Below are 65,746 nucleotides of genomic sequence, written 5' to 3' on the forward strand. Positions count from 1 at the left end.
ACTGGGACCAGAGAGTCCACACTGACTTTGTGCATTCCTCATCATTAATATTAGCTGGCAGAAAGAGATGATATAGTAAAAATCAAAGAGCTTAAAATCAGACCACAGTTTTACTTTGTTGTGAGCAGAGGTGGAGAGGCTGCAGAGGTCTGTGTTTACATCTCCATCTGGTTGGAGGCTTTTGGTGTAGCGTACACTGAAGACACTCCTGCAGGAGGTGAGCTGCTCTGTCTGTCCTCCTCTCTGATCTCTTCACACAACTGGTTGTCCTGCAGAAGGAGATCAAACCAGCTGACTGATACAAATCAAGCTGTGATGAAGCTCAGGTGTCTCACAATTCCTAAAACTCACCTGTGTGATGTCAGCACGCTCAGATTCCACAGGAGGTCCTGAAAAACATGCAGATCAGAAGATAAACATCAGTCTTTAAGACGTGTTCCACCAAGTAGAACCTGAGGATGAAACTCAGGATCAACGATGATAACTGGCAGTAATCAGTTACTGTTCTTAGTCCTGATGCATGTGCCGCCAATATGAACCACAATAACAGCAAACTAAGAACAGTTCCTCTATATTTTTATTTGATTTGATCAACTATCATTTTAGTTAATTTCACTTTTGCAAAGTTCACTAGTTTCAGCTTTTAGTTTAGTTTTAGTTAACTCTAATAACCTCGATGGACACACTTTTATCAGGTTGTCTGTTACAGGAGAATTAGACTAACTTTGTACAAACTGTGATTATTTTGTTGAAGAAGAATCTCTGAGCCATGTTCTGTTTGGCTTTTCTGTAAATAATCTGATGAAAATGATATTTTCCTACTAAATAAACTGCATCTGTTGACAGACAGAAGCTGATTTCAGGCATTTTCTTTGCATTTTTCTTGTCTGACTCCTGTTGTTAGCACATAGATCTGTTTCCACTGTGACATTATGAGTAATTTCCTACAATGTGTACTGCTAAATTTTCACTATTAAAACTTGTTTACTGAGGTTTAGTCTCCAGGAAATGAATGTGCATTAGTGTGATGAGCTCTGAAGTGATGAAAACACTGATGTCATGTGTTTCCTGTAGCCTCACCTCTGGGTTTAACGGCTCTCCTCTTCATCAGCAAAGATGCTAAAAAGATGCTGATAACAACGACCAGAACCAGCCGCACATAAAGCAGCACATCTGCAAGAGCTTAACAGAGAAGATTTCTTTGACTCACACAGTGTAAACAGTTGTTACAGCAGTGATGGTGTGAACGTGTGTGGTCTAATCTCTCTCTCTCCTCCTTCTTCTTCTTCTGTATAGGGTTTATTGGTGGTTGACAAACAGCAAAATGGTGCATAACAGCCACCAACTGATGTGGAGTGTGGACCGAAATGACAATAAATAAATAAATAAATAAATAAATAATTAATTAATTAATTAAATAAATAATTCAAATCCTCCCGAACAAATGGGTCTACCTTAAAAACCAAAATACAGCCTGATAACTTTCACTTACAGAGTTCCTGTGAAATAAATCAATCAAGTCCAACTTCACTTTCATATCGTCCAGCTTTTTGATCAGTTGTCTCCTTTCAACATCATACTTCTGACAATGCAATAAAACATGTTCTATTGTTTCCTGTTCCCTACTGCAGTCACACTCCCCTGTACAGTGTTTTCCTATTAAAAATAATGTGCTATTTAAGCCAGTGTGTCCGAATCTCAGTCGAGATATAATCGTCTCCTCTCTCCAGTTTTGTCCTGTACTTCTCATTTCTCCCACTTTCCTTTGGATTTTGTAAAACCATGGCCCTTTCCTCTCTTCCTCCCATTGCTTTTGCCACCTTTCCTTCAGTTTGTATCGTATTCTACTCTTGAGCTCCGTCCTACTCACGCTAATATCCATATCTACCATCGGTCTCCTTGTTGCGTCCTTTGCTGTCCATCTGCCATTTCATTTCCTTTAACTCCATGATGCGCTGGTACCCATAAGAATGTGACCACAAGCCCCATCATAATAATTCTGAATAATATTTGCTGGATCTCTATCACAATGTCAGGTCTGCAGTCTGAGTGACTGTTTTGCAGACTGGCCAGTGATGAGCTGGAGTCTGTATCACTGTATCACAGATCTTAGTGGTTTTGTTTCTTCAATCCACTGGACTGCTAACAATATTGAAACCATTTCTCTTGTGTACACTGAGATCACTGATCCTTTTCCCCACCTTGATATTAAATTGAGGAACAATAAATGCTATCCCACTTTGGTTGGCTGTATTCTTTGATGCATCTGTGCAGATTTTTACATAACTATAATACTGATGAATATATTCCTGTGCTGTATGTGAATTTAAGATAAAATCCCCCTCCTTGTTCTTTTTGTTTAACAATGTGAAATCTACTGCATCAGGGAGCATCCATGGTGGTATTGTAGGCAACGGTACTGTTAGACTTATGTTTATCTTGTCCAGATTAAGTTCAGCTGCTTTCTGTCCCACTGTCCACCCAAAGCTCTTCAATTCACGTTTCTCTTTTTCCCAGCATGGTTGGAAAACAGTTTTCATCGGATGATCGTGACCATGTCCTTGTAAACTTGCCCAGTAATTCAATGTCAGTTGCTCTCTTCTTATTTGTAATGGCATTTCCCCCATTTCTACCTGTACAGCTGCTGCAGATGTTGTTTTGAATGCACCTGAGCAAAGTCTTAACGCTTTATATTGGATACTAACTTACGAAGACTTGTTCCAGCAGCAGAATTATATACTATACACCCATAATCCAATACTGACCTAATCAACCCAGTATATATAGCTTTTAAAGATTTCCTATCAGCCCCCCAGTCAGTTCCCACTAAGCACCTCATTACATTCAACACTTTCTTGCATTTGTCTGTTATTTTCTGAATATGTATAGTCCATGTCACCCTTTCATCAAACCACAACCCCAAAAATGTAAACTGTTTTACCCTTTCCAATTCTTGTCCATATAATCTGACCCTGATGTCAACCCCAACTCTTTTTCTTGTGAAAACCATCAGTTTATTCTTATCAACTGAGAATTTAAACCCCCATTTACATGACCGCTGTTCTATTTCTGTGATTGCCCCCTGTACTTTCTTTACCAAAAAGTCTAACCTTTGCCCTCTTGCCCACATTGCCCCATCGTCTGCAAAAAGTGAAAACCCCATCCCACCCTCTATGTTCTTAGACAAATCATTTATCAGCAGTGAAAACAATAACGGGCTAACTATGCTTCTGTCATGGTCCTGGGTCGGTGACCCAGCGCTTTGAGTTTATTGTTATTATTTTCTAGTTTATTCTGATTTTGTATTAATTCTTTAAGTTGGTTCTCGTGTCTTATTATCCCTACCTGTGTCTTCCCTCTGTACTCTGTTCGTGTCCAGAGTCTTGTGTTGTAAAACAGTCTGGCTTCTTCTTCTTCTTCTGTCAAGTTTAACGGCAGCTTGCATCCAAAACTGTTGCATTACTGCCATCTCCTGGCTTTTAATCTTCCGTCACTCCTGAATCCTCAGATCCTCTTGATGAGACCAATATTTCTCAAAAAACGAAAAACCACCACTTTCCCTTCACCATGACTTAACTTATTAACCACTTGTTCAAACGTAAGTTCCCTTCCACCACTCATTTCACCCCACATCACCCTCCTGTGACTTGCATACTTCCTACAACTAAGGAGCACATGCTCAACCGTCTCCATATCATTACACCCATCACACAACCTAGTCGGATGTTTTCCTATCCTAAAGAGAGTACTATTTAAAAAGCAGTGGCCTGTTCATATTCTACTGATAACAACCTCCTCCTGTCTCTTTAATCCGCTACTCCTCTTAGCTTCTATTGTGTTTTGCACCCTATGTCTCCCTTTTGTTTCATTATCCCATGCCATTTGCCAGAAGTTCTTACTTTCTGTCCAAACTACACTTTTCCCTTCAGATTTTGACAGTGGTGTCTGTACATCTATGTCGACTCCTTTAACAGCTGCTTTGGCCAGCCTATCTGTGCTTTCATTACCCAAAATACGCACATGAGCCAGAGTCCACATTATTACTACATGTTTATTTTGGTCAGACAGTCTATGATGAGCAAAAAGAACATCATACAAAATCTGCTGATGCGTAGTTGTGTATCCTTGTTCAGTACTTAATAATGCTGACAATGAATCACTGCATATCAGTACTTTTGAGACTCTGCTGTCTTCCACCCATTCTAGAGCCAGCAGTATGGCATATAATTCAACTGCATATACACCCAGACGAGTTGACGTTCTTTTCGCAATCTTTATATTTAACTCCGGAATCACTACAGCTACACTAGTTGCTTCAGTCTTAGGATCTTTTGACCCATCTGTATAAACCTGTAAAAATTCACTGTATTTGCTGATCCAAATCATCGTTTGGATCACGCCACCAAGCAATGTCCAAAGAGCACCTGTACGGTCCTGAGTCAGACTGGTTCAACTGTGTGATGCTCACATACAGAGTAGGATATGAGGTCATATATGTTTGTTCATATTTAATGCTGTATCTGCCGTTCTGAGCTGCATCATCAGATGTTTCAACAAGAATGTTTCCTTTTTCACATTTTTCCTTACAGAAGAGTTTCCTGCTTCCAGACCAAGTAAAGCTGCATTCAACTGTGATGTTTCCTCCTTCCTCTGCTCTGTGGGTGAGAGTTTGTGCTTTGACCAAACCAGTGTTTCCATCCTGAAGTGCTGCTGAAAGGATGAACAATCATTAGTTACAGTCTTACTATAGATTAAATGTTTTTTAAATATGATTTTTAATTTTAACTGATCACAGAAGTTCAGTTAACTTCACTTTTCTGTTTTTATTTTACAGCAAACGTCCTGTTTTATACACGAACACAAAGCATCTGCTGTGGAAGATTCAGAGTTTAAGGTTGTGAAAAAGATGTAACGTGAGGGTTCACTAGATGGTTTGGAATCTCTCTGAATAATTAGGAACATCAAGACGGAGACAGATAACTTTCTTAGCAGCCTCTTTACCCTCAGCACACAGCCCCAACAAAAACCAACACTTCCTGTGTACCGCCCTCATGAATACCTCTCAGAAGCCAGGAAATCTTATACTCAGATCAATGCAGGGAAAACAACTAAGTAGATATTGTAGCGGGTCAGGGCTGTTTTGGGGTTCTGTTATTATAGTTCTAGTTCTGTTGTTATGTTATGGTGATGAGTGACGCGCTCTCTCGGCGACTGTGTTTCTGGTGAGAGAGCGCCTTTTTTTGTTGTTGTGTTGTTGTTGCCACGCTGAGGAGGGAGGTAGCGGCAGTGTTCTGGGCCGATTCTAATAAACGGCTGTGCTCCCAAGAAACCTCTGTCTCCTCTGTGTCTGAGCTCGCCACATTGGTGTCAGAAGTGGGATAGCTCACCCTCGCCATAATGGAGAGAGACATTCGGAGGCTGGAGGAAGCTGTCGAGGAGAGCATCCGCTGCTTGGGAAGCTGGCGATTGAGGAGAGAGGAAGCGAGCGGCCATGTAAGTCCCCCGACGGGTCCTGACGGCGCGAGCGCACCGCGGCGGCGGCTCGTCGCGACAGACGCTAGGGCAATGCGTCATGGGCTGCCTCTGTCGACTGACACACCGAGCCCCCGACAGCGAGCAGTGATGCCTGTAACGCCAGCTAAGGTACCGAAATACAACGGGCTAACCCCACTAGAGCCCTACCTCTCACAAGTACGGCTAGCTGCGAGGCATAATGGCTGGAGCGACGAAGAGGCTGCTACACACCTAGCGCTAGCATTGGAAGGAGATGCACTGCAGGTACTCCTTGACCTAGCCCCGTCAGAGCAGCATGAGCTCCAGGCCCTCGCCATAGCACTCGAGAGGCGATTCGGGCAGCGGCACTCCACTGATCAGAGCAGAGAGCAGCTGACCAACCGGAGCCGTCGGCCGGGGGAGAGCCTGGGCACCTTTGCAGCGGACGTGTTGCTGCATGCTCCTCGTGGCTACCCGGAGTTCCCAGCAGCAGCCCGTGAGGAGCTTAGCCTGCATGCTTTTCTGCGAGGACTTTTTCAAGAGCGACTACGCCAACACGTCCGCCTGGCCATGCCTTGAACTCTCCGTGAGGCGCTCCTTGAGGCTGAGAGGGTCAAGCTGGTGTTCACTTCGCAACCCAACCAGCAGGTGCCCCCCCCCCAAACTACCCCCAAATCAGAGTCGCAGACTGCGACGGGGAGGGGGAGGTCGCCGAGATATGCCAGCTGCAACCCTCGGTGCCCCGGAGGCGTCCTCGTCGACCGACCGACCACTGCTACTGGTGCGATGAGCCTGGCCACGTGGCGCGTGACTGCCCAGCACCTGCCCCGAAGACCAGGACTACGCAGCCTCAGGGAAACGGGGAGGGAGCGGTGTAGCGAGGGACCACCGCTCCAGCTTCCTCCCCCCTCCAAGGATGATGCACGGTGGTGGGCCGAGTTGGGCACCTCAAGGGACTCTACCTGAGCTGCTGTGTTGAGGACCAGCCATGCCAGGCCCTGGTGGACACGGGGTCCACCATTTCCCTGATACGTCCTGGTGTGCTCCCTGGAACGTCCGGACCATTGGTGAAGGGTTGGTCGCCCACCGACACCCAGCTGATGACAGTGACGGGTGAGAGGGCTGTTATGCGGGGGAAGAAACCGTTGCGGATCCGAGTGAAGGATCTGGAGCTGGTGCACGACTTCTGGCTTGCTGACATTCAAGACCAGTGCATCATCGGCCTTGATCTGCTGACCCGCTGGGGGGCCTGCGTCGACACCGCAAAGCGGGCTCTCACTCTTGGCACAGAGACTCTTGCCCTCCAGTGCGGTCAAAAGCAGGGAGCAGAGGGGACCAGAGCCAGACGAGACAGGCGTCGGGCAGCTGCCGCTCAGCAGATTTCGGGTGCCGGTGGCTCCGGATCATCTCTACTCCCCGCAGCCCCGGCCTCTCAGCCCGACAAATCTCCCTCGACTGAGACAACCGAGGCTGTTGGAGACCTGTGGCAGCGCAGCAGCGTAGGTCTCAACGTTGACCAGCGCCAGCGGTTGAGGTGCCTCCTGGATGAGAATGTGGACATCTTTGCCGCCAGTGACAAAGACTGCAGGCAGACGGGGCTGGTCCAGCACACCGTCGACACCGGCTCTGCTCAACCCATCCGTCTGTGCCCACACCGGCTGCCCCTCTCAAAACGGCAGGTGGCGGAGGAAAAGATCCGTGAGATGGCTGCGGCTGGGGTGATCGAGCCATCCAACAGCCCATGGGCGGCACCCGTGGTCCTGGTGGGGAAGAAGGATGGCAGCCCGAGGTTCTGCGTGGACTTTCGCCGTCTCAATGCAGTCACCAAGAAGGACTCATACCCGCTTCCACGGATCGACGAGGCCCTGGATTACGTTACCGGCTCCAGCTGGTTCAGCTCCCTCGACCTACGCAGCGGCTACTGGCAGGTGGAGCTAGCCCCCGAAGCAAGGCCTAAGACTGCATTCACCATTGGACAGGGGCTGTGGCAGTTCAGGGTCATGCCATTTGGGCTCTGCAATGCGCCAGCGACGTTTGAGAGGCTGATGGAGAGGGTGCTCGTGAACATCCCTCGTAGCCGCTGTGTTGTGTACCTGGATGACCTGTTGGTGCACGGTGGCGACTTCGACAGTGCACTGTCTCACCTGAGCGAGGTCTTCAGTGCCATCCGTCGGGCTGGGCTGCGGTTCAACCCTGCGAAGTGCCGGCTGTTGGTGAGAGAGACTACGTTCTTGGGCCATGTGATCAGCGCTCAAGGGATCGCCACCGATTCCACAAAGGTGGCTGCAGTCTGGGACTGGCTGACTCCCTCGAACGTCAAAGAACTGCGGAGCTTCCTGGGCCTAGCCTCCTACTACCGTCGGTTCATCAAAGGGTTCGCAATGATAGCCAGCCCCCTCCACCGCCTGACTGACAAGGGCCAGCCGTTTGGCTGGGGTGATGCCTGCGCTGCGGCTTTTGCACAGCTGAAGGAGGCCCTCACCAGAGCCCCAGTTCTGGCCTACCCCGACGCCCGGCAACCTTTCATTGTGGACACTGACGCTAGCATGTAGGAGTCGGGGCGGTCCTTTCCCAGCAGGGCGAGGCCGGAGAACGAGTGGTGGCATACTTCAGCCGTGCTCTGGGGCGAGCCGAGAGGAACTACTGCGTGACCCGGCGGGAGCTGCTGGCCGTAGTGCTAGCGGTGCGGCATTTCTGGCTATACCTGCACGGCTGCCGGTTCCTCCTGCGCACTGACCATGCATCTCTGACCTGGCTCCTGAACTTCAAACACCCAGAAGGTCAGGTGGCCTGCTGGCTGGAGGTCCTTCAGGGCTACGACTTCGAGATCCAGCATCGGGCAGGTCGGCAGCATGGCAACGCTGATGCCCTCTCCAGATGGCCCTGCATGGCCGTCAAGTGCCGCTACTGTCTGCGACAGGAGGAGCGGGCCCAGGAGGCGCTGGGGGTGGCTACTGCTCAGGCCACAGCCAGCGGAGGGGGGTGGCTCCCATTGACAACGCAGTTGCTGAAGCGGGAGCAGGAGGCCGACGCGACGTTGGTTCAGGTGGGGGCCTGGCTGGAGGCGGCGCAATGCCCAGACTGGACGGGGGTGTCGGGTCAGGAGCCCGAGGTGAAGGCCTACTACTCCCAGCACAACAACCTGGAGACCCATGACGGCCTCCTGTACCGGAGATGGCGGGCCCCCGGTCAGGGCAGAGACCTCCTGCAGCTGTTGGTGCCTCGGTCGCTGCGGTCGCAGGTGCTTGAGCTTGTCCATGGCTCGGTGGGGGCAGGCCACTATGGGAACGCCAAAACTCTCCGCCGCCTCAGGGGACGGTTCTACTGGCCGGGCTGTCGACGGGATGTGGAACTTCACGTGTACTGCTGTGACACCTGCACGGCGTAGAAGGGCCCCACTCAACGCTCCACTGCCCCCCTTCAGCAGTACTTGGTGGGGGCCCCAATGGAGCGAGTGGGAGTGGACATCCTAGGGCCTTTCCCCGTTACGGAGTCAGGGAACCGGTACGTGCTGGTGGCGATGGACTATTTCACAAAGTGGCCGGAGGCCTACGCGGTTCCGGACCAGAGCGCGACGACGACGGCAGAGAGGCTGGTGGAGGAGATGTTCACCCGTTTTGGGGTCCCGGCTGAGCTCCACAGTGACCAGGGGCGCAACTTCAAATCGAAGGTCTTCGGGGAGATTTGTCGGCGGCTGGGGGTGGAGAAGACAAGAACCACACCGCTCCACCCGCAAAGCGACGGCTTGGTCGAGCGTTTTAACTGCACACTGGCTACCCAGCTCGCCATTCTCACCAGCCGCCGGGGTGACATCATCATCATCATTAGCTGTTTCTATGTTTGCATGTGAAATAAGGGTGTTAGATAAGCTTTAATTTTAAAAGTTTGTCTTTTAAGGAGTAAGTAGAGTAAATGTATTTGATTATAGATTCAATGTGGAATAAAAAGTAGAAATTTCTGGGGATCAAACTGGTGTGAAACTAAAAGCAATTGCGAACTGCAGTTGTTCAGTGTAAACATTTAAATTCCACACATTTGTATATTTCAAGGACTTTTCTTATGCTTTCAATAAGCTGCATGTTTGAGTGACTCGTATCCAGACTTCACACAATGTTTAACCACAGAAACCAGTAACTATGAGAGAGAACAAAGAAATGAAGAGTCGATCACAGAAGTTCAGTTAACTTCATTTTTGTTTCGCACAAGAACGCAAACCAGGAGCTTTCAGTGTTTAAAGTTTGTGTTAAGTTACAAAAACTAGCTTTGATTTTTATTTCTCTTTGATGACATCATCAACAGGTTTTTGGCATGTTTGAGAACTGAGGGAAACTGAGACAATGTAAACACACCAGATGATTAGAAGATGAAAAACATCAAGAAACACAACTTAATGAAATCAGACCAGGGAGACAAGGGGAAGCAATTAGACACCACATACACAAGACGAGGGACTATCAAAATAAAACAGGAAGTAACAAACACAGCGATGAAGACTAAGACATGTAGCAGGAGATAAATAAGCAGAGAAATGACTGACTGGGGAGACAGAAAGGGAACACAAAAGTGATAACTAAACATAATCACATAAGCAACCATAAACCAGCAGTACAGAAAATAAAAATCAGATGCACGAGGAGCAAAGAACAAATATGGAGCTCAAACACAAAATTCATCTTAACCAAGAAGGAACCCAAAAGACTACAGAACAGGAGAACAGAACTATGATACAAGAACAAACAAAAAATAAATAACAGAAATCCCCCAAAACTCAAAATAATGACTAGTTTCAAAACTGAGTGATAAAATGGAGATAAAATAAAATGGAGACAAATAAGACTTAGAAGAGAGAAAGTGACAGAAATAAGAAGATAATTTGCTCACTGAGGAAGATGAAGCAGACCAAAGTGTGTTTCATCTCAGAGCTCTGATGGTTTGATGCTGCTTCTCTTCTTCTTCTCTTCAAACCAGGAACTTCCTGTATATCTCTATTTTGCTGCTGTGTTTCTTAGAATATCATGTATCACGCAGCATCATAGTTCACAGTTCATAGTCACATCATCATTGTAATTCTCTATCTGCAAATAAAGTCTTGTAAATCATGTTTACCAGTGCCTCTGTGTGGATCTACATTTGAGTCCATTTGGCCTAGTTTGGCCTTTTGCCGTGACATGAAGAAAGGGAGGCAGCATGCAGACACAGAGAAATATATTTCCTCTCTTCATGAAAAGCTTTATTGGTTCAAGATATTAATTTACAAAACTGATTTTATCATAAGCAAGTTGTAAGAGTTTGCAGACACATTTTTGCATGTCAAACGTTTTCCATGCAAAGTTAATTTGGTTTTTGTGTTGTGTTTATTTTAATCTGACTTCTGACCACACAACGGTTTAGCTGAGCTGTGTGGTGATATTTTTGTGCCTCTATTCTGAGCACGTAAAAAAAATTTTTGCAAGTACAAATTTTGCATTTTGAGGAGAAAAATTTTTTTGAGCAAAGAAAAGTTTATATTGAGTGAACAAAATTCATTGCTGCGCTCAAGAAATGTATTTCAGTCTTTGCTATTATCCATATACACACACAGTAACAGCCCTCTTGCTCAGATCTCTGCTCTGTGTGCTGACGGACATGTGTGACTCCTGCTCTCAACATCTCTGCTCTGTGCATGCCCAACTCTTTCTGTACTTCATTATAAAATTGCCACAAAACCAACCAATCACAGTTTTGATTGGCTGTTTTGGTCTTCAATCAGCTGTCTAGCTACTGCATTCCAGAAACACTGTCCAAAGTGTAGTTAAATCCATTTTCGGTTGGTTTGTTTAATTATTTTATTTTAAAATATATACTTTTTAAAGACCATTGTTGGTTTTAATCTAGTTTGAACCAAATCTTGTTTAAGCCAAACCTCTCCACTGGATTTAGCTACATTCTGGACAGTGGACAGCTGTGTCCAAATTCAGGGGTTGCATCCTTCGGAGGGCCCGGGCTTTGCGGTCTATGTGAGCTGGGTCCTCCGAAGACTGAGAATGCCGAAGTGCGAGCCTGTGGAATTGGACGTTCCATCCTTCAGATGTGCATCACCAGCTGTCTCTCCTCCATAGATGTCTCCGAAAACGTCGAATATGTGATGTCTTGATAAATCGAGCAAATATTTTTAGGTGTTTACACACCTTCATTCTTGCCTTCATTCAGTTTATTTTGTGACCCAGAAAGAGTAACATTAAAACTAAGTAGCTGCCGTCATTGTTGGAAACTGGAATTGGCTGGGCTGCTATGAATTCTGGGATAGGTTGGGCTATGAAGGATACACCCGACTCATCCTTCAAATCTGGGGAAAAGAAGGATGCATCTGTCAGCCGCATTTGGAGGAGTCTTCAAATTTGGACAGCCTTCGTCGCATCGCTGTGACATAATTCCCTAAAAATGCGGCCTTCGAAGCATGCGGCCCCTAAATTTGGACACAGCCAGAATCAGAATAAAAGCATGTTGCTAGGACTGATTCAAGATTCAAAGATTCAAAGCGTTTATTGTCATGTGTACAAAGAAAAGCATTTCTCTGTACAATGAAATTCTTTCTCTGCTGTCCACACACAGATGCCAGTTAATATATACAAATAGATAAATACAAATAGCATGAATAAATAAATGGAGACAAAGTATTAAATAGATTCATGTGTAAAAGAGCTATGAGCTTAATATGCTGCTTTGATATGTGAGATCACCTGATGTGCAAAAACTATTATTACTGTTAAAATAGGTCAGCTGTTCAAGAGTCTGATAGCAGTGGGGAAGAAGGAGTTGTTGAGTCGGGATGTTCTGGATTTCACACTTCTAAGCCTAGAAGAGTGAACAGTTCGTGTTGGGGTGTGTGGAGGATGGAGGCAGCTCTCATCTGGACTCTGCGATGATAGATTTTGTGTTGGTCGACAGTGTTGAAGGCGTAGCTGTAATCAACAAAAAGTACCCTGATGTATGAGTCTTTGGCTGTGAGGTCTGGTCATCCAGCAGACCGCCTGCAGAGCTGATGGTGCTGATGGCGGCCCTGTACTCTGTGATGTGCTGTAAGCCTTGCCACATCCATCCGGGGTCAGGAAAAGAGGAGAAGCCATCCAGCTTCTCTCTGTATTGCCTCAGTCATACTTGGCAGCTTTGAACTCCGTCTAACTGTCTGATCTAAATGCGAGAGACCGAGTAGCGGTGCACACATTCACACACTGACTGTGTGAATGTGTGTGTGAATGGGTGGATGACTGGATGTGTAAAGCGCTATACAAATACAGGCCATCTGACTGTTGATCCAGGGCTTCTGGTTGAGAAATTTTCTGACGTGTGGTTGGAGGCCATGTCATTTCAAAAGACTACCCCACTGTGAATGACCATCATTGAACAGAGGGGGTGATTTATGAGCTCACCTATCAGCCTCCTACAAACCAGTTTTGAGATCCCTTCCCAGGTCCTTCAATCCTAAAGGACACCTTGTGTCAGATGACCTCAGTAGGTCATATGATGGTGTGGAGCAATATATCACAGTGGCTTCACCCTAAATTGTTTTTCACACCTTGGCTCATGTGATGAGGCACATGATCAATAGTGGGCCAATGACCACTAGGATTCAAACACCTGGGATTCTCCACCTCTTTGTTTTTAGAGCTGAAGATGAAACATCTTCAAAACGTTTAAGAAGTCCAGTTGCTTTCTTTTTCAATATCGTTTGTATGAAGAAGCTGAGTCTAAATACTTCCACTGCAGAAGTGAAGGAAATGTGTGTATTCTAATGTTTTAAAATATTGTATAAAGGAAATAGTGCTGTCAGCGTTAATCTCCTTAAAATGACGTTAATGCCATAACCGCATTAACGCGGCAAATCTCCGTTAGCGAGTTAGCGCGGATCACCCTGTGTGGGGGGCTGCACGGCGCTAACATGTTGACTAGCTAACTGCACTAATGCGTTGACGAGCTAACCGCGCTAACATGTTGATGCCATGCTGCCCCATGCACGGGGCGATGTGTGCTAACTCGCTAATGGAGATTTGCTGCGTTAATGCAGTTATGGCGTTAACGACATTTTAACAAGGTGAACGCTGACAGCACTAAAAGAAAATAAAAAACATACACTGTTAAAAGTGCCGATGTTCATTTTTATTTTCATTAAAAACATATAGATTACTGCATCTCTTCACTTTTTGTCTTCCTTAAAAGACATCTTGTTTCTAAGCAATTTGTTTTCTGCAACAGTTTCACTGAATCTAAGCTACAGAATCATAATAGCAACATGTTTTTATTAAGTATCTGTTGAGCTAAATTATAAGCAGCTGTAATAAAAACAACCTTAACCTTAGCCCTTCATCCTCGATTTTTCCCCCACCCTTATTCTTTTCTCTCCTTTTTCTTCTTCTGTTCCTCTGATTTCTTCTCCTGTCTTTTACCTGTCTGACCTTCACCCCCTGTCCGCTCCAACATAATATCCAGATAGAAAAAAAATGAATAATGAAATTAAATAAATAAATAAAACAAAAACATAAAAAGAGGAGCCTACAGAGAGTCTACGGTGCTCCTCTTGGGAAAGCAAATATGTTTGGCACAACAAAGCATTCAGACCATTATTCTGCTGGACAGGACTGGTTTAAAAAAAAGTACTGCTGTAATTCATAGTGAGGTAACAGTAGAGTACAGAGGAGGTGAAGAATCTCTGGTGTGGATGGCAGTACTCAGGTCCACCTGAGGCACTGAGTTGACAACATCAGTTGCTTCACCACAGGGGGCGCTGCTGGTGACAGGAATGTGGGAAAAATGCACTTCAGCGTAGCAGAGGTTATCTGCCTTAAAGAGATAAAGAGGTGAGATCAAACATTAGACTCCAAAAATATGTTATGATTAAATGATCTTGAGTAGTTAAACTACAAAAAACGAAATCTGAAAACAAACAAATAAACAAAAAAAACATTAATTCTCATAAAGCCTCTGCAGTCATCTTTCAAAATACTTTTGCAATAAAAACTGAACATCACAACGTTGACAAATGAAGGATTTACTGGACTGGTTTTAACTGTGAAACCAGAGAGTTTGTATTACTGTCCAACACTTCAGCGCAAAACACAATTGTATTACATACAGATTAATCTGGATTAACCTTAACTTTTAATAGACTTGTTTTCCACCAGAAAGGTGTTTTTTTTAATCACACTGAGTATGAAGCTGATATTTATTCAAAAATATAAATTCAAATATGGAAAGGATTTTATCTGCTCCAAACACAGAGGGAGAACTTTTATTTCTTCGGTCTGTCAGTGGAACATTTAAAAACTTTCCAAACTTTGATCTTTGTGTCTGAGAACAGATGAATTACTTCACTACACAAACAGTTACCTGGTTTATGGCCTCAGCTTAGAATCACACCACAGTTTTACTCACGTTGTTCTGAGCAGAGGTGGCGAGGCTGTAGATGCCTCCGCTTTCATCTCCACCTGAACGGGGACCTTTGGGGTAATCATACACTGAAGACACTTCTACAGGAGGTGACCTGCTCGGTATGTCACACTCTCTGATCTCTTCATACAACCTGTTGACCTGCAGCAGGAGAACAAACCAGCTGACAGATACAAACCAAACAATAATGAAGCTGATGTGTGTCACAGGTCCTAAAACTCACCTCTGTGTCTGTTTCCACAGGAGGTCCTGAAAAACATGCAGGCCAGAAAATAAACATCTGTCTTTAAGACACATTACAGGAAGAAGAACCTGAGGAACTAAACTCAGGAACAATATGAAGAACTACAAATGAACTACAGTTAGATAAGACACATGACTGATAAAGAATCAAAACTATATCAATCAAATCTGCTACAATCAGTTTCTGTTGTGAGTCATAAATGAACATTCGGTGCTCTTTTTACAAACAGACTGAACTTCAAAGGTGAAAACAGCGTGACAGAAACGTCACACCTGACTTAATTCATGCAAACTGGGACATTCTGAGCTGAGCTGTTTATGTAGGCAATGCACCGAATAAGGGAGTATATTATACTGTACATGCTGAGTGTTTAAATTTGTGTTCTTTGGCAGAATATTAAATCTGTGCCTCACCTCTGGGTTTAGTGGTCTTCCTCTTTGTGTAGAAAATCAGCAGAGCTGCTGATAAGACGACGATCATAACGACCAGAATCAGACCCACATAAATCAGCACATCTGCAGGAGTTTAACAGAGAAGATTTCTTTTACTCACAGTGTAAACATGTGGCCTCCAGGTCTGTTCATGTAGCAGTAAAGTTGTGCACATACAGAGTAACAAGTTGTGCTGCAGAAGGCAGAAATGTGAAAAAGCTCTGAAACCAAACAGTGACTAATCACAGTCTATATCTGTCATCTAGCACAGATCTCATGTAGTGCTGCTCTGAGGAAGTCAGCCATGTTCTCTCTCAGCTGCTGACCTGCTGTGGTGGAAACTTATTTCTCATTTATTTCTACAGTTTTTCTTTTACTTCACTAAAAGATCAGAGTGATTCTTCCACAGCTCTTATTGTGTCATTCTTGTGTCGTTCACTCATTAATGGCTCTTCAACACATGTAAATCTGCACACATATAAAAATCTATAACGTACCTGAACTTCCAGAGGAGGCTGATGAAGGTGTGGAGCTTCCTGAAGTTGAGCTTAAACTCTGTGTTGTTGGTGGTTTGGAGGCTGATGAGAGAAACACTGAAGCTGAAAAAGGTCTCAGAGTCCCGTTTGGTGTTGAAGTGGTTGAAGCTGTGAACAATGAAACCATCACAGTCATAATAAGACCACTTGAAGCAGTTTATATATCTGCATGTGACTGACGTGGTTATGGGCTGTTTGACAGCAGAACTGATGAAATTTGATGTTTCAGATAAATATAACATCTGTAGGTGATTTGAAAGAAAAGTAGCTGCCTTTGAGACGGGAAACTTCTGTCACACCTTCAAAGACAAACACGACTGTTAGCAGAAACTCACCTTCTGTGACAATCAGCTCAAAATCATCGTTTGGATCACGCCACCAAGCAATGTCCAAAGAGCACCTGTACCGTCCTGAGTCAGACTGTTTCAGCTGTGTGATGCTCACATACAGAGTAGGATATGAGGTCATATATGTTTGTTCATATTTAATGCTGTATCTGCCGTTCTGAGCTGCATCATCAGATGTTTCAACAAGAGTGTTTCCATTTTCACATTTTTCCTTACAGAACAGTTTCCTGCTTCCAGACCAAGTAAAGCTGCATTCAACTGTGATGTTTCCTCCTTCCTCTGCTCTGTGGGTGAGAGTTTGTGCTTTGACCAAACCAGTGTTTCCATCCTGAAGTGCTGCTGAAAGGATGAACAATCATTAGTTACAATCTTACTATAGATTAAATGTGACAGGTGATTATTAATTTGAACTGATCACAGAAGTTCAGTTAACTTCATTTTTCTGTTTTTATTTGCAAACAGCAAACTTCCTGTTTTATACTAGAGATGGCACGATACCACTTTTTTATGTCCGATACCGATACCGATATCATAAATTTGGAAATCTGCCGATACCGATATGAATCCGATATTGTGTTTTTTAATCAATAAAACTGTTTTTTTTAATATCTTGCTGCATTTTGTATAAGTTCATACTCAAGTTTAAATAAACAACAACACTAAAGCTATTCTGTTATACCTGTGTGTAAAAAATACACTGCACCCAAAATATTTCATAGTTCAGCAACACTGATCAATCTAATAAACCTTACCTAACTTAAAACCTAACTTAAACCTACTCCATCCTCCCTATTCTGGTATTTTAAAGAGTACTTAGCAGAAATATTAAGCAACCTAACTAATAGGGTTGCAAACTCCCAGCAAAAAAAAAAAAAAAATAGGGAACCACCCACCCTCCACCTCATGATGCTTAATCGACGTAATCAACTTTAATTTGATGCAGGGTGGAAAAAAATGCACAGAAACAAATTATTTTTCAAGAATAATTAAATAGATTCAACATCTTTCTTCAACAGAATTGCAGAATTCACAGACGGTACCTTCCCAAAGGAAAAAGTACTATAGCTTACTAGGGTATATAGACTTAAGAGTTACTATATATAGTAATGGACTTCTATACATTTTACATCAGATTAAAACTTTGGGTGTAAGATTCAGATAATTATTTATTAAAAGCTACATATTTTAAATGAGAATAAGAAAGAAAAGTATGTCTTTGTGCCCCCTTTTCCCTGTTCATTCCCTATCGGCCCCCCTGGCTGCACTTTGCTAGATCCGCCCCTGCACAGTTACCAGCCGTCAGCTACGTAGAAAAGGATCCTGGTCTAGAAAGTAATATTAAATAAATTCTAACAACAGCTTATCAAGCTTAAACGTGCTGCTGTTGTTCAGCCGCTGGTTTCCTCTTTCTGGTGCAAAGTGGGCCAAAAACAAAGAAGAGAGACGGACTCCCGACAGAAAAGCCGATCAGCTGATCGTTAAGCAGTTTCACGATTGAAGTAGCGGCAGGAAGGTGAGGGAGAGAGAGAGGCAGTCGCTCCATATTTCGGTTGTTAAGCTTAACACGGGAACGCTTTACAAACATTCAGAGATGAACTTACACACTTGCTTTACTTCTCTCTGGGATAACTTCCTCGGAGATGAAATGCTGGTTTGGTAGCAGGCTACAAATACACACAGCCGCTCTATCACGTGAGCACACTGCTCCGATGTGCTACGGTTATGAGCCGAGTTACGCCGTGTTGCAAGTTTTGTGAGATGCTTTTTTTGATACTTAATGGATCGGATTACATTTTTTATTTTTCGCCGATATCCGATCCAGTAATTTAGGTCAGTATCGGACCGATACCGATCCGTAATATCGGATCGGTCCATCTCTATTTTATACACGAACACAAAGCATCTGATGTGGAAGATTCAGAGTTTAGGATTGTAAAAAAGATACAAAAATGAGTTTTGACTTTTATTTCTCTTTGACGACATCATCATCATCATCATCAGCTGTTTTTATGTTTGCATGTGAAATGTTTTAGATGTGCTGCTAATCATCCAGAGTTTTCAGGTTGTCACCGCTCACTGTGCTGTTGCTCTTCCAGTTTTTAAAAGATGAAATGAAACACAGAGTGTTGTTTCATCAGCTCTACTATTATAAGTTTTGCTTTCAAAGAAGAGTAGAGGAAAAGTATTTGATTACAGGTTCAGCGTACAATAACAAACTACAAATGAAAATAAAACGGAGACAAATAAGACTTCGAAGAGAGAAAGTGACAGAAATAAGAAGAGAATTTACTCACTGAGGAAGATGAAGCAGACCAAAGTTTGTTTCATCTCAGAGCTCTGACGGTTTAATGCTGCTTCTCTTCAAACCACCTTTGTGTGTGTGTGGTTGTGGTCTGATGAGGTCACACCCCCCCACACACACACTAGTTTTTTGTGCAGACCAGAGTGCGGGGCAGTATAGAAATGGGGAAGTGAAGACTGGGGGAGGGTCAGATTGAGCACAGAGACGGGGACGTGTAACCAGGGTAAAAGTCATCATACAGAAATAGCAGCGGCAGGTTGCTAACCCAGATGTCACCTGAGGGAAAGAGGTTTGCAAAGAGGTTGTGACCATCCTGTCCACCAACGAGGGAAGGCCAAGTCTAAACCACAGCCTCTCCCTAACAGTTTTGACCAATCAGACAGAAGCACAGTTCCATATATAATCGTGTGTAATGTTAAGTGAGGGTCATTTTCTTTCAGCTGTTGGCTACAGCTAACTGATTGCGAACTGTAGCTTTTTGACTGAAGGAGAATCCACATACATGTTTTGTACATGGATTGTTTAAAACATGTACAAATCATGCTTGTGAATACACAGAAAAAAAAACCTCATTAAATATAAAGTTTTATTGGTTCAAGATATTAATTCACAAAACAGATTTTATTATAAGTGAATTTTAAGCTTGTTAACTCGGTGTCCCTGGGTCTTTTCCTGTGTGTTATGAATAAATATTCTTTTTTTGGTACCGTACTGGTTTTATTTTGTTGTATTTATCCGCGACACCTTAAAGGCCGGTCTGTGAAAATATTGTTGGACATAAACCGGTCTGTGGCGCAAAAACGGTTGGGGACTGCTGTCTTATCGGACAACCCCATTAAGCCATGACACCCACTAGGGTTTAAATACCTGGGACTCTTCACCATCTGGTTGTAGAACTGAAGAAATCTCTCGGATGAGAGATGAACCATTGTCACCAAACATAAACAAGTCCAATTGCTTTCTTTCAGAGCTCCTTAGATTATAATGACCTGGACGACTGAGAAGCTACACAGACGTGTGAATGGTTGTCTGTCTCTCTGTGTTATCCCTGCGACAGGCTGGTGACCTGTCCAGGTTGTGCTCTGCCTCACACTTTATGGCAGCCAAGAAAAAGGCTCCAGTCCTCTTGTTGAAGGGAATGGATGGATAAAATGTTTAAGACTTTTCTTTTAAATTGTGCATCATAAATTCAATCTGGTGTTCAGACCTTCATCCAGTCACTACTGAAACTTGAACATTGTAGTAGGGAAATATTTACGAGTGTACATATTTTTTTTTTGTCTTTTTATTGTGTTTGTTTCAGTCTGACTGATGACAACAGTAACAGGTGACACAGAAGTTTATCTGAGTTCCAGTGGTTTGATTAAAAGACACACTAACATAAAATAGATGAAGTTTGCCACCTGGAGCCTTTTTGCTGACTGCATTTAAGGATCTTGCTCCAGGAACAGCCTGTCAGTCATACCATCATGCCATCTGTTAAACTAAATTAAAAGTAGCTGTAATAAAAACAACTCTCAGCGTAATTGTTTGACAGCAAGTTATAAAGATGGTCATAAACAGAAAAATATACTGTTGTATGGATTCTGTTCATCTGTTAGCCACCGAGGTTCCATCAGCAGCATCACTACTGATGTTTTTGGACAGATGAGGAGGTGAAGCATCTGTGGTGTGGTCGGCAGGGCTGGCATGGACCTGGGGATGAAGTACAAACATAAACTGCATTACCACAGGGGGCGCTGTTGGTGGCACGATAGTGGGAGAAATCCACTTCAGTGTAATCAGCTGCATTCATGTCATCTTCAGTCCTAAAGGAATCAAACTTCAATCTCTGAAAATATGATGTAAATGAATAAAATGTATACAGATACACTCTGAGAGAAGATAAAATATGTGTACAAGAAATAATTATCTATGAAATCTTAAAAAAAAACAGTTGCCCTCAGCTTGTTAATAAAACGAGAATGAACAAAAAAAAATGCAATTTCTGTTAAATGCAACAAATAATCACTAAAAAGCAGCATGTTTAAGCATTAATACTGGCAATCGTATAAAATATCTATCAATGATAACTGATAATTTACTTTAATGCACAAACTGTGATCTAGATCCAAGTTTCTGACCTCAGAGCTTAAAATCAGACCACAGTTTTACTTACTTTGTTCTGAGGAGAGGCGGAGAGGCTGTGGAGGTCTATTGTTTTCATCTCCATGTGGTTGGAGGCTTTTGGTGTAGCATCTGTTGAAAACACTCCTGCAGGAGGTGAGCTGCTCTGTCTGTCCTCCTCTCTGATCTCTACATATATGTTGTTGCCCTGCAGAAGGAGATCAAACCTGCTGTTTGATACGTTTCAAGCTGTGATGAAGCTCAGGTGTCTCACAATTCCTAAAACTCACCTGTGTGATGTCAGCACGCTCAGATTCCACAGGAGGTCCTGAAACACATCAGAAGATAAACATCTGTCTTTAACCCGAGGAACTACATCTGAAGAACTGAAAGGATCAGACAAAGCCAATGAGGGATTAATACTAAAGAAAAAGGAGCATGCCTATCAATAATGACAATTTCTTTTAATCAGTCATTGTTCTTAGTCCCAACAACTTTAAAAGTTATTTTCAATTTAGTTTTCAAAAATAATATCAAGAATGTCGGGCATGTGTTAAATATAAATAAAAACAATGCAATGATTTCCAAGTCTCTTAAACTGATATTTTATTCATTAGAAAATGAAAAAAATCACTTTTTTAAATGAGGCTTTGTTTTTACATTGTCATGAAACACAAAATTACCTCAAAAAGTTGGTATGAGGGCTACAAAGGGCTAGAACAATAAGCATTGCTAAACACAAACAGCTGGAAGAATAACTCATTTGTAACAGGTCAGTAACATGACTCAGTATAAAAAGAGCATCTTAAAGAGGTGAAGTTTCAAAGAAGCAAAGGAGTCTTCTCTCAGCTAATGATCAATTTAAATGGACTGAAGCAAAGTGGGAAACTGTTCTGTAGTGAGATCAATTAAAAGCTGAAATTCTCTTGGATGTTGCATCTGCTGGACTAAAGAGAAGGACTATCCCGTTTATTATCAGTTCTCAGGTCAAAAGCCTGCATCTCTGATGGTACGTGGGTGTATGAGTATCTGTGGAAGTAGAAGCTTAAACACCTGAAAAGGCGCCATCAATGCTGGAAGGTGTGCGCAGGTTTTAGAGCAACATATGCTCCAGACATCTTTTTAAGGGAAGGTCTTATACAGTAGAACCCTGACTTACGAAATAAATTCGTTCCAGAGGGTCTTTCGTAAGTCAAAATTTCCGTAAGTCGAAGCACCTTTTTCCATCGCCTTTTGAGTGAAGCGATGCTGGCTGAAGACGAAGTTCTTGGTGGAGGAAGACCTCGCTCATATTTATCAATAATTTCTTTGTTTCCACCGAGAGCACTTTACGCTTCTTTTTTTCACCCGAATTACTTGCAGAAAGTTTTTTCGGCCCCATTATGAATGAACACAGGGGCGATTTTAGCCCATTTTTGGGGGTGCTTCAGCACTCCCAAAATGAATCAAAGCACCCCCAAAGATTTCTTACTTTTTTTGGACAATATTTGCTGTCTGTGTGACACACTGCTAAAAATATAAAAACCATACAGTACTTGGTTGAGACATAACATTTTAACAACAAAAGTATAGATAACACCCCCCCTCACAAAATGGTTTGTTCCAGCTCGGCTCTCCCCTACTCTGGCTCTAGCGCAGTTGCTGCCAGAGTGGCTGAGACGCAGCGGAGCGGAGGTGTAAGTGCCTGGCTTAAAACAGGACATATTAGCTGCATTTAACCTGCAGTTACTCTTTATGTAGTTAGATAGGAGTCATGTTTCTTTTTAGCTGAAAAACATTACACCAGGTAACCTCCAGTGTTGAAAACATGCTTTCCGACGATGTTTGCTACCCTACAATCCGTCCTGCTCTGTAGTAAAATCAGCGACATTTGACCGTCCAGTTGCTCCCACTGACATGTATATAGCCAATTGAAAATCTAAAACTTAAAATTGTCCGTAGCCTGCTGTTGTTACCACTGTCCTGTTTGAAATGGATACTAACTAGCTAACTGAGTGAATGCCCATTAACCTTATAACTCCTGTTGTGTGTGTGTGTGTGTGTGTGTGTGTGTTTGTGTACAGACAGACAGCCAGGTTCATAAGGGATATAAGGAAGTTTTTTCCAAAAAAGGAGCCACATTCAGGTAAAAGTGTAAAATCAAATGATCCGTCAATCAAGAATAATGTTGGATCAGTGTTTCAATATTTATATCTTTTATTAGATGTTCATGTGGTTTGGTTATTTGCCTTTTGGTTGAAAGTACACTGAGAGAGGACTTTTTGTTAGTGATCTTAATGGTATTTTTTCATATTAATGTAATTTTTTCATCTAATTGAATCCAATCTATTTGTGTATGATTGTCAGTCCAAAGAGGGAGAGAGGAAAGAGGGGAACGTGAGGAGAAAGTACAAGGTCAGGAAGAACCAGGTAAGAAAACAGACAGGGAACAGTGACAGGCAAAACAGAAACTATTAAACTGACGAAGAGAAAAAACCTGATTTTACTCATACAGTCTGGAAGTTGCGTTCTCCCTATATTAAAGCTGCTATACAGAATCTGCAAAACAAACTGGGTTGAAACATTTTTGACCCTCTTTAACAACATTCCAACATAACATTATCATTGATTGGGGAGATTAAAATTAATGATATATTTTTATGTGGTTCAGCCACAACTCTACTAAAACCTCAGCCAGTAATAGGTAGGCTAACCTTTGGACCGTCCAGTTGTCTGTATGACTGCCGCAGTACAGTATCAGAAAGTGCCAAACGGTGCCCTGGTGGAGTGAGGAGCTGTAAAGAGAAGCAGAGTGCTCTGTTTATATTCTAAAAGTGTTTTAAGCTGGCTTGTTTCAAAGATTCTGTACAGCAGCTTTAAATGTTTTCCAAAAGCACACATACACTTATCAGTGTTTCTCAAACTTTTTACAGTGTGTACCACCTGAGAAAAATGTCAAGCTCTCCCAAGTACCACTATGAAAGCATGAAACTCATAAATCTTACAACACAAAATTAGTATTATTAAATTAGTAAAATTAGTATCTGCAGTAAAGATTTTTATTTGTAATAATTTATTCTCTTTTGGGAGTGTTTTTTATGTATCTGTATTAGAGCTGGGCGATAAAACGATAACGATATGTATTGCGAAATAACTTTTTCTCGATAGAAAAATTAAACTATTGCGATAGGCCTCATCTCTCTTGTCCTCTTAAAAAAAAAAAAAAGAACAGCCAATCCAAATTAAGTAGCGCAGAGCCGAACCAATCACAGCCGCAGCGTCACGTCACATGACTTGTTACGTACAGCACAAGCGCCAAGGCGCACATGTGTATTTGTTTTTGCAGCCGGGCTGCCCGGGTAATGAAGGAAAGGAGTTTGCCGACTAGAGAAAAATCAACCGAGAGCGTGAGCGAAGGTTACCGAAGAAAAAACAGATGATGGTTCCAATGCTGGAGAGATTGTCAAACGGAAGGGCCACAGAAGTTCCGTAGTGTGAAGGTATTTCGGCTATTTCAAGTCTGACAAAAAACAGAGTAGCACGCACTGTAAATTGTGCCGAAAGCAAGTCTGGATATACAATAAACCGGTGCATGCTCAATCTCTGACTGAAAGCGCTGATTCGTCATTCGGCTTTTGTCAGACTAAAGTAACTGTTAAAACTGTTTGAAAAGCTAAGCTATACAACAAGGAGAGATTGATGCTACGTCCACACGTACCCGGGTATTTTTGAAAACGCAGATTTTTCTATGCGTTTGCACCTTTCGTCCACACGTAAACGGCGTTTTCAGTCACTGAAAACGGAGATTTCTAAAAACACCTGCCAGGGTGGATATTTTCGAAAACTCCGTTTTTGCATTTACGTGTGGACAAGAAAAACGGAGAAAACGCAGCGTCAAAGGTGTGCGCCTTTTTTGACGTCACACTGTGCGCCACGTTATTGTTTCGGTGAAATGAATTTCTACAATACTGTTACTGTTAATTGTACTCTCTGCGGTGTTTAAATGCTTACATATACACACATAGTTACTGTCCCTCCACACATACGACTCGGTTCTGTTTCTATGCCCCATCTTTGTTTACTATTTCCTACCGAGGCTTCTAGACTTCTGATTGGCCAACATTTCTACACGGTTAGGAATATATCGCCACCTGTTGCTTTGGCATGTTCCTAGCAGCGTTTTCCTTCATTTCTGCGTTTACGTGTGGACGGGATTATTTTTTAAAACGAAAACGGAAAATCTCCGTTTTCAAAAATACCCGTGTACGTGTGGACGTAGCCTGAGAATTTCCTTTTAGTTCTCAGTTTATTTGATATTGACAGAAGTTAGTCAATTTTGTCTGTTCTTCTGTAAAACGACCTAAGATTTATTTTTAGAATTAAAATTTTGTTTCTAAGTGGAATTGACAATTTAGTCTGTTTTGTTTGTTCTATTTTGAAACTTAAACGCTTTAGCGGCTGCCTTTTGTGTAGTTTACAATATTTGCCTTTATCTGAAACTGAAGTCTCATGTTCCTTAAGTACATCTACCCTGTTGAACTTATTATGGGAAATAAATATTTTAATTAAAACAAGCTGCTGATTATTTCACATTTTACTTGTGAGCAACGGCACATTTAAATCTTACAAATATAGTTATTTGGCTTATATCGTGATATATATCGTTATCGCCTGAAATGAAAAAAGCATATCGTGATATGAAAAATCTTATATCGCCCAGCTCTAATCTGTATTATATTATACATACACATTAAAAGTGAATCTCTGTCCAAATGCACTCAGTTTACTTCTTACTCAGTATGAGCATCATTCATCATTTTCCCCCAGTAATTAAGGTTAGGATATGTAATTTTTTTTTTTATTCCAATCCATTCTTCTTTTGCAGCATTTAAATAAGCTTTATCAGATTTGATGGTTTTGTTACAGACTTTTCAAAAAAAAGTGTTTGCCTTTCTTTCTCAAATGTGGGGATTAAATTGTGTTAAAATGTACAAAACAGTGATGTCATGTTTTGAGACGAGGACCCAGGCACAGAGAGACTTGGTGAATTTAAGAATCTTATGATTTAAGAAAGAAATTTGCAGACTTACACAGAGATGGTAAAATTATGATGACTGATAACGGAAATGAAGACAACAGACGATGAGGACAGGGAGGAACAGGGGTTTAAATGCACCAAGGAGACAGTCAGAGGGAACTTGGGACAACTGGAGACATTTAAGGATGCAGGGACTGAGAGAGACAGGGAAGAAGTCTCATTGTGACGTGTAAAGTTTATTTTGCCTGGCTGGGCAGCTCTCTGGGTGCTCAGCACCCCCAAAGCTCTGATCCTAGAATCGCCTCTGAATGAACAATAGGCTAATTGCAAACAAAAAACACACGAAATAGCGCACTGCAACAACAATACGTCTTTCACGTGGAACAGCGAAACGCAAGTACGAAAGCCAAGGGGTTATCACATGATTCGGAAGGCATTCTGGGCTCAGCCAGCGGATTTCGTTACGCGGGCATTTTGCCGTACCACGGGCAGAAATATTGCCGTTAAGTGCCTTAGTAACTTGAATTTTTCATTAAATGGGGTCTTCGTAAGCCGGGGTTCCACTGAATATAGGTATATTTCATCAAAACAATATTAAACTGCATTCTGTATCTACTACAACAGCCTGACTTCACTGCCTGCAGCCCAGACCTTTGGCCAGCTGAAAACATTTGGCGCACCATGAAACCAAAAACATGACAGAGAAGACCCAGGACTGCTGAGCAGCTCGAATCCTCTAACAGACAAGAACAGGACGACATTCCTTTTCCCAGTAAATAAACTGCATCATTGTAGAACTTCTGACAGACTGAATTTGAGAATATTTGACCCACAGTTGGAAGCTCATTTCAGGAGTTTAATTGTCATTTTTCTTGTCTTAGTCGTGTTGTGGGGACATTAATATTTTCTGGACAGAAACAAGTTCCCTATGATATGTATTTCAAAATTTTACTGTGTTTAAGTTTTTAAAGGGTTTAATGGGATGACTCTTTGTTACGTTTCCCTAAAAAGGTCCAGGGGATGAGGGAAAGTGATAAAAAGTGTCCAGGTCGAAAAAAGGAGACAGGGAGGCAAAATGGTTAAATTAAAGAGTTTTATTAATGCTTCTGTTAGTAACTGAACTAAAAGACACGGTTAAGCCGCTATCACCATTTAAACGAAATCTCATCTATCGGTCAGTAAACTTAAAGTAAAAAAAGGATTAGTCACCAAACACTCCTCTCCACCAAGCAGGAGCAAACAATCACCAAACACAGGTCACTAGCTGCAACCACCAACATGGCTCTCTGGCACCAGAGCTCACCTTTCTCTGGCCTTAAGTGCTTTTAATTGGTGATGGGAAAAAGGTGACACCTGAGGCAGGAGAGACAGCAGGACATATCCAGCGCAACTAAAGAGTCGTGCGTGTTTCCTGTAGCCTCACCTCTTGGTTTAGCGGTCCTCCTCGTCATGTAGAAAATCAATGAAGTTACTAAAAAGACGGTGATGATTACGACCAGAATCAGACGCACAAAAATCAGCACATCTGCATGAGTTTAACAGAAAGGATTTCTTTTACTTACAGTGTAAACATGTGGAATCAAGGTCGATTCATTTAGCAGTAAAGTTCTACACATACAGTATAACATGTATTTTTGGACTGAACACAGTTACTCAGACATTTAGGTGACAAACTGTTTATCGAGCATGACAGAAAAACAAATCAGAAGAAATCAATTTCCTTCTGCATGAAATTATTTAATGAAGTAGCGTAGAAAGTAATAATAGTTTCACTAAGTTTTCTGTATTAAGTACCTGCTGTTGTACTTTCTGGTAAAACTTGAGCAGCTTCTCATTCTGCTTCAAACACTCAGTAACAACTACAGCTCCCACAATGCTTTACTCTGTCTGTTTTTCTTCCACAGCTCACAGTCTGTCACTTCAAGATAGTTCAATCATTAACGGATCTTCAACACATGTAAATCTGCATACATATAAAAAATATATAACGTACCTGAACTTCCAGAGGAGGCTGATGAAGGTGTGGAGCTTCCTGAAGTTGAGCTTAAACTCTGTGTTGTTGGTGGTTTGGAGGCTGATGAGAGAAACACTGAAGCTGAAAAAGGTCTCAGAGTCCCGTTTGGTGTTGAAGTGGTTGAAGCTGTGAACAATGAAACCATCAGAGTCATAATAAGACCACTTGAAGCAGTTTATATATCTGCATGTGACTGACGTGGTTATGGGCTGTTTGACAGCAGAACCGATGAAACTTGATGTTTCAGATAAATATAACATCTGTAGGTGATTTGAAAGAAAAGTAGCTGCCTTTGAGACGGGAAACTTCTGTCACACCTTCAAAGACAAACACGACTGTTAGCAGAAACTCACCTGCTGTGACAATCAGCTCAAAATCATCGTTTCCATCTGGACCCAAAGTTCTGTCCAAAGAGCACCTGTACCATCCTGAGTCAGACTGTTTCAGCTGTGTGATGCTCACATACATAATATCAGATGAGAAAAAGCCTTTGTTTTCATATTTAATGCTGTATCTGCCGTTCTGAGCTGCATCATCAGATGTTTCAACAAGAATGTTTCCATTTTCACATTTTTCCTTACAGAACAGTTTCCTGCTTCCAGAGAAATAAAAGCTGCATTTAACTGTGATGTTTCCTCCTTCCTCTGCTCTGTGGGTGAGAGTTTGTGCTTTGACCAAACCAGTGTTTCCATCCTGAAGTGCTGCTGAAAGGATGAACAATCATTAGTTACAATCTTACTATAGATTAAATGTGACAGGTGATTATTAATTTGAACTGATCACAGAAGTTCAGTTAACTTCATTTTTCTGTCTTTATTTGCAAACAGCAAACTTCCTGTTTTATACACGAACACAAAGCATCTGATGTGGAAGATTCAGAGTTTAGGTTGTGAAAAAGATACAAAAATGAAATTTGGCTTTAATTTGTCTTTGATGACATCATCATCATCATCATTATCATCACTATCAGCTGTTTATATGTTTGCATGTGAATTGAACGTTTTCAATGTGCTGCCAGTTCTCACTTTGTTACCACTCACTGTGCTGTTGCTCTTCCGCTCATTAAAAGCAGAAATGAAACACAGAGTGTGGTTTCATCAGCTCTACTATTATAAGTTTGTCTCTCAAAGAAGAGTAGAGGAAAAGTATTTGATTACAGATTCAATGTACAATAAAAAAGCAGAAATTTCTGGGGGTCAAACTGTTGTGAAACTAAAAATAATTTGCAAAGTGCAAAAAAAGTTTTGTGGAAACATTTAAATTCCGAACTTCACACAGTTTAACCACAGAAACCAATAAGTATGAGAGACAAGAAAGAAATGGAGAAGTGAGTTGCAAAAAAAATTATAAATGAAAATAAAATGGAGACAAATAAGACGTAGAACAGAGAAAGTGACAGAAACAAGAACAGAATTTACTCACTGAGGAAGATGAAGCAGACCAAAGTGTGCTTCATGTCAGAGCTCTGATGGTTTAATGCTGCTTCTCTTCTTCACGCACGCCTTCACGCCTTCAAATCTCTCTCTCCCTCTCTCTCTCTCTCTCACACACACACAAACACACACACACACACACACACACTCCTGCTCTCTCACCAGTCTTGGTGAGTGATGCGATCCTACTACAAGGCAGATAAATCCCCGCAGTCTGAGTGTGTGCAGGTCTGGATCCTGGAGATCACGCTGGAAGGATCCATCTAGTGGAATCACTGGACTCTCTTCATGGAGCTCATGGCTCAGTAAAACAGCTGACAGACACGGAGCATCGTTGATCACATGAAAACGGAACCTGTGCGATTTTACCGCCTTCTACCGAACATTTATCTGACCGTTCGGGGCCAATGACTCTCAAAAACATTTTATCAGTAAGTACTGTATATGATGCCAGTATTTTCCCACATTTTCTGGATTCTGTACCACTACTGTGTGTAAAATGCCATCAAAAAGTCAATTAAGTTTTATTCTTTCTCACCTGTCTTTCTGTCTCCTTTCACTTTTTAAAGTTTGCCATGTTAGAAAAATATTTTGCCCCGACATGCTGTTTATTGATTTGGTAAATAAATAGTTTATGAAAATATCACTAAATCTGTCATTTATTATTTTAAATATTCAGTAATGATCATGTCTCACCTCTAGTCTTCTCTGTCTTAATTTCAGGCTTCTGCCATGTGTTGTAGATAGTTCAGGAACTTAACTTGACCAAGCAGTCTTTGGGTTCCGGCTAAGTACTGTTTAGAATACCAGAATACCAACAAGACAGTGTACATCACCGTCTCAACGACATTTGTTTTCTGTTGCTTATTCTGTCTTCACCAACAATAAAAGACTGCACATTAAGAACCCCAGCAATTGTGTCCTGTGCCGGTACTCATTTCCCAGGCTACGTATAGGTGACAATTTGTGTGTGTGTGTGTGTGTGTGTGTGTGTGTGTGTGTAAAAAATATTTACACAAGTTTCACTTTTTTTTTTTTTGTTAAATTCTGGTTACTGATACAAAGCAAAGAACTGTGTGTAAAACTCTGCGCTCAAGTTCCTTCACTTGTGTGTGAGTTTCAACTTACCAGTACGAATTTTGACACGATTTTTCTTCCTTTCAGCTGATTGGTCAATTCCGTTTAACTCACAAATGTAACAATCCAATCAGAGAACAGATGGGTTTGGCAGTCAGAGGGGCACTTTATGCAACTCACACACAAGTGCAGAGTTTTACACGAAGTTTTTTGCTTTGTATCTGTAACCAGACCTGAACAAAAAGATGTGTAACTTGTGTAAATATTTTTTTTACAAACACAAATCTTTTTTTACACACACACAAATTCTCATCTATCATTGCACAAACATAAAATTTTCAGATATTTTGGTTTACAAGGTTACAAAACTCAGTCAACAATTACGCATTTGATTTACAAGTACAAAATATTTATGACCACAATTTGAGCCCATACAACCACATCCAAAGTATTTTTTCATCTGTGAATTTTGCTATGATACTTCTGCTGTGCATGCACAAAGTTTCACAACACAGCTTCTAAAGAGCTGCAAACCTCTGTATACATGTACATGTAAGAACTGCGTACATGTGTTGAGGCTACATGATTGGCTAATATTGACCATTTCAACAGTTCTTTGTCTCTTCCTCTTAATTCTCAGCAACAGCATGTTTAGATGAGCTTCAGCTGATCTGCATGGACTGCTGGCTGAGCTTAACTCAGGATAATGTGTTTTAATGTTAAAATAGAGCTTCATGTCATGTGCCATTTAAATGCTTGTTCACTTGAAACCATTGTTTCAATCTGCTCTACCATGATGTAGACAGGAAGTGAAATTAAGTAGGGGTCATATTGAAGCAGGAGTATATAAACAGTGTTGTGGAGGTGAAGAGAGTGACAGACAGAATCATGAAATTAAAGCTGGATATTGAAGGTGTGATGATGAGTGTTGTCAGTGAGTTTTCCCCACAGGTTGGATGTCAGTTAGAAAAAAAGAGGAATTCTGCAGTAAGTTTGATTAAGTGTTAAAGAGTGCCACTGGGGGGAGAGAGTGACGACTGAAGCAGACTTCAGTGGACAATGAACAGACTTCAAGGGAACAGAGGCGAAGAGGAAGTGTGGGGTATGTATGATGTAAAGGAGAGAAATGCAGAAGGGCACACGGTTGTTAATGGTGCGAAAATGATGGAAACGGCTGTAGTGAACACACTTCAACAAGAGATGACTGACAATATACAGCTGTAGTGCAGAGGGAAACTGCCAAGCAGGAGTTTGATATTTCCTCTGGACAAAGATAATAAAAAAGACAAGGAGAAAAGTATACAGGAGTACTGGGAGGCTATGCAAACAAAGGGAGATGTTGCAGCATGCTTAATGTGGGCTGGACATTAAGGAAAGAAAAAAGGAATTGTATTGATTGGCTGTGCAGAGACATAAAGCTGGAAAGAATTTTCAGCAGTGATTATGGATAAAGATGGAAATGTAGTGAGAAACTAATGAAAACAGAGAGTGAGACAGAGGAGGATAGATGATGGAAAACTTGTGAGGACCAAAAAGAATGAAGGGTACTAGTGGATATACTGGACAAAAGAGCCATAAGGCAGGAGGAAAGGGAGAAGACCACAGCGAAGATTCATGGATGTAGTGAACAAGGACATGTAGAGTTTTGGTGTGAGAGAGGAGGATGCTAGAGATAAGGTGAGAAGGAGGCAGATGATTTGCTCTGGTGACTCCTAAAGGGAGCAGAAAAAAGATCGAAAGATTCAGTAAAATTCTTGAGATACAACCAGATCAGTTGGACATGTTTCCTGCATATCAGTAATTATCATACACTAAAGTTTTAATGAGCCTAGAGGTAAGTATAGATGGCATCTGTCCTGGAAGCATTTTTAAAAATCATGTTTACTTTTAATGAAGCCCACAATGTGGTCGAAATCAAGCCTCATTTACTCATTATTAAAATGTTTTATTACAATATTTCCTCACTGTGGTTGAACACATTTCATCACTTTATGTTGGTCAGTATTAGACATCAAACATCAAAACTACAAATTGTCAAATTCAAAATGTTTGAAAGTCACTCCAATACAACATTAGTGAAATGCTTTTAGTTTTAATACAGTATCATCATACTGTAATGATATGTGTAGTATTACAATAAACAGCTATGTGGAGCAATTCACATCCTTTCACGCACAGACTGATGCATCACAGTATTTTTTGCATCATTTTAAGAAGGCCTCTATGAGAAAATTGTGATGTACAAAGTACGAATGTGACTCTGTGGACCGATGTCCTGCCACTAACATTATTGTTCTTGTTGTTCACAGGAAATTGGTTTTAGTTGCCTGCCTTATACTATCTGATAAGACCAGCTGCGACCTCAACAAACAGGAAGTCAAACATGCCATTGATGTAAGTAATGCAAACATACAGTAGTAAAATTTGTCTTTGTCAGTCAGATCATGTTCCTCTTGCTCAGGGTGTTTGTGAGTCAGTCGAACATGAAAAATTGAAGCACAAGGTCCTGACATGTTTCACACCAAGCTAAAGAAGCTAGCTGTATTCAATAAGCACCTGGCAGCACAAATGAACAAGCCGCTAATGGATGAGACAAACCCAGAGTCCTGGGATCAGACAGTCCTGATTCCAGGAGTCCAGAAGGGATGGGTCCCATCCAACTACCAACCAATAACCTTCCTCAGCACAATGAGGAAGCTCCTGTCAGGCATCATAGCGGCCAAGATGAACAGGCACATGAGCGGGGCACACCAGAAAAAGGAGTTGGCAAAAACAAGGGGGCAAAACACCGACTCCTGGTAGAATCCTGCTTCACACTTGGATCCTGGAATACTTAGAACTACTCAAGGTCAACATGACCATAAGATCTTTCAGCAGGAATTCAAGGTGGGATGTAGTGAACAAAACTAGAAGCCAACTTCAAGCCAATTGCACAAGTTATCGTTAGGCGCAGGATTTAGCAAGTAGATGCTCTCTCCCCATCGCTGTTCTGCATATGCCTGAACACCCTAGCAGATCTGTAACAAGACTAGCAACGTCTTTTTCAGATACCCTGGTGGATAATAAGCTCCCCAAAGTAGGAGATAGAAGTCACTGACATCAAGATAAGGCATAGAGGGTTCCACCCCAATTTTACACAATTTCTCTTAATTTTTATTTTACCTTTTTGCAAATGACATGCTGCATGTTCATGGGCTGCATTAACTGAAAGAAGCAGCAAAAAAAAAAAAAAAAAAATACCGCAGACCAGACTGGACTCATGTATAAAGTTAGATGTTAAAAGAAGGAACTCACTGTGACTTCCTCATTTCTTTTTCTGCATTGTTAACATCAAAGTTCCTGAGAGAAATTTCTGCTTGTGATCCAGCTTCAAACCACATTTCATTCTGTGTTTTTTTTTTCTCATTGTATCATAATGGGACAGATAGTTCACCAAACTGAGGTCTCCAACAGACTGTTTGACACTGCTGTGAAGTCTTGTGTCAGGACACTAGTGGAAGATCGAAGTACTGCAGGTTTGTATATTTCTTTTCTAGCCTCTGATGGAAGGAGGTTGCAGAAACACTTCCTATTGAGCCGCAGTTGTTTTACACTTTGCGTTTTAGTGTCACAGCCCTCAGACTTTATTTTATCACAACATGCATGAACACATATTTCAACATCACTGTGAAACAGGGTGCTTCTAATTTTGGAGATATTGCACAAATGGAAGAAAGCAGTCTTACATATTTGTTGAATGTGCACATTGAAGGACATATGCTGCTACGAGAGGTCAAAATAATGCAATTCAGGGTAGACACCATATTTCTAAGGGTTTTAGGGCTGCACCCTGTGGAACTCCATAACTAATATTTGTGTTGAAAGAGCACTCCCTATTTACATGAACAAACTGGAGTCTGTTAGATATGATTCAAACCAGTGCAGCACAGTACCTTTAATACCCATAGTGTCACGGCACTGGTTCTGTGACCCAGTGTTTTGTGTTTCAGTTATATTCCTTGATTATTTGTTATTCAGGGTTTTGGTTTTCTTGGTGGTTTTCTGTTTATATTATCTTTATAACTCTAGCTCCCAGTTTGGGTCACTGTGTCTTCCTTGTGTTCCATGTTGTATATCCAGTCAGTCATGTCTCAGTGTCAAGTCTGTGTCTCTGAGTTTGTGTCTTTGCGAAAGTCTCTGGCTTCCTGTTTTACTTTGATAGTCTTTGTCTTATGTCAGCTTTTTTCCCACTTGTTCCCCATCCTCTCATTAGCTGTGTCCCATTTCATAGGCCGCATCCTTCAGAGGCCGCATTTGAAGGCCGATTATGTCACAGCCAGGCAACGAAGGCTGTCCCAGTTTGAAGGCTCCAGGCTCCAAATGGGGCGCACAAATGCGTCCTCCTTTTCCCCGGATTTGAAGGATTGGAACGGGTGTATCCTTCGTGGTCCAACTTATCCCAGGATTCATAGCGCAGCGGTGGCTGTGGGTAATAAAAAAATAAAGGCAGACGGCTTAAGAGTAAACTTATGTCACTTATTTATGCGTCGATATACGCTGTTCAATAGTTGACCTTAATGTTACAGAGAATTTGACAATTTTGTGGATAATTAACTCAGTAATATATCCACAAACAGAACAAGCTGATAGTCTGTGAAGGCTGCCATGCTTAGTCTCGAGTATCACAGCACAAGCAGGATTCATTACACTGTTAGTGTTAGCTCAGCTATTTTGCTGCCTCTGTTCAGTAGTTAAAGCCAAACGGACTTTAACGTTTGTTTTAACGAGCAGATAATTCACTCGTTAAGCTAAACAAAAAGTGCTTTATTCATAGGATTCAAACATGTGGCCACTGTACCATCTGGGAACTCTTCTTATTTAGTACTCCTAATAACACAAACCGAAAATACTCATCCTGTTTTGCTGTTTTGTAGTAGTGTAAACCAGCGGTCCCCAACCTTTTAATGCCCGGACCGGTTTAATGTCAGACAGTAGTTTCATGGACCGGCCTTTAAGGTGTTGCGGATAAATACAACAAAATAAAATGATACAACCAAAACAAAAACTGTGGTATTTTGTAAATATAATAATAAACGCGAATTCACTGTGTAACTGTGTAACTTTATTAGCAGTGTCCTCCTGAAATGCTCCACCAACATTGAGAGTAACATCCTCCTCTCTGCCTCTTAATGCTCTCTGGTCGCTATGGTGACGCATAAATATTTCTTTCAAAATAAGTTACAAAACTCCAACAGAGGAAAAGACCCAGGGAAACCGAGTTACCAATAAAAACCCTGAAAACCATAAATTTCACACCCGAGCCTCAACTCTCGGGGTGTGAAACCAAACGACTCACAGACCAGTACCGGTCCATTTACCGGGGGTTGGAGACAGCTGGTGTATACCATCTGAGACCGTCACCTTTTTGTCTGTCCTGCACTCTCTCTCTTTTTCTTTCTCTCTGATTGTGTAATAAAAGTATGAACATGTATTTAAGTTAAACTTGTGTTTGAATCCTGCAGCTTATCACACATTTGATTTCCATGTGTGAGAACTGCAAGTGTCCAGAGTGAGGACAGACTGAGGGACCCACTGCTGCACATCATCTGTGAGGCTTTGCACCCCTGATGATCCACCAGGACAAACTCAGCAGTGTCTGAGGAGGAGGAGGAAGAGCCAGCAGCAGCTGAGAGATGGACAGAATAGAACTTTGTGAACGACTGATAGAAAAGTTTAAAAGCAGCGATGCGGTTGGGGGATGAGGAGTAGGTCTCCAGCCCTCCACCATCACCAGTCTCCTCCGTCTCCCTGCTCCCTCTTCGAAGAGGAAGTGGGATCCATGCTGCCGACGCTCCTCACCACAGCCAGATTCCGGGACTTCTGAACAGCCGGCTGTGGTGAGTAACACAGACATTTTCTATTCTTCTGCTAAAAAATTGACTGTATGCTCTGGGGCAGACTCAGTTTTGTGTGGGGAGCAACGAAGCCTGTATTTCTTGTGCTTCCGAGCCAAGGATTATTATGGGCACTGTCCATTTCGAGGACTTGCATGTTAATCCTGTGAATAAGAGAGATTTTCCTCCTCTGTTCCTGTAGTCAGCCCTGAGTCTGTCAACTCAGTGACTGTTCATTCCGAGGAAATCTGTTCCAATTAAATGGATTTTAAGAACTGTTTCCTCCATGCTCTTTCTGAGCCTGGGACATTTATTGCAGAGGCTGTGAAATCCTGCTCAGAGGATTTAAAGACTGTTTCTCCTGAGAGCTCAACCGAGCTGCCTCAGCTTCCTGTCCCCAATGAGAGCTCAGGTGAGCCATCTCAGCTGTCTGCAGCAGCCTCCGCTGAGAGCTCAGACAAGGTCATCCAGCCTGCTTTGAACTGTGTTTTGCTGGAGCCGGAGAGACATCCAGAGCTAGCTTGGTGTCCCACACAGATTCAGCTAGCTTCACCTTAGCCAGAGGTCTCTGCACCTGCTGGCCATGTTTCTGTCCCGCCAAAGGTTTTCGCACCATCTGGTTAAGTTTCTGTTCCCGCTGGGGGCTCAGCAGAGGTGCTCCAGCCGTCTGCAGTTTCCACGCCGTCATCTGTCTCTGCTGGAAGCTCTGGGGAATCCGTCTATTTGTCATCTGCCTCCGCTGGGGGCTCTGGAGAGTTTGTCCAGCTGTCAATGGCTTCCATGCTGCTGCCTGTTCTCACTGGTGGCTCAGGAGAGTCCATCTAACTGCCAGCACAACCGTTCATAGCTGTCACGCCGTCACCTGTGACTCCACCACCCATGGCTTTCATGCCACCGCCTACTCAGCTGCTAGCTCAACCACCAGCTCAACCATCCACAGCTGCCATGCCGCCAGCAGCTGAACCACTTGCAACCTCCATGCTGCCGTCTAGTCCAGCTGCATCTCCATCAGAGGTCAGCGCGCTGTTTGGTCCTCCCACGTCTGGTCCTGTCTGCCGGCCAGGTAGGGTGATTTATGACATTACCTATCAGCCACCTACTAAGTAGTTTTGAGACACCTTGCTTCAGGTGACCTCAGTGGGTCATATGATATACCACAGTGGCTTCACCCTAAATGTTTTTTCACACCTTGGCTCATGTGATGAGGCACATGATCAATACTGGGCCAATGACCACTAAGATTCAAACACCTGGGATTCTCCACCTCTTGGTTTTTAGAACTGAAGAAGCCTCCTGGATGAAGCATCTTCAAAAAGTTTAAGAAGTCCAGTTGGTTTCTTTTTCAATATCCTCTGTATGAAGAAGAGTCTAAATACTTCCACTGGAGAAGTGAAGGAAATGTGTATATTTTAATATCTATAAGATATTTTATAAATGAAAACCAGACACTGTTAAAACTGCCAATGTTCATATTTATTTTCATTAAAAACATGTAGTTTACTGTATCTCTTCACTTTTTGTTTTCCTTATATCACGTCCTTAAATGATAGCAGTCTGTTTCCTGCAACGGTTTCATCTATCCTACAAAATCATAATAGCAACATTTTTTGTATCTGTTGAGCTGAATTATAAGCAGCTGTAATAAAAACAGCTTTAACCTGAGGCTATATGACTGTGCATTGAAGTTATAAATATGTCAAAAGTAGAAAAATAAACAAACTAACTTTTGTATAATTTGTACTGAGCTGTTGCCACTGGGATAGTTGAGGTTTCACCCATAGCTTAAGTGCTCATGTAATTATCACCACCCTGGCTGATGTCGTGTCTGGCTGGTGATCGGGGGACTGGCTGACTGCGTCCCGGGATCACTGCTGGCTATGGGAAGGCACCTGTCCATCCACACTTCAGAGTGTGGGGATGGCTGTGTGTGTCCGGGGCTAGCTTGGGCCTCTTCGTTGTGCGGTGGGGGCTCCGGTGGGTGTTGGGCAGTTACTGAGTCCCGCCTTTGCCTCATGCTGGGGTGGCCAGCGGGGTTGGTTGCCTGCTGGCTATAGGAGCTCCGTCCGGCCTCCGTCTTCCCTCGGCTAGGATAGAATGTATGGTTGTCGAGATTAAGATCTTCAGGTCTCTTGGGAGCTGTGGAAAGCTGGGGTCTCTTGGGTCTTTCCCAGGCCTTCACCCTCATTTCTCAAATGTGTTTCATGACAAACAATCATACACACTCCCATCTTCTCTCTTTCTGGTTCACACACACACACACACACACACACACACACACACACACACACACACACACACACACACACACACTGTGTTTTGTCTTTCAGGTGTTGCTTATTGTTTGTGTACTTTGTCACAGATGTATCAGTTGGAGACCCAGCATGTCTGTTGGCTTCATCCTCGATTTTCCCCCACCCATACACAGAAAAATATGAATAATAGGATTAAATAAATAAAACAAAAACCTAAAAAGAGGAGCCTACAGAGAGCCTACAGTGCCCCTCTTGGGAAAGCAAATATGTTTGGCAAAACAAAGCATTCAGACATTACGCTTGTTACAGCTGCTGGACAGGAAAGGTTTAAAAAAAGTACTGAAGTAATTCATAGTGAGGAAACAGTAGAGTACACAGGAGGTGAAGCATCTCTGGTGTGGATGGCAGTACTCAGGTCCACCTGAGGCACTGAGTAGACAACATCAGTTGCTTCACCACAGGGGGCGCTGCTGGTGGCAGGAATGTGGGAAAACTCCACTTCAGCGTAGCAGAGGTTATCTGCCTTAAAGAGATAAAGAGGTGAGATCAAACATTAGACTCCAAAAATATGTTATAATTAATGTTGAATAGTTGAGTTGCAAAAACCCAAAGCTGCAAAAAACAAGAAAACATTAATTATCATAAAGGCTCTGAAGTCACCTTTTAAAATACATTTGTAACAAAATCTGAACATTACAACGTTCACCAACACAAGATTTACTAGACTGCTTTTTTTTTACTAGACAGTGTTTTACAGTTGTATTAAACACAGATTAATCTGGATTAACCATAACTTTTGATAGACTTGTTTTCCACCAGAAAGGTGTTTTTGGTTTTTTTGGTTTTTTAAAATCACACTGAGTATGAAGCTCATATTTATTCAGAAATACAAATTTCAATATTGGAAGGATTCTTTAGAGTCTTTTTCTCAATTTAAAAGATTTTATCTGCTCCAAACATAGAGGAAGAACTTTTATATCTTCAGTCTTCAGTGGAACATGGCTCTCTGTGTTTGACAACAGATGAATTAATTCAATACACAAACAGTTACCTGGTTTACAACCTCAAAAGTTTTACTTACGTTGTTATGAGGAGAGGTTGCAAGGCTGTAGAGGTCTATATTTTCAACTCCATCTGAATGGGGGTCTTTAGCAGTGGCATAAACTGAAGACACTTCGACAGGAGGTGACCTGCTCGGCATGTCACACTTTCTAATATCTTCATACAACCTGTTGGCCTGCAGCAGGAAAACAAACCAGCTGACAGATACAAAGCAAACAATAATGAAGCTGATGTGTGTCTCATTTCCTAAAACTCACCTGCGTGTCAGCATACTCTGTTTCCACAGGAGGTCCTGAAAAACATGCAGGTCAGAAAATAAACATATCAATAAACCATATCAATCAAATCTGCTACAGTCAGTTTCTGTTGTGAGTCATAAATGAACATTCGGTGCTCTTTCTACAAACAGACTGAACTTCAAAGGTGAAAACAGCATGACAGAAACGTCACACCTGACTTAATTCATGCAAACTGGGACATTCTGAGCTGAGCATCTTTAATTCAATTCAATTCAATTCAATTTTATTTATATAGCGCCAAATCACAACAAAAGTCGCCTCAAGGCGCATTATATTGTACAGTAGATCGCACAATAATAAATACAGAGAAAAACCCAACAATCATATGACCCCCTATGAGCAAGCACTTTGGCGACAGTGGGAAGGAAAAACTCCCTTTTAACAGGAAGAAACCTCCAGCAGAACCAGGCTCAGGGAGGGGCGGGGCCATCTGCTGCGACTGGTTGGGGTGAGAGAAGGAAGACAGGATAAAGACATGCTGTGGAAGAGAGACAGAGATTAATAACAGATATGATTCGATGCAGAGAGGTCTATTAACACATAGTGAGTGAGAAAGGTGACTGGAAAGGAAAAACTCAATGCATCATGGGAATCCCCGGCAGCCTACGTCTATTGCAGCATAACTAAGGGAGGATTCAGGGTCACCTGGTCCAGCCCTAACTATATGCTTTAGCAAAAAGGAAAGTTTTAAGCCTAATCTTGAAAGTAGAGATAGTGTCTGTCTCCCGAATCCAAACTGGAAGCTGGTTCCACAGAAGAGGGGCCTGAAAACTGAAGGCTCTGCCTCCCATTCTACTTTTAAATACTCTAGGAACAACAAGTAGGCCTGCAGAGCGAGAGCGAAGTGCTCTAATGGGGTGATATGACTACAAGGTCATTAAGATAAGATGGGGCCTGATTATTTAACACCTTGTATGTGAGGATTTTGAATTCAATTCTGGATTTAACAGGAAGCCAATGAAGGGAAGCCAAAACAGGAGAAATCTGCTCTCTCTTTCTAGTCCCTGTCAGGACTCTTGCTGCAGCATTTTGGATCAGCTGAAGGCTTTTCAGAGAGTTTTTAGGACATCCTGATAATAAAGAATTACAGTAGTCCAGCCTGGAAGTAATAAATGCATGAACTAGTTTTTCAGCATCACTCTGAGACAGGATATTTCTAATTTTAGAGATGTTGCGCAAATAGAAGAAAGCAGTCTTACATATTTGTTTAATATGTGCGTTGAAGGACATGTCCTGGTCAAAAATGACTCCAAGGTTCCTCACAGCATTACTGGAGGCCAAGGTAATGCCATCCAGAGTAAGAATCTGGTTAGATACCATATTTCTAAGATTTTCAGGGCCGAGTACAATAACCTCAGTTTTATCTGAATTAAGAAGCAGAAAGTTAGCGGCCATCCAGGTCTTTATGTCTTTAAGACATTCCTGCAGTTGAACTAATTTAGCTTTTTCTGTTTAACTTTTGTATATATATGTTAATAAAATCCTATTTTGGTAAAATGAACTGCCCTTCAAAGGTGTGTTTAGCTACTGCATGTTGACATTTCTATTGTTTGAGAGAATATTTAATTCATACATGAAAAAGTCATTTATAGCAGTTGAAAAGTGCTTCTTTTTAAATTTCATATTAGTTTAAAAAAGAAACGAAAATCTTATATTAGGTTTAGTCTCAAGGAAATGGATGTGGATCAGTGTGGTGAACTGTGGTTTGTGTGTTTCCCATAGCCTCACCTCTGGGTTTAGCGGTCCTCCTCCTCATGTAGAAAATCAACAAAGTTGCTAAAAAGACGGTGATGATAACGACCAGAATCAGACCCACATAAATCAGCACATCTGCAGGAGTTTAACAGAGAACATTTCTTTTACTCACAGTGTAAACATGTGGCCTCCAGGTCTGTTCATTTAGCAGTAAAGTTGTGCACATACGTGTTTTTGGACTGAAAAGATTTCCTCAAACATTACCTGACAAACTGTTTACGAAGCATGACAGAACAATTTTTATTGCTTCTCATTTACAACACTTAAAGATCGGAGTGCTTCTTCCACAGCTCTTAATGTGTCAATCTTTTGTAGTTCTGTGATAAAAACACATTAATGAACCCAAAGCCTTTTTCTACTCGGGCACTCAAAATGCTTCATCTGACCTGCCTCATTCATCCTTTTAGACAAACACTTTTTTCCTACACCTTGTGCTTTCTATCCAACAGTGACACTCTGATAAACACACTGGAATTTGGGATCAAACAACTGGTCTTCCAATTAGTAGATGACATGCTCTACCTCCTGAGTGACAGCCACCCAATATATTGTACCTGATCTTGCATCTTTGGTTTCAGTGGAGGCTGATGAAGGTGTGGAGCTTCCTGAAGTTAAGCTTAAACTCTGTGTTGTTGGTGGTGTGGAGGCTGATGAAGGTGTGGAGCTTCCTGAAGTTGAGCTTAAACTCTGTGTTGTTGGTGGTGTGGAGGCTGATGAGAGAAACACTGAAGCTGAAAAAGGTCTCAGTCCCGTTTGGTGTTGAAGTGGTTGAAGCTGTGAACAATGAAACCATCAGAGTCATAATAAGACCACTTGAAGCAGTTTATATATCTGCATGTGACTGACGTGGTTATGGGCTGTTTGACAGCAGAACTGATGAAACTTGATGTTTCAGATAAATATAACATCTGTAGGTGATTTGAAAGAAAAGTAGCTGCCTTTGAGACGGGAAACTTCTGTCACACCTTCAAAGACAAACACGACTGTTAGCAGAAACTCACCTTCTGTGACAATCAGCTCAAAATCATCGTTTCCATCTGTCCACAGGACTCTGTCCAAAGAGCACCTGTACCATCCTGAGTCAGACTGGTTCAGCTGTGTGATGCTCACATACATAATATATGACAGAGTATCTGTTTGTTCATATTTAATGCTGTATCTGCCGTTCTGAGCTGCATCATCAGATGTTTCAACAAGAATGTTTCCTTTTTCACATTTTTCCTTACAGAACAGTTTCCTGCTTCCAGAGAAATAAAACTTGCACCCAACTGTGATGTTTCCTCCTTCCTCTGCTCTGTGGGTGAGAGTTTGTGCTTTGACCAAACCAGTGTTTCCATCCTGAAGTGCTGCTGAAAGGATGAACAATCATTAGTTACAATCTTACTATAGATTAAATCTGACAGGTGATTATTAATTTGAACTGATCACAGAAGTTCAGTTAACTTCATTTTTCTGTTTTTATTTGCAAACAGCAAACTTCCTGTTTTATACACGAACACAAAGCATCTGATGTGGAAGATTCAGAGTTTAGGTTGTGAAAAAGATACAAAAATGAGTTTTGACTTTTATTTCTCTTACATGACATCATCATCATCATCATCATCATCATCTGTTTCTGTGCTATCATGTGAAATGAGCTAGTTCTCACTTTGTCACTGCTCACTGTGCTGTTGCTCTTCAGCTCATTAAGAGAAGAAATGAAACACAGAGTGTTGTTTCATCAGCTCTACTATTATAAGTTTTACTTTCAAAGAAGAGTAGAGGAAAAGTATTGATTACAGTTTCAACATACAATAAAAAGTAGAAATGTATGGGCATTCATACTGATGTGAATCTCAAATTAATTTGCAAACTACAGTTGTGAAAAAAAAGGTTTGTATAAACATTTAAATTCCACACAGATTTATATATTTCACAGATTTTTCTCATGCTGCTAATAAGCTGCATGTTTGAGTGACTCATTTCCAAACGTCACACTATGTTTAACTACAGAAACCAGTAACTATGAGAGAGAACAAACAAATGAAGAAGGAAGTAGCAAAAACTGAGTGATTACCTACAAATGAAAATAAAATGGAGACAAATAAGACTTAGAAGAGAGAAAGTGACAGAAACAAGAAGAGAATTTACTCACTGAGGAAGATGAAGCAGACCAAAGTGTGTTTCATCTCAGAGCTCTGATGGTTTAATGCTGCTTCTCTTCTTCTTCACTTCAAACCAGAAACTTCTTACTTCTCTTAATGATGAGATCACGCCCTCAAACCGCGCACGCACACACACACACACACACACACACACACACACACACACAAATTCCTGCTCTCTCACCAGTCGGGGTGAGTGATGCGATCCTCCTACAAGGCAGATAAATCCCCGCAGTCTGAGTGTGTGCAGGTCTGGATCCTGGAGATCACGCTGGAAGGATCCATCTAGTGGAATCACTGGACTCTCTTCATGGAGCTCATGGCTCAGTAAAACAGCTGACAGACACGGAGCATCGTTGATCACATGAAACCGGAACTTGTGCGATTTTAGCGGCTTCTACCGAACATTCATCTGACTGTTAGGGGCCAGCTGATAAACTTCAACAGCTCTGACTCAAGGACAACTTTGATGGAGCTAAACTGCAGCAGACGAGACAGTTTCTGTCTCTAATCACGACCGTGTCAAGTTACTTGGAACATCGTGACACTGAACTTCCTGTAAATTTCCAAAATAAAGGCTCATGTTTGATTTAGCAGGAAGTGCAGCAGATTTAAAATCTTTTTAGAAGACCAGTATGTATATTTAAATGGAAATAAATTGCAATGAAGAATAACTAGTCATTTAAGCCAGTCTTTTTCCAGCATGGTTATAAGAGGTCTTAGTTATATTATAATGGCTGTCAGTCCTGCAGATCAAACAGAAAACTACAATCTTCCTAAATAACATTTTCTACATCTGATTTCTGGAACTTTTATGAAAATCAGTATAAAAGTTCTTCGCCTACATTTACTTAATCAGCTGTATGTAGAAACAGTGACAAACAGATGAAAAGTTCATCATGACATGCTTTTGAAATTAAAACTGAGCAGCAACAAAGGAAGACTCGGGGATGGGAGACTGTCTGTGATCACAGGAACACAAAGAAACAGTTTGTTTTAATGGAAGGTTTTATTGCTTCAAGATATTATTTAACAAAAAACATTTGATCATAAGCAAATATTAAGCTTTTGTCAACACAATAAAAGACCAAAACTGATAAACCCAGAATAATTATAAACAATCATGACCACAGGCCTATCCCAGCTCTCATTCACATTATATTTACTTTATTGTATCAAATATTTATCCATTTATTTTTGGGGGGCAAGTAAAATGTTTCAGATTTCTTTTAAATTTATTCTGATCATAACTTGAATCTTTTGACATTCAGACCTTCATCCAGTCTCTTCTGACACTTGAGCTGTGAAGGGAAATATTTACCAAGTGTTTATCTTCACTTTATTGTTTTTACATTAGAAATTATTTCCATGTTAAATTCCTTGTGTCTGATTTGACAACACAGACAGGTGACACAGCAGTGTAGCTGAGGTCCAGTGGTTTAGTTTAAATACACATCATCATAAATAGTTGAGCACATGCAAAGTCAGCCACCTGGAGCCTTTTTGATGACAGCATTTAAGGACCTCCCTCCAAGAACAGCCTACCTGCTGGCTGATCTAATAACTCTCCACACTCCCTCCTATATGCATCATTTTGTGCAGCTCTCTCACTGAATCTGTCCTCCAGAATCACAATAGCAAGAATAGTTTTTCAAACTGGGAAATATTCCAGTTTGAGAAAATGAAAAACAGAATCAATTATCTGTTAAACTAAATTATAAGTAGCTGCAATAAAAAAGCTTTAAACTGAGGCTAATTGTTTGTCTGTAGGTGATAAATGTCATAAACTGTTTTATGAACTGTGTTCATCTGTTAGTCACTGAGGTTCCATCAACAGCATCACTGCTGATGTTTTTCAGCAGCAGAGGAGATCTGTGGTGTGGTTGGCAGGGCTGGCATGTGCCTGAAGTCTGGAGGAGACGACACCAGCTGCATCACCACTGGGGGGCGCTGTTGGTGGTGGGAATATGGGAAATCCACTTCAGTGTAATCATCTCCATTCATGTCATCGTTAGTCTGACATCAAACTTCAGACTCTAAATTAAATGATAACGTTGCCCTCAGTGTGTTGATGAAGCAGAAATGAACAAAATAATGAAAATTTCTAAAAAATATCTAAAACACTAATGCAAAACAAACAACAACAGCAGCACAAATTGTCATATCTTGATGCATTCTCAATCATCCAGGTAAGCAAATCTCCAAAAGTTGATTCTGTTCATCTGGATGTAGCGTTTTCAGTGGGAGGAACATTTCATCACTCATCCAAGTGACTTCTTCAGTCTCAGCTGATTGCAGGTTTCCCCAATCTTATAAACAGTACATTTGCATAATGACTGAAACCAGCCCACTGAAGGAACAATGGGCTGGGAGGTCAGTTCCTTCATCATAATTATGCAAATTCTCATGACCGTTGATTAAGACCACTGATCCCCGATTATTTATCAGGGAAACCAAACAACCTCTGGTTAAGCAGATGGCACAACACAGAATAGCCACCTCATCAGGCCAGGACTCTACAGTCTATTTACACCTACAGGCCAGTGGACACTCTTTCAATGATGAGGATGTACACATCCTGGACAGGGAGGAACGCTGGTTTGGGCGCGGAGTCAAGGAGGCCATTTACGTGAAAAGGGAAAGACCATCTCTGAATCGAGGAGGGGGCCTAAGGGTACATCTGTCACCATCTTACAATGCTGTGATTGCAGCCATTCCCCAACTCTCTGTGAATGGGACTCATGGCCATTGACCAGTGGGATTTGATCAACGGTCATGACAATCTGCATAATCATGATGAAGGAACTGACCTCACAGCCCATTGTTCCTTCAGTGGGCTGGTTTCAGTCATTATGCAAATATACTGTTTATAAGATTGGGGAAACCTGCAGTCAGCTGAGACTGAAGAAGTCACTTGGATGAGTGATGAAATGTTCCTCCCACTGAAAACGCTACGTCCAGATGAACAGAATCAACTTTTGAACACAAATAGTAATAATAATCTCTAAAAATAGTAGTTAATAACAAATGAAGAATTTATTATTGGACTGTTCCAAACTAGCTGTACCTAATAAATTGGGACCAGACAGTCCACATTGACTTTGTGCATTCCTCATCATTAATATTAGCTGGCAGAAAGAGATGATATAGTAAAAATCAAAGAGCTTAAAATCAGACCACAGTTTTACTTTGTTGTGAGCAGAGGTGGAGAGGCTGCAGAGGTCTATGTTTACATCTCCATCTGGTTGGAGGCTTTTGGTGTAGCGTACACTGAAGACACTCCTGCAGGAGGTGAGCTGCTCTGTCTGTCCTCCTCTCTGATCTCTTCACACAACTGGTTGTCCTGCAGAAGGAGATCAAACCAGCTGATTGATACAAATCAAGCTGTGATGAAGCTCAGGTGTCTCACAATTCCTAAAACTCACCTGTGTGATGTCAGCATGCTCAGATTCCACAGGAGGTCCTGAAAAACATGCAGATCAGAAGATAAACATCAGTCTTTAAGACGTGTTCCACCAAGTAGAACCTGAGGATGAAACTCAGGATCAACGATGATAACTGGCAGTAATCAGTTACTGTTCTTAGTCCTGATGCATGTGCCGCCAATATGAACCACAATAACAGCAAACTAAGAACAGTTCCTCTATATTTTTATTTGATTTGATCAACTATCATTTTGGTTAATTTCACTTTTTCAGAGTTCAGCTTTTAGTTTAGTTTTAGTTAACTAATAATCTGGATGGACACACTTTTATCAGGCTGATTGTTACAGGAGAATTAGACTAACTATGATTATTTCGTTGAGGAAGAATCTCTGAGCCATGTTCTGTTTGGCTTTTCTGTAAATAATCTGATGAAAATGATATTTTCCTACTAAATAAACTGCATCTGTTGACAGACAGAAGCTGATTTCAGGCATTTTCTTTGCATTTTTCTTGTCTGACTCCTGTTGTTAGCACATAAATCTGTTTCCACTGTGACATTATGAGTAATTTCCTACAATGTGTACTGCTAAATGTTTACTATTAAAACTTGTTTACTGAGGTTTAGTCTCCAGGAAATGAATGTGCATTAGTGTGATGAGCTCTGAAGTGATGAAAACACTGTTGTCATGTGTTTCCTGTAGCCTCACCTCTGGGTTTAATGGCTCTCCTCTTCATCAGCAAAGATGCTAAAAAGATGCTGATGACAACGACCAGAACCAGCCGCACATAAAGCAGCACATCTGCAAGAGCTTAACAGAGAAGATTTCTTTGACTCACACAGTGTAAACAGTTGTTACAGCAGTGATGGTGTGAGTGTGTGTGACTCCTCCTCCTTCTGACTTCAGGTGTTTCCTCTCATAATTGTGGGCGGGACATATAAAGAGGAAGAGGAGGAGGGGAAACTGGGCTGTTGGGCCATTTGAGGCAGTGAGCGCGGTCGTCATTGTGTCACTCCTGTTGAGTACTGAGTTGTTTTTTTGTGTGCATGAAATTATTGAATCAAGTAGTTACTCAGAAGCATAGAAAGTATTTATAGTTTCACCAAGTTTTCTGTATTAAGTACCTGCTGTTGTACTTTCTGGTAAAACCTGAGCAGCTCCTCATTCTGCTTCAAACACTCAGTAACAACTACAGCTCCCACAATGCTTTACTCTGTCTGCGTCTGTTACACTGACAGTTGTGAAAAAGCTCTGAAACCAAACAGTGACTAATCACAGTCTGTATCTGTCATCTAGCACAGATCTCATGTAGTGCTGCTCTGAGGAAGTCAGCCATGTTCTCTCTCAGCTGCTGACCTGCTGTGGTGGAAACTTAATTCTCATTTATTTCTACAGTTTTTCTCCTTTACTTCACTAAAAGATCAGAGTGATTCTTCCACAGCTCTTAATGTGTCATTCTTGTGTCGTTCACTCATTAACGGATCTTCAACACATGTAAATCTGCATACATATAAAAATCTATAACGTACCTGAACTTCCAGAGGAGGCTGATGAAGGTGTGGAGCTTCCTGAAGTTGAGCTGAAACTCTGTGTTGTTGGTGGTGTGGAGGCTGATGAGAGAAACACTGAAGCTGAAAAAGGTCTCAGAGTCCCGTTTGGTGTTGAAGTGGTTGAAGCTGTGAACAATGAAACCATCAGAGTCATAATAAGACCACTTGAAGCAGTTTATATATCTGCATGTGACTGACGTGGTTATGGGCTGTTTGACAGCAGAACTGATGAAACTTGATGTTTCAGATAAATATAACATCTGTAGGTGATTTGAAAGAAAAGTAGCTGCCTTTGAGACGGGAAACTTCTGTCACACCTTCAAAGACAAACACGACTGTTAGCAGAAACTCACCTTCTGTGACAATCAGCTCAAAATCATCGTTTCCATCTGGACTCAAAATTCTGTCCAAAGAGCACCTGTACCATCCTGAGTCAGACTGTTTCAGCTGTGTGATGCTCACATACAGAGTAAATGGGGGAAAGCCTTTGTTTTCATATTTAATGCTGTATCTGCCGTTCTGAGCTGCATCATCAGATGTTTCAACAAGAATGTTTCCTTTTTCACATTTTTTCTTACAGAACAGTTTCCTGCTTGCAGACAAATAAAAGCTGCATTTAACTGTGATGTTTCCTCCTTCCTCTGCTCTGTGGGTGAGAGTTTGTGCTTTGACCAAACCAGTGTTTCCATCCTGAAGTGCTGCTGAAAGGATGAACAATCATCAGTTACAGTCTTACTATAGATTAAATATTTTTTAAATATGATTTTTAATTTTAACTGATCACAGAAGTTCAGTTAACTTCACTTTTCTGTTTTTATTTTACAGCAAACGTCCTGTTTTATACACGAACACAAAGCATCTGCTGTGGAAGATTCAGAGTTTAAGGTTGTGAAAAAGATGTAACGTGAGGGTTCACTCGATGGTTTGGAATCTCTCTGAATAATTAGGAACATCAAGACGGAGACAGATAACTTTCTTAGCAGCCTCTTTACCCTCAGCACACAGCCCCAACAAAAACCAACACTTCCTGTACCGCCCTCATGAAGACTTCACTGGCCTCTCAGAAGCCAGGAAATCTTATACTCAGATCAATGCAGGGAAAACAACTAAGTAGATATAACACTTATTACTGCTTTGAACATGCATGTGTAAACATTCAAATGTGTAAACATGTAAATATCAAAACACGTAACCACCAAATAGCTACATAACTAGCTCTATAACACTTGTAAACACCTGTTTGTATATCAAATTATATTTAAATTTACCTCTACACTTTACAAAGATATAAAAATGAGTTTTGCCTTTTTTTTTTTTGGTGACATCATCATCGTCATCATCATTAGCTGTTTCTATGTTTGCATGTGAAATAAGGGTGTTAGATAAGCTTTAATTTTAAAAGTTTGTCTTTTAATGAGTAAGTAGAGTAAATGTATTTGATTATAGATTCAATGTGGAATAAAAAGTAGAAATTTCTGGGGATCAAACTGGTGTGAAACTAAAAGCAATTGCGAACTGCAGTCGTTCAGTGTAAACATTTAAATTCCACACATTTGTATATTTCAAGGACTTTTCTTATGCTTTCAATAAGCTGCATGTTTGAGTGACTCATATCCAAACTTCACACAATGTTTAACCACAGAAACCAGTAACTATGAGAGAGAACAAAGAAATGAAGAGTCGATCACAGAAGTTCAGTTAACTTCATTTTTGTTTCGCACAAGAACGCAAACCAGGAGCTTTCAGTGTTTAAAGTTTGTGTTAAGTTACAAAAACTAGCTTTGATTTTTATTTCTCTTTGATGACATCATCAACAGGTTTTTGGCATGTTTGAGAACTGAGGGAAACTGAGACAATTTAAACACACCAGATGATTAGAAGATGAAAAACACCAAGAAACACAACTTAATGAAATCAGACCAAGGAGACAAGGGGAAGCAATTAGACACCACATACACAAGACGAGGGACTATCAAAATAAAACAGGAAGTAACAAACACAGCGATGAAGACTAAGACATGTGGCAAGAGATAAATAAGCAGAGAAATGACTGACTGGGGAGACAGAAAGGGAACACAAAAGTGATAACTAAACATAATCACACAAGCAGCCATAAACCAGAAATACAGAAAATAAAAGTCAGATGCACGAGGAGCAAAGAACAAATATGGAGCTCAAACACAAAATTCATCTTAACCAAGAAGGAACCCAAAAGACTACAGATCAGGAGAACAGAACTATGATACAAGAACAAACAAAAAATAAATAACAGAAATCCCCCAAAACTCAAAATAATGACTAGTTTCAAAACTGAGTGATCAAATGGAGATAAAATAAAATGGAGACAAATAAGACTTAGAAGAGAGAAAGTGACAGAAATAAGAAGATAATTTGCTCACTGAGGAAGATGAAGCAGACCAAAGTGTGTTTCATCTCAGAGCTCTGATGGTTTAATGCTGCTTCTCTTCTTCTTCTCTTCAAACCAGGAACTTCCTGTATATCTCTGCTGTGTTTCTTAGAATATCATGTATCACGCAGCATCATAGTTCACTGTTCATAGTCACATCATCATTGTAATTCTCTGTCTGCTAATAAAGTCCTGTAAATCACTTTTACCAGTGTCTCTGTGTGGATCTACATTTGAGTCCATTTGGCCTAGTTTGGCCTTTGGCCGTGACATGAAGAAAGGGAGGCAGCATGCAGACACAGAGAAATATATTTCCTCTCTTCATGAAAAGCTTTATTGGTTCAAGATATTAATTTACAAAACTGATTTTATCATAAGCAAGTTGTAAGAGTTTGCAGACACATTTTTGCATGTCAAACGTTTTCCATGCTAAGTTAATTTGGTTTTTGTGTTGTGTTTATTTTAATCTGACTTCTGAGCACACAGAGTGACCACACAACGGTTTAGCTGAGCTGTGTGGTGATATTTTTGTGCCTCTATTCTGAGCACATGTAAAAAAAAAATTTGCAAGTACAAATTTTGCATTTTGAGGAGAATTTTTTTTTTTACATGTGCTCAGAATAGAGGCACAAAAATATCACCACACAGCTCAGCTAAACCGTTGTGTGTTCAGTCTGTGTGCTCAGAAGTCAGATTAAAATAAACACAACGCAAAAATGAAATTAACTTAGCATGGAAAACATTTGACATGCAAAAATGTGTCTGCAAACTCTTACAACTTGCTTATGATAAAATCAGTTTTGTAAATTAATATCTTGAACCAATAAAGCTTTTCATGAAGAGAGGAAATATATTTCTCTGTGTCTGCATGCTGCCTCCCTTTCTTCATGTCACGGCCAAAGGCCAAACTAGGCCAAATGGACTCAAATGTAGATCCACACAGAGACACTGGTAAACGTGATTTACAGGACTTTATTAGCAGACAGAGAATTACAATGATGATGTGACTATGAACAGTGAACTATGATGCTGCGTGATACATGATATTCTAAGAAACACAGCAGAGATATACAGGAAGTTCCTGGTTTGAAGAGAAGAAGAAGAGAAGCAGCATTAAACCATCAGAGCTCTGAGATGAAACACACTTTGGTCTGCTTCATCTTCCTCAGTGAGCAAATTATCTTCTTATTTCTGTCACTTTCTCTCTTCTAAGTCTTATTTGTCTCCATTTTATTTTATCTCCATTTTATCACTCAGTTTTGAAACTAGTCATTATTTTGAGTTTTGGGGGATTTCTGTTATTTATTTTTTGTTTGTTCTTGTATCATAGTTCTGTTCTCCTGTTCTGTAGTCTTTTGGGTTCCTTCTTGGTTAAGATGAATTTTGTGTTTGAGCTCCATATTTGTTCTTTACTCCTCGTGCATCTGACTTTTATTTTCTGTATTTCTGGTTTATGGCTGCTTGTGTGATTATGTTTAGTTATCACTTTTGTGTTCCCTTTCTGTCTCCCCAGTCAGTCATTTCTCTGCTTATTTATCTCTTGCCACATGTCTTAGTCTTCATCGCTGTGTTTGTTACTTCCTGTTTTATTTTGATAGTCCCTTGTCTTGTGTATGTGGTGTCTAATTGCTTCCCCTTGTCTCCTTGGTCTGATTTCATTAAGTTGTGTTTCTTGGTGTTTTTCATCTTCTAATCATCTGGTGTGTTTAAATTGTCTCAGTTTCCCTCAGTTCTCAAACATGCCAAAAACCTGTTGATGATGTCATCAAAGAGAAATAAAAATCAAAGCTAGTTTTTGTAACTTAACACAAACTTTAAACACTGAAAGCTCCTGGTTTGCGTTCTTGTGCGAAACAAAAATGAAGTTAACTGAACTTCTGTGATCGACACAAAACCAACCAATCACAGTTTTGATTGGCTGTTTTGGTCTTCAATCAGCTGTCTACCTACTGCACTCCAGAAACACTGTCCAAAGTGTAGTTAAATCCATTTTCGGTTGGTTTGTTTAATTATTTTATTTTAAAATATATACTTTTTAAAGACCATTGTTGGTTTTAATCTAGTTTGAACCAAATCTTGTTTAAGCCAAACCTCTCCACTGGATTTAGCTACATTCTGGACAGTGGACAGCTGTGTCCAAATTCAGGGGTTGCATCCTTCGGAGGACCCGGGCTTTGCGGTCTATGTGAGCTGGGTCCTCCGAAGACTGAGAATGCCGGAAGTGTGAGGCTGTGGAATTGGACGTTCCATCCTTCAGATGTGCATCACCAGCTGTCTCTCCTCCATAGATGTCTCCAAAAACGTCAAATATGTGATGTCTTGATAAATCGAGCAAATATTTTAAGTTTACACACCTTCATTCTTGCCTGAAAATATCTTAAAAGTTTATTTTGTGACCCAGAAAGAGTAATATTAAAACTAAGTAGCTGCCGTCATTGTTGGAAACTGGAATTGGCTGGGCTGCTATGAATTCTGGGATAGGTTGGGCTATGAAGGATACACCCGACTCATCCTTCAAATCTGGGGAAAAGAAGGACGCATCTGTCAGCCGCATTTGGAGGAGTCTTCAAATTTGGACAGCCTTCGTCGCATCGCTGTGACATAATTCCCTAAAAATGCGGCCTTCGAAGCATGCGGCCCCTAAATTTGGACACAGCCAGAATCAGAATAAAAGCATGTTGCTACACAGCAAAATCGCCAGTGTCAAATTGACACTGTGAGTGTTAAATTTAACACTAGAAAAGTGTCTATATGTGTCCACTCTTTTGAGTGTTAAATTAACACTTTTCAAAGTGTTATATTTTTAACAATGAGCTAGTGTTATTTTAACACTGCACAGAGTTAAAGTTTAACACTGAGTAACACTGACCAGTGTAAAAAATATTCTACACTGGTGTTAAGTGTTAAAAAATTAACACTGAATAGTGTTGGTAGTACTTTACACTAGCCCTGGTGTTTAAAAATTCAACACTGAATAGTGTTAATTTTCTAACACTAACACTAGTGTCAGTCAAATCATTAATACCACCAGATTACAATAAACTCCCATTAATCTCTGATATCTCTACTGCTACAATTAACCCCTAACATCTACCCATTACAAAGAAATACAAGACATTAACGTTCCAAAATACTTTGTATTCAGATACACCACAAGTAAACAAGTTATACAAAATTACAGTATGGGACAATGTAAATTTTGTCATCAGTGCCATTTGAAAATTGCCTATCATAAGGTCTGTAGTACACCAGATCATCTACAGAGATCAGTGCAAAGACATCTAATCCATCCTCAATAACAAATGCATTTAAGTGATCATTGAAATATACTGTTGAGACCTTACAAGTTAAAAGATAAGCATTGCAATCTCTAACAATTATATTGACAATCTTACTGAACAAAGGCATCTCATTTTCAACACCAGAACAAACATACATCCCAACTTGATATTCTGTACCATAGCTTTTGACCCAGGAAGTTGTAGAAACACTAGAAGAAACGTCAAACACTTTATTCAGTGCTTCACTGCCTTTTAAACTGCTGGCCAAGACTTCATTAATGGAGCCAAACTGTAATCTTTTAAAATAAAAATTTTCAAAATGAAAGGCTAATTGATTCTGATGTTTTTTTACTAGTGTTTTTGTGATATTTTTAAAGTTCTTTACAGATCTTTTGAAGAACTTGTGCTTTGCTTCAAATCTCATGCACCACATATGTATGAGTGGCCCAATTTTTCTAATGCAGCGTGGGTAATGGATCATTAGGTGGTGCTTTGGAATCAAATTCCGTTCTGGAAAGAGAGATTTGAAAGCCTTGTGATGATCGGCAATCAGATGTTTCAAATAGCAAGTCATGCCGTGAGTTATAATGGGTGAAAAAACAATGTTCACAATTTGAACTAACAAAAGTAGCAAGTTCCAATGGCCATCATTTCTGCAAACGATATCTCCAAAAATCAATGGGCTATTCCGCAAAAGACACCATGACTGCACAGCATTAAGCCCAAGATCTTTGCTGTTGTCATCCAGTTTTAGCCCACCTGGCCTGTTCCTTCTCTGTGCATATCCATAGTTAAAGCTTATAATTCTCTGTGACAATGAATTCAAGGATATCAAAGAGGTCTTAATCAAGTACTGAAACACAAGCTTTAACTCATACTGCACCACTCCCTCTAGTAGATCATGCATAATGTCTACAGCATAGTTGTCTGAAATATGGAACAGCCGAAGTGAGTTGAGTAGACAATTTCTTTTTACACCAAATGTTGAGGCCAAAGCAGGATTTTGTTGGATGGCACCACAGTATTTGTAATGAAGTTCTTTGGAACGTAGTGTTAAGCCTACATGATCTTCACTAAAAACTGAATGCAACTCTGTCTTATCAGTTAAACAAAATCTACAACAATAGTTTGCACTAAATGATTCAACAAAACCAAAAATGCTATGTAAAGCCAAGTTGTCACCTGTAATCTGAAAAAGTGAACCTCTCACAGGTGTGGCTGAAAAGGGCACTTGCATTCCTTCAGTCTCTAAAATCTTTAGATCATCAACAAGTGGCTTTAGGATAGGATCAAACCCATATTTTTTTAAGTCTTCTGAATGAAAAAGGGCTACAAGATGTATGTTCATCAACACAGAATTTAACTTTGGTGGCAAATTTCTCAAAACAAAATAAATACAACCAAGTTTGTGCACTCCCTTTTTTGAGCCTAAAGGATTAGCAGTTTCAAAATCGTCATAGTAGAGCTGGATCTGGAGAGCATGTTCTTGTTGTGAGAATAAACTGTGTTTTTTGAAGTAGGAGCCGTCATTTAAATCTCTGTAAAATCCCTCCATGTTTGGTTTTGTTTTTTGGAAACTGCTACAAAGTTCACTGTTTCGAAACATAGATGAAAGGGATCCCATGATAGGAACGTACATGAATTTATCATTGACAGGAACTTGCCTGTATGTCCCTGTTGTTCTATCTTTGCGTACATCAAAACGTACACCAAGAACATGCTCTATGGGTTCAACTATTTTCCATTTTTGCTCAAAATGTCTTATCCTTTTAGATTCTGTGTTAAGACATGAAAATGGATTTTCAAGCTGATCAAAACAATCCTCAACTTTTTCTAAGGTTTCTCTTGATGTATCAGTTGACAAACAGTCAACAACAGATTGTTTTGCATGTGCATGAATGTCATTAACCAGTTCCTCCAATGAACCAACTAAACACTGCACAGTACTTTCAGGAACTCCCGATGATTGTACTTGAGCAATAACAGAGCTGCACATGTTCAGTATTTGCCTTTTTTCAACTGGAACCTGTGTAGTAATTGTCATGGGATGAGCCACATTTGCAGGCTGTGAAACAGAGGTTCCATCGTTAGGTACAGGCTCAAAATTATTGATGACCTCAGAGTGAACACAGTCTCCATGTGCTCGGAGTAAGTGCCGCTTGTAACCAGAGTACGTGCAAAAGATAAATGAACATCCAGGCTCTCCACAGGTCAAACGTAAAAACCTTCCTGGGTACAAACCATGCTGGAACTTCAAATGTCTAAATAACACTGAGCAACTTGTGTGGTGTATCTTGCAAATGTAACAGATGAACATTTCCAGTCAAAGTGCTGAATAATGGATATCTTTAAACTGTACAATGAAGACTTCCTCTTGTTTCCCTGACCCGAGGACTCTCCTTCACGCTGCCAACATCAATGCCATACATGGTGGTTTGGATGAATGTGTAGAAGTTGTCCAATGCCTTGTCAAAGGACACGGCAAATACAAAATGTGCCTTGAAAAGTTTTGCCTTGTCAAAACCTGCAACTCCCATCTGTGTCACACAGGGAATGACCTTTTGATCTAGGACAATGTAGAAACTCTGGATGATGTTCTTTCTTTCTCCAACACACAGGACGAATGGCTGAGTGGGGCCAGCCTTAAGAAAAGCCTCCGTGCTACCTCCCACCTGAGGGAGAGAAAGAAACCAAGTGATTCACATTAAACAAAATTGGTAATCTGATGTTGAGGCATAGCTGCCTGAAATTATGACAATATTAAAATGTTTCACTCTGCGCACACAATTATTTTTGTTTCAATGTGTACATTTAGTTTTAATAGAAACAATGACATGTCAGTCCTGCAACACCAAGCCTTTCTGGGATAGATACATCTGCTGCACGTTGGATCACCTTGCCATCTTAAAATATCAGCCCTTGATAATTTGCATCTGTTCTCATCAAAAGAGAAATATACAATTCTAAAAATCATACCTTGATGAATTTCATTAGGTGGTGAGCAGCATCTGATGTGCTAATCTTTGAAGACTTCCCTCCCTTAGATGTTGGAGGTAACAAGTGAAGCAGCAAAAGCTGGCAGCCGCCTCGCAGTCCCAAACTACAGAATAGGAATTAAGATCATCACAATTACTGTCATTTAAAGGACCACAGCAGTCATTTTTTCCACGTTATGTAATACCATGATGACATTTTAGACACCCGATAATTTTTCAAATAAGGCAGTTTTCCAGTGCCTTGGTATAAAAATTCATTTCTAGAGACTTAAAACTTATGTACTTCACCACGTGAAGTACATAAGTAAGATTACGTAACTTTTTTGTGTTCAAACTACATTAAATGTCATTTCAGGTTTAACATGTTTGTAAGCTTGTTTTCATACCATACAGAAATGAACAGAAACCCAATGTGATTTAGAAAATGGACAGCTGTATTCCAATTTGTAGTAAAGGTTTACCGGTATGGTCCACTGATATATTGTGTTGTGGGGATTAAGCAAATGCTGTAAAGGCATGCAAAATCTACCATTTCCAACTTACACTTACCACCCTCGTCAGAGTAACGCTGTGCAGAAATGAGCAGCTCATCCAATTTTGTACTCTGAGACAGATTTTTGCAATCTTTGATGATCCTTGGCTTGGCTGGCCACTTTGCAAGGAACTTAGCAGACACTTCCTCCCCAACAAACAGCATTGTGTTTAAGATTGACCAAGACTTCACAAAGTGTAACAACAGAAACAACACATTAACAAGAAAACAAACAAAGGAACCACAAACCTGTCACTAAATCATTTTATGCCTTACCAAGCCAGGTGTATCCAGAAATCTTGGGAAAAGGTCCAGGACAGTAGAAGCTGTGGCAGGTTCTTGAACCACTTTTTGCCTATGTTGAAATGTCACCTTCATGTTGTCTTTGACATGTTTCATGTCAGTTGAGTGCCTCTTCCTTGCATTCATCACCTGACAACAGCCTCACATTTGAACACAAGTTGCGAGGAGTCTTGGGGCTGTCTTAAAAAGCTGACTTTGAATTCTTCATCTCTTCTCAGGAACCAGCATATCACCACCTTCCAAGAGTAGAATAAGGTCAAGCATATAACACCATTTATTTGCAAAATATCTAGCATGTCTAGTCCCTTGAGACTGAGCTAAAATTCATTTTGTTAAGAAAAAAACATCCTTGGTCCATCTTTAAGTAGTACAAGCTGTGTAACATGACTGCAATACAGTATTCTCTCAATTATCGCAGGGGTCAGTAGAAACCATATTTCTATTTTTTTTTTTAATATATATTTTAAGCCATAAAAACCCTCCCCACTCTCTAACAAACCCTAATATAACCCTGTTATTCATTTTTAGACTAGAAAATGCTTAATTTACCATGAAAAAATTTTAATCTAAAAAAAGAAAAATACCCTACTGGCTACAGAAATGCGCACTATAGTGAAATTCCCATAATTTACAAGATGTAGGGGCCATTATAGTGTAAAAATACTCTCAGGCTACACTTAAGCATCCTAGTTCACCTAAGGCAGGGTCTCAAACTTAAATGAGCTGTGATCTCATTGGAGGGCCACTTCAGTGTTCAAGTAGTATAAAAAAAACAAAACAAAAAAAAAAAACAGAAACCACAAAGAAAACACCCACAAATATTCCTAACAATGTAGCGTTTGGTTTGTTTGTTTTTAAATTTCAAATATTGTATAACAAGACAAAACTGCAAATATGAACGCATTTTTCCCCCTCTCACTCTTAACTAACCGATGCCTTTAATTGAACTACCAAATGAACACAATGGTCCTCTCTTTCTGGTCAGACACTTTGCAGCACTTCTGCTGTAATTTTGTTCATATTTAACAAAATAAAAATGCAGAAATAAGTGTACACATTAGTTTTTGACTCTCACTGAACTAACAAAGCCAATCCCTCCACATGCTTGTACTCTCTTGTTACCTCGGCCAGGTCCGCGGCTCTGAACCGTGGTAAAGAGACCTCTGGCTAATACGTCGGGTTGTCGGGCTTGTAGCTTTACTGTCAGCGAACACAGTGCACAGTCGAGTCTTAACAGCTTTCTTACAACCAGGCACTGCTTTTGGCGGCAGTGGTCATTATTATATTTACATGCTTTCTTCTTCCATTTCTCCTCGGTAACAGCTCCTTTCTCCCTCTCTCGCGCTCAAACACACAACGTTCTCCCTACAGCACGGACTACACTGCCCACGAGGGCCCGTAACACTCTGCCCTTATTGCCTTCATATTAAATCATTTTTGGCTAATGACCAAATAAAAGTCACTTCAAGGGCCAAATTGCATTATACTTCTTCACCTCAATATACAGGCCGCAAGAAGGGGTGACGTGGGCCGCAAGTAGCCTCTGGGCCGCGGGTTTGAGACCACTGACCCTAAGGCTTTGGCAGTTTAATTCGAAAATAAATAAAAGGCATTTAATAAAAACTGTAACATATATTAAGTAATATTCATTACAGCCTGCCAATAGCCAGATTATGCTAAATGAATATTAGGAAAGTAAGAGAGAGTTCTAGCTAGCAGTAGCCCAGCTAAACAAAAAACAGTTAAAATTCAAATATGACACTTAAAGATGATGTATTTTGATATAAATAATATTTTTTTTTACTAGTTATCATGTTACTTGTTCTAACATCAATCTAAAACTTAATATTTAACCGAATAAAACTTACCGCAGCAGCAAGAAAAAATGGCGACCGAAGATTCTGAAATGCGAAGCTCCACAGGAAATGAAGGTGTGGTCTAATTTAACACCCACAGTGTTAAAATGCAGTAACGACTAAAATCCACACCAACACTTTCCAGGAATCAACTCCCGATGTGTTATTTTAACTCGATTAAGTGTTGAACTAACTCGGAACTCTGTTGAATTCTACAAACACTGAAAAATCAACACTGGCATTTTTGCTGTGTAGGACTGATTCAAGATTCAAAGCGTTTATTGTCATGTGTACAAAGAAAAGCATTTCTCTGTACAATGAAATTCTTTCTCTGCTGTCCACACACAGATGCCAGTTAATATGTACAAATAGATAAATACAAATAGCATGAATAAATAAATGGAGACAAAAAAGTATTAAATAGATTTATTTGTAAAAGAGCTATGAGCTTAATATGCTGCTTTGATATGTGAGATCACCTGATGTGCAACAACTATTATTACTGTTAAAATAGGTCAGCTGTTCAAGAGTCTGATAGCAGTGGGGAAGAAGGAGTTGTTGAGTCGGGATGTTCTGGATTTCACACTTCTAAGCCTTCGTCCTGAAGGCAGAAGAGTGAACAGTTCGTGTTGGGGTGTGTGGAGGATGGAGGCAGCTCTCATCTGGACTCTGCGATGATAGATTTTGTGTTGGTTGACAGTGTTGAAGGCGTAGCTGTAATCAACAAAAAGTACCCTGATGTATGAGTCTTTGGCTGTGAGGTCTGGTCATCCAGCAGACCGCCTGCAGAGCTGATGGTGCTGATGGTGGCCCTGTACTCTGTGATGTGCTGTAAGCCTTGCCACATCCATCCGGGGTCAGGAAAAGAGGAGAAGCCATCCAGCGTCTCTCTGTATTGCCTCAGTCATACTTCGCAGCTTTGAACTCCGTCTAACTGTCTGATCTAAATGCGAGAGACCGAGTACGCAACATGTGTCGTACCTGACTGTGTGAATGTGTGGATGACTGGATGTGTAAAGCGCTTTGGGGTCTTTAGGGACTAGTAAAGCGCTATACAAATACAGGCCATCTGACTGTTGATCCAGGGCTTCTGGTTGAGAAATTTTCTGACGTGTGGTTGGAGGCCATGTCATTTCAAAAGACTACCCCACTGTGAATGACCATCATTGAACAGAGGGGGTGATTTATGAGCTCACCTATCAGCCTCCTACAAACCAGTTTTGAGATCCCTTCCCAGGTCCTTCAGTCCTAACTCACACCTTGTGTCAGATGACCTCAGTAGGTCATATGATGGTGTGGAGCAATATATCACAGTGGCTTCACCCTAAATTGTTTTTCACACCTTGGCTCATGTGATGAGGCACATGATCAATAGTGGGCCAATGACCACTAGGATTCAAACACCTGGGATTCTCCACCTCTTTGTTTTTAGAGCTGAAGATGAAACATCTTCAAAACGTTTAAGAAGTCCAGTTGCTTTCTTTTTCAATATCGTTTGTATGAAGAATCTGAGTCTAAATACTTCCACTGCAGAAGTGAAGGAAATGTGTGTATTCTAATGTTTTAAAATATTGTATAAAGGAAATAGTGCTGTCAGCGTTAATCTCCTTAAAATGACGTTAACGCCATAACCGCATTAACGCGGCAAATCTCCGTTAGCGAGTTAGCGCGGATCACCCTGTGTGTGGGGCTGCACGGCGCTAACATGTTGACTAGCTAACTGCACTAATGCGTTGACGAGCTAACCGCGCTAACGTGTTGATGCCATGCTGCCCCATGCACGGGGCGATGTGTGCTAACTCGCTAATGGAGATTTGCTGCGTTAATGCAGTTATGGCGTTAACGACATTTTAACAAGGTGAACGCTGACAGCACTAAAAGAAAATAAAAACCATACACTGTTAAAAGTGCCGATGTTCATTTTTATTTTCATTAAAAACATATAGATTACTGCATCTCTTCACTTTTTGTCTTCCTTAAAAGACATCTTGTTTCTAAGCAATTTGTTTTCTGCAACAGTTTCACTGAATCTAAGCTACAGAATCATAATAGCAACATGTTTTTATTAAGTATCTGTTGAGCTAAATTGTAAGCAGCTGTAATAAAAACAACCTTAACCTTAGCCCTTCGTCCTCGATTTTTCCCCCACCCTCATTCTTTTCTCTCCTTTTTCTTCTTCTGTTCCTCTGATTTCTTCTCCTGTCTTTTACCTGTCTGACCTTCACCCCGTGTCCGCTCCAGCATTATATACAGAGAGAAAAAAATGAATAATGAAATTAAATAAATAAATAAAACAAAAACATAAAAAGAGGAGCCTACAGAGAGTCTACGGTGCTCCTCTTGGGAAAGCAAATATGTTTGGCACAACAAAGCATTCAGACCATTATTCTGCTGGACAGGTTTAAAAAAAGTACTGATGTAATTCATAGTGAGGTAACAGTAGAGTACAGAGGAGGTGAAGAATCTCTGGTGTGGATGGCAGTACTCAGGTCCACCTGAGGCACTGAGTTGACAACATCAGTTTCTTCACCACAGGGGGCGCTGCTGGTGACAGGAATGTGGGAAAAATGCACTTCAGCATAGCAGAGGTTATCTGCCTTAAAGAGATAAAGAGGTGAGATCAAACATTAGACTCCAAAAATATGTTATGATTAAATAATCTTGAGTAGTTAAACTACAAAAAACGAAATCTGAAAACAAACCAATGAAAAAAAAAACATTAATTCTCATAAAGCCTCTGCAGTCATCTTTCAAAATACTTTTGCAATAAAAACTGAACATCACAACGTTGACAAATGAAGGATTTACTGAAACCAGAGAGTTTGTATTACTGTCCAACACTTCAGCACAAAACACAATTGTATTAAACACAGATTAATCTGGATTAACCTTAACTTTTGATAGACTTGTTTTCCACCAGAAAGGTGTTTTTTTTAATCACACTGAGTATGAAGCTGATATTTATTCAAAAATATAAATTCAAATATGGAAAGGATTTTATCTGCTCCAAACACAGAGGGAGAACTTTTATTTCTTCGGTCTGTCAGTGGAACATTTAAAAACTTTCCAAACTTTGATCTTTGTGTCTGAGAACAGATGAATTACTTCACTACACAAACAGTTACCTGGTTTATGGCCTCAGCTTAGAATCACACCACAGTTTTACTCACGTTGTTCTGAGCAGAGGTGGCGAGGCTGTAGATGCCTCCGCTTCCATCTCCATCTGAACGGGGACCTTTGGGGTAATCATACACTGAAGACACTTCTACAGGAGGTGACCTGCTCGGTATGTCACACTCTCTGATCTCGTCATACAACCTGTTGACCTGCAGCAGGAGAACAAACCAGCTGACAGATACAAACCAAACAATAATGAAGCTGATGTGTGTCACAGGTGCTAAAACTCACCTCTGTGTCTGTTTCCACAGGAGGTCCTGAAAAATATGCAGGTCAGAAAATAAACATCTGTCTTTAAGACACATTACAGGAAGAAGAACCTGAGGAACTAAACTCAGGAACAATATGAAGAACTACAAATGAACTACAGTTAGATAAGACACATGACTGATAAAGAATCAAAACTATATCAATCAAATCTGCTACAATCAGTTTCTGTTGTGAGTCATAAATGAACATTCGGTGCTCTTTTTACAAACAGACTGAACTTCAAAGGTGAAAACAGCGTGACAGAAACGTCACACCTGACTTAATTCATGCAAACTGGGACATTCTGAGCTGAGCTGTTTATGTAGGCAATGCACCGAATAAGGGAGTATATTATACTGTACATGCTGAGTGTTTAAATTTGTGTTCTTTGGCAGAATATTAAATCTGTGCCTCACCTCTGGGTTTAGTGGTCTTCCTCTTTGTGTAGAAAATCAGCAGAGCTGCTGATAAGACGACGATCATAACGACCAGAATCAGACCCACATAAATCAGCACATCTGCAGGAGTTTAACAGAGAAGATTTCTTTTACTCACAGTGTAAACATGTGGCCTCCAGGTCTGTTCATTTAGCAGTAAAGTTGTGCACATACAGAGTAACAAGTTGTGCTGCAGAAGGCAGAAATGTGAAAAAGCTCTGAAACCAAACAGTGACTAATCACAGTCTATATCTGTCATCTAGCACAGATCTCATGTAGTGCTGCTCTGAGGAAGTCAGCCATGTTCTCTGTCAGCTGCTGACCTGCTGTGGTGGAAACTTATTTCTCATTTATTTCTACAGTTTTTTCTTTTACTTCACTAAAAGATCAGAGTGATTCTTCCACAGCTCTTAATGTGTCATTCTTGTGTCGTTCACTCATTAATGGATCTTCAACACATGTAAATCTGCATACATATAAAAATATATAACGTACCTGAACTTCCAGAGGAGGCTGATGAAGGTGTGGAGCTTCCTGAAGTTGAGCTTAAACTCTGTGTTGTTGGTGGTGTGGAGGCTGATGAGAGAAACACTGGAGCTGAAAAAGGTCTCAGAGTCCCGTTTGGTGTTGAAGTGGTTGAAGCTGTGAACAATGAAACCATCAGAGTCATAATAAGACCACTTGAAGCAGTTTATATATCTGCATGTGACTGACGTGGTTATGGGCTGTTTGACAGCAGAACTGATGAAACTTGATGTTTCAGATAAATATAACATCTGTAGGTGATTTGAAAGAAAAGTAGCTGCCTTTGAGACGGGAAACTTCTGTCACACCTTCAAAGACAAACACGACTGTTAGCAGAAACTCACCTTCTGTGACAATCAGCTCAAAATCATCGTTTCCATCTGTCCACAAGACTCTGTCCAAAGAGCACCTGTACCATCCTGAGTCAGACTGTTTCAGCTGTGTGATGCTCACATACATAATATCAGATGAGAAAAAGCCTTTGTTTACATATTTAATGCTGTATCTGCCGTTCTGAGCTGCATCATCAGATGTTTCAACAAGAATGTTTCCATTTTCACATTTTTCCTTACAGAACAGTTTCCTGCTTCCAGAGAAATAAAACTTGCACCCAACTGTGATGTTTCCTCCTTCCTCTGCTCTGTGGGTGAGAGTTTGTGCTTTGACCAAACCAGTGTTTCCATCCTGAAGTGCTGCTGAAAGGATGAACAATCATTAGTTACAATCTTACTATAGATTAAATGTGACAGGTGATTATTAATTTGAACTGATCACAGAAGTTCAGTTAACTTCATTTTTCTGTTTTTATTTGCAAACAGCAAACTTCCTGTTTTATACACGAACACAAAGCATCTGATGTGGAAGATTCAGAGTTTAGGTTGTGAAAACGATGCAAAAATGAATTTGGACTTTTATTCCTCTTTGATGACATCATCATCATCATCAGCTCTTTTTATGTTTGCATGTGAAATGTTTTAGATGTGCTGCTAATCATCCAGAATTTTCAGGTTGTCACTGCTCACTGTGCTGTTGCTCTTCAGCTCATTAAAAGAAGAAATGAAACACAGAGTGTTGTTTCATCAGCTCTACTATTATAAGTTTTGCTTTCAAAGAAGAGTAGAGGAAAAGTATTTCATTACAGGTTCAGCGTACAATAATAAGCTACAAATGAAAATAAAATGAAGACAAATAAGACTTAGAA

At 40.8% G+C, this 65,746-nt stretch overlaps 4 protein-coding genes and 2 long non-coding RNA genes across 18 annotated transcripts in view; all 6 read right to left on the minus strand.

Annotated features, from left to right (window-relative positions):
• Nucleotides 1-13,697: 13,697 nt before the first annotated feature.
• On the minus strand, nucleotides 13,698-19,051 carry LOC109196119 (uncharacterized). 5 transcript variants are annotated; one of them, XM_019349395.2, is made up of 7 exons: nucleotides 18,769-19,051; nucleotides 16,463-16,813; nucleotides 16,089-16,235; nucleotides 15,574-15,675; nucleotides 15,140-15,165; nucleotides 14,902-15,057; nucleotides 13,698-14,310 (listed from the first exon to the last, which is right to left on the minus strand). In XM_019349395.2, the coding sequence occupies exons 1-7, from the start codon at nucleotides 18,800-18,802 to the stop codon at nucleotides 14,137-14,139; spliced, it is 990 nt and encodes a 329-aa protein (XP_019204940.1). In that variant the 5' UTR covers nucleotides 18,803-19,051; the 3' UTR covers nucleotides 13,698-14,136. The 5 variants fall into 5 exon arrangements, with proteins under 5 accessions (XP_019204940.1, XP_025757240.1, XP_025757239.1 ...); XM_025901455.1 differs by having other exon boundaries at nucleotides 13,698-14,306; nucleotides 15,574-15,678; XM_025901454.1 differs by having other exon boundaries at nucleotides 15,574-15,678.
• A 1,007-nt stretch (nucleotides 19,052-20,058) lies between these two features.
• Nucleotides 20,059-44,148, minus strand: LOC102076635 (putative protein TPRXL). Of its 7 annotated transcripts, none has more exons than XM_025901463.1 (7): nucleotides 43,799-44,148; nucleotides 42,666-43,010; nucleotides 27,893-28,039; nucleotides 21,173-21,210; nucleotides 20,935-21,090; nucleotides 20,350-20,471; nucleotides 20,059-20,260 (listed from the first exon to the last, which is right to left on the minus strand). In XM_025901463.1, exons 1-6 carry the CDS (start codon nucleotides 43,830-43,832, stop codon nucleotides 20,367-20,369), a joined length of 825 nt encoding a protein of 274 aa, XP_025757248.1. In that variant the 5' UTR covers nucleotides 43,833-44,148; the 3' UTR covers nucleotides 20,059-20,260; nucleotides 20,350-20,366. The 7 variants fall into 7 exon arrangements, with proteins under 7 accessions (XP_025757248.1, XP_025757246.1, XP_025757247.1 ...); XM_025901461.1 differs by having other exon boundaries at nucleotides 42,666-43,013; XM_025901462.1 differs by lacking the exons at nucleotides 42,666-43,010; nucleotides 43,799-44,148 and adding exons at nucleotides 28,267-28,614; nucleotides 29,336-29,446.
• LOC112843242 (uncharacterized) lies at nucleotides 37,761-40,222 on the minus strand. Its single transcript, XR_003215459.1, has 3 exons — nucleotides 39,868-40,222; nucleotides 39,630-39,785; nucleotides 37,761-39,071 (listed from the first exon to the last, which is right to left on the minus strand). It is a non-coding gene; the product is annotated as an uncharacterized LOC112843242 (long non-coding RNA).
• Nucleotides 44,149-54,095: 9,947 nt separating the features above from the next.
• Nucleotides 54,096-58,152, minus strand: LOC109196115 (uncharacterized). 3 transcript variants are annotated; one of them, XM_019349364.2, is made up of 3 exons: nucleotides 58,016-58,152; nucleotides 57,447-57,570; nucleotides 54,096-57,142 (listed from the first exon to the last, which is right to left on the minus strand). In XM_019349364.2, the coding sequence occupies exon 3, from the start codon at nucleotides 56,785-56,787 to the stop codon at nucleotides 54,355-54,357; it is 2,433 nt and encodes an 810-aa protein (XP_019204909.1). In that variant the 5' UTR covers nucleotides 56,788-57,142; nucleotides 57,447-57,570; nucleotides 58,016-58,152; the 3' UTR covers nucleotides 54,096-54,354. The 3 variants fall into 3 exon arrangements, with proteins under 3 accessions (XP_019204909.1, XP_019204911.1, XP_019204910.1); XM_019349366.2 differs by having other exon boundaries at nucleotides 58,010-58,152; XM_019349365.2 differs by lacking the exon at nucleotides 58,016-58,152 and having other exon boundaries at nucleotides 57,447-57,996.
• Nucleotides 58,153-58,327: 175 nt separating this feature from the next.
• On the minus strand, nucleotides 58,328-60,313 carry LOC112843246 (uncharacterized). The gene is made up of 2 exons (XR_003215463.1): nucleotides 60,170-60,313; nucleotides 58,328-58,537 (listed from the first exon to the last, which is right to left on the minus strand). It is a non-coding gene; the product is annotated as an uncharacterized LOC112843246 (long non-coding RNA).
• A 1,835-nt stretch (nucleotides 60,314-62,148) lies between these two features.
• Nucleotides 62,149-65,746, minus strand: part of LOC112841680 (uncharacterized) — a 13,329-nt gene continuing 9,731 nt past the window's right edge. The window contains exons 2-7 of the mRNA XM_025901448.1: nucleotides 64,890-65,240; nucleotides 64,516-64,662; nucleotides 64,000-64,104; nucleotides 63,566-63,591; nucleotides 63,328-63,483; nucleotides 62,149-62,754 (exon numbers count right to left, since the gene is read on the minus strand). Coding sequence (XP_025757233.1) covers nucleotides 62,581-62,754; nucleotides 63,328-63,483; nucleotides 63,566-63,591; nucleotides 64,000-64,104; nucleotides 64,516-64,662; nucleotides 64,890-65,240 — 959 coding nt within the window. The 3' untranslated portion in view covers nucleotides 62,149-62,580. The remainder of the gene's footprint in view (nucleotides 62,755-63,327; nucleotides 63,484-63,565; nucleotides 63,592-63,999; nucleotides 64,105-64,515; nucleotides 64,663-64,889; nucleotides 65,241-65,746) is intronic.

Source organism: Oreochromis niloticus, linkage group LG20, assembly GCF_001858045.2.
Source record: "Oreochromis niloticus isolate F11D_XX linkage group LG20, O_niloticus_UMD_NMBU, whole genome shotgun sequence".
Taxonomy (NCBI): domain Eukaryota; kingdom Metazoa; phylum Chordata; class Actinopteri; order Cichliformes; family Cichlidae; genus Oreochromis; species Oreochromis niloticus.

Coding starts and splice junctions, on each gene's coding strand:
- LOC102076635 (XM_025901460.1), bottom strand. CDS start 29,369: ATGAAGCACACTTTGGTCTGCTTCATCTTCCTCA. Junction 28,040..28,266: donor TGAGCTGATTGTCACAGCAG/GTGAGTTTCTGC, acceptor CATTGTTCACAG/CTTCAACCACTTCAACACCA. Junction 21,211..27,892: donor AGCCTCCTCTGGAAGTTCAG/GTACGTTATATA, acceptor GATGTGTTTCAG/GACCTCCTGTGGAATCTGAG.
- LOC109196119 (XM_025901454.1), bottom strand. CDS start 18,802: ATGAAACAAACTTTGGTCTGCTTCATCTTCCTCA. Junction 16,814..18,768: donor GGTCTGCTTCATCTTCCTCA/GTGAGTAAATTC, acceptor TCATCCTTTCAG/CAGCACTTCAGGATGGAAAC. Junction 15,679..16,088: donor AGCCTCCTCTGGAAGTTCAG/GTACGTTATAGA, acceptor GTTAAACTCCTG/CAGATGTGCTGATTTATGTG.
- LOC109196115 (XM_019349364.2), bottom strand. CDS start 56,787: ATGTTCATCTGTTACATTTGCAAGATACACCACACAAGTTGCTCAGTG.